Below are 66,695 nucleotides of genomic sequence, written 5' to 3'. Positions count from 1 at the left end.
CCGAGAGGAAAATGAAAAAGAGGAAGCTGAAGATCAGCCTGCCTCAGCGGATGGGGGAGGGAGTGGGCGTGTCTTGTCTCTTAAAGGGACCAAAACCATAACAGAAGATACGCTGAAAAAAATAAATCATCTTAACTCCACGGTTGTTTGGTCAGCCCCACCTCTTGGAGGGGCAAGGGTCAGCTGCTAGGATACAACTGAAAACCTGTTTGAAGTACGCCTCCAAGAAAAGGTCTGCGGCATTTAGACTAAGTTCTGGGTCCTGTATTTGAGCAGCTTCATCAGAATCTGTAAGTGATCATAAACAGACTACTCGAAAGACGGCATCCATGGGTGACGAATTCACCTTGGTACCTGAGAACAGTAGCCGATGCTGCACGCTATTGTGGCAAATTAATCCATTTTTATCCGACAGTGGTGTATCTAGCAGAACTTTTGTAAAAAATTGAACATTGAGATGTACTAGTATCACACACACACACACACACACACACACACACAGGAACTCACTGTAACAGCCACAAGTTCCTATCATTTCCTACAGTCCATCTAACGCATTATGGTTAGTAGCTTGCGTTTGCTCTAATTTGGTATGTATCCAAATGTAACCAGTTTCTTTGATAATTATCTAAAAGCCCCTAGAACATGTTTTCATACTTCTTGGGTGTCTTCTATGGCTAAAGTGCTGGGAAGTCAAGCTGGTTAGGAAACTCCCTTCTAAGGTTAGTGCTAACCAAGGCAAATCTCTCAAGCACCACCATGTGTTTACACACACCATACACATATCTATCAGTCCTCTGCAGACAACTCGACAAAATAGTTATTTCCACACATTTATTGTAAACAACTTTAAAAAACTGCTAACTCATTTGTAATTACACAAAAGTTCCTTTGTGAAGCTGCCTCGAGACCACACACTTGAGGATGAAACTAGCTGATTTTTATCCAGCATATGAAGTGCCTTAGATTCAATTCGTAACTAGTCCAGATTCACACAGACAATCAAAATGGAAGAAATGGTTCAGGCTTAAATCTTCACTCTTTGCTCTTCCCGGTGAAGTCCAGCAGTGTGCTCCTGTATTCCAAGTAAGCCAGCCTAGGCTACACAGTAAGAGTATATTCTTTTTATTGATTATATAGCCCCCCAGTTGGTTCAGAAGAGAAATTCACTAAATGTTTGTTTAATATTATGATGTGAAATGAAGGGACAGGTTGTTAGGAGGCTTTGAAAGTCATAGATCCTATGACTATGAACTTTCCTTGGAAGTTCACCAAGGGAAAGGTTGATCCTTCTCTTAGCAGCTATTGTTAGCCTGTAGCGCTTCATCTGGGGGTAAGGATTATCCAGTCCTAATCAGCCATCTCTAAAAACATTTGCATACAAACAACACTAAAGGTTATGCATATGTATACATACATACACACATATATGCATATATATATATATATATATATATGATCATGAACTTGAGAGGGAGTTGGGATAAGGGAGAAGTTGGGGCTACAAATGATGAAAATACAGTGCTCATATATGAAAATCTCAAAAATTTGTAATTAAAAAAGTAACGGATACCATAAACATTATTACATTCATGTATGCTCAAATAGAAATGTATCCAGTGTATTAAAACATTGTCTGGTGGTTACCAATTACACATTTTTTTTTGTTGGTAGTGGTGCTGCGAGAACAATGAATGGTCAGAACATGGGAACCGAAGGGTGATGAGCTATGTAGCCAGCTCCCATCCATCCACACTTCATCTATCAGATGCACACGGACCATCTCTACATTCCTCTACTGTGGGAGAGATATTAGGGGACATAGTTAAGAACAAATAGAAATGTTTTCTGCTTTCACAGAACGTACAGCTTAGGGGAGAACCCAGAAGCTAAACAAATTATCTCACAAATGATAGATTTGGTGAAGGAAAGTTCTAACAATTTCTGACGAGAAAACTGGGGCTTATAATAACAAATAATAAAGAAAACAGATCTTGTCATGAAATCAAAGAAGAAGAGGTTGGGAGGAAAAGTGAAAATTAAGCTGTAATTTGAAAAATGAATAGGAACTGGGGAGGTGGCTCAGAGGTTAAGAGCACTGGCTGCTCTTCCAGAGTCCTGAGTTCGGTTCCCAGCACCCGCGTGTTTGCTCACAACCATCTGTAATGTGTTCCAGTGCCCCTTTCTTTCAGTTCAGGAATGCATGCAGGCAGAATGCTGCGTACACAATAAATAAATAAATCTTAAAAAAGAAAAATGAATAGAAGTCCCCAAAACTTGCACAAGGAAATTATTGCCCCAATAAAAAAAATTCCTTTATCCATTTAGCTATCATTTTCTTGAGTGAATTTTTTAACAATTTATCTGTATTGTTATTATCTCTGAGTGTATATGCAGGTATTCATGTTGAAAGTATCCTCAGAGGCCAGAAGACAGTCAGAGCCTTTGGAGCTGGAGTTACAGTTGTTTGAAACCACCCAATATGGGTGCTGGGATCCTAACTCTGATCTTCATGATGGAACTGTATGCTGCCTAGTTCCATGTTAACCTGACACAAGCTAGGGTCATCTGAGAGAAAGAAACCTCAGTTGAGGAAATGGCCTCCATAAGACTGGGTTGGAGCTGGGCCTGTAGGGCATTTTTCTTATTATATGACTGATGGAGGACAGCTCAGCCTATTGTGGGTGGTGCCATCCCTGGGCTGTGGTCCTGGGTTCAGTAAGAAAGTAGGCTTAGCAAGCCATGATAAACAAGTCAGTAAGCTGCACTACCTTTTTGAGTTCCTGCCCTGACTTCCCTCAATTAGTTGTGACTCAAGGTATATAAACCAAATCTTTTCCTTCCCAAGTTGTGTTTGGTCATGTGGTGGTTTGAATAAGAATGACTCTCATAGGCTCATAGATGTGGATGCTTGCTCATTAGGGTGTGGTGCTATTTGACAGGGCATAGGAGGTGTGGCCTTGGAGTAGGTGTGCCCTTGCTGGAGGATGGATTGGATGTTTTAATGTTCAGCCAGGCCCAGTGTCTCCCTCTCTCTTCCTGCTGCCTGCAGATCCTGATATAGATTACCTCTCCATTACCATGTCTGCCTGTGTTTCCCATGCTTCCTGCCATCTTAATAGTGAAGTAAACCTCTGAATGGTAAGACAGCCCCAACTAGATGCTTTCTTTATAAGAATTACAGTGGTCATGGTGCTTCCACAGTGATAGTAAATCTAACAAGATAACCATGTTCTTTCATCACACATCATGAACCCTAACTTAGGCAAGCACTAAGTATTCTTAACCATTAAACAAGCCCTTGAGTGTGTCTTTGCAGCTTACAGTCTTGTTAAGGTAAGACAGACAATTAATAAAGTAGTATATTGTATTAAAATAGGAAAGAATGTCAGCAAAATTATAATAGAGTATACATTATACACAATATGTGTAAATATTTCCAGTCCATAGTATTAGAGTTTGAAAAAAGTCTATAGTAAAGAATTGGTGAGATTTCCTTCAAAGGCACCCAGAGTTCAGATCACACAGGGTTTATACATACACTAAAGGTCCCGCATTTTATCCAAATAGATAAAATCAATCAATAGTTAAAATTAAGAATCTAGTCAATGATTTGTAATTCAATATAAAACTGTTTCACCCAGTATAATATGAGGTACTTTTAAAATCGCATGTAGTATGCAAAGCAAAGCACATTTGAAATTAAAAATCATTCCCTTCCATAACTATATAAGTTCAGCGGGAGAAAGATAATGCTTGCCAGCAAGTAAACCATCCACACATACATTAGTGTTTAATCCAGCAGTGAAATGTAGAAAAGAAATTTGTAAATCAATGATTTAGAAGCTGAAAATAACACATTAATCTTCATTCAATATTCATCCTACAAATGTGGTTTCATACAGAGTTCTCAGAGTCTGGAGTATTTTTCATTTTCTAATCTCAATTGATCTCAGCTAATAAGAAGGCTGTTGTTCAAAAGAATGATCTTGTTCAAGATGATTTACCATGGTTAAGATGGCAAAGGAAATTGGAAATTTATAGATCTGCTAAAGAGACCTAGATGTCAGGATAATTGATACATTTTCGCTACCCTTTGAAACTGCATCAGTTTTGAGAATGTCAGATGAGCTCTCAGAGCAGCAGAGAAGAATCAGCCTTTAACCACACTGCAGAGCCGCATCGAATAGCAGCCCATTAGACAGCTCAACAAGCGTGTACACATTCTTTTCATCAGGAGTTGCTGTTTCTCAGAGCCAAACACACACAGTATGGAGCACTCACCCACAACAATGAGCTCAAATATAATGGTAATGAAAAGTAGCAATTTTGTAAAACTAAACGTTTGGTTGTCCTAATTCAAAAGGAAAGCATATAGTGCCTGTTACTAGTGACAAACAGCTCTTTATCCCTCCCTGCTTAGAAAGATGTTAAGGAATCCAAAGGTTCTTAGATTTGACTGTAAACCTGCTTGTCTCCACTAAAATACTGTGCCAGGGGCTATAGTCACCTCTTACCGAAAGTGTACCAGTAGACTTATAACAGAACACCCTCTGAACACATGATCTCCCATAGTCCTCCTATACAGAGACAGAGAAAACCTGAGTCAGAACCTACAATAATTTCCTACCTTACTATAACGCCAAGGTCCTCAACAAATACCTTTAATCCAGACAGACGGTGATACCAAGCCCTGTTATTCACAGCAATCTCTGTGCTACTCCAGTTCTTAGTGTCAGGTCCTGGTGTAATGGTCTGCTCTGTCCCTTTAAGAGACAAGCCACGCCCACTCCCCCCCTCCACTAAGGCAAGCTGATCTTCAGCTTTCAGCCTGAGTCCTTCTCTTTTCTTTCTCTCCCTCGAAGAGACAGCTTCTTCCTCGCTTCTCCCCACTTTTCCCCTTCCCCCTTCTCTGTGTGTGTGTCTCTCTCTGCTCTTCCCCCTTCTTCCCTTACCCCCTCTCCCCTTACTCCTCACCCCTTCTCTTCCATAACAGACTAAATAAATATCCAACCTCATGCCTAGCCATGTGTCTGTCTCATGCCTGCTGCATGGCTCCCCACCCGGGACCAGCCGCCTTTGGAGACCTACAGCACGGTCTCATGGCGTGCCCATCTTTTGGTCTCTCCTCATGGGACCTGCCTGGGACTGGCTGCTCTAGGGACCCACTGCCCACTGCTGCCATTTGGACATCCACAGCATTTTTACATAATCCATTACATCTGGGTCTTAGTCTTGCCCACCAATCCCCAATAAGACAGTTATGCATACAGTAATAGAAAATGTTCAAGAGAAGAGGGTGTATGCAATGTGCTCATACTCCCAAATTCGTCTTGGGTCCTGATGATAAGTAGAAATGGAGAAATGTGTATAGCAGAACAGTCATGGTCAAAGTGTGGTCTTACCATGATCTCTGCTTGTCTCCCCTGAAAGGTGATCTGACAACTTGGCAGAACTGTATGGAATCTCTTTCTGGAAGACAAGTTTCTCCTCTGGTTGGCACCAACCTTTGGCCTTTTTCTTATCCCGGCATGGAATTCTTGGGGAAATTCCAATTTTCCAAGGACGATTGTTTCAATTGTCTGATGAGCCATAGGGAGAGGCACAAACATCTCATTAGAATATCTTCGTTCCACCAGAATAATTACACCTGTCCATGCACTCCCCCATGCCCAGGCTGGTCCACTGCAACCCATGGCCTCCTGGCCATGGCTGAAATACAGAGTACACTCTTGCTGCTCCTCTGAAGAGGTCTGCCACTGTAAGTTCCCACATGTTATTCATTCCTCCTTACCACCCCTCGTGTTTAAGATAGTTACCCTGCCTTCTCAGAGTCTAGCACCACAGTCCCCCATGCCTCCTTAGCACTATTTGACACCACCTACTGTGTGCTAGTTTGGTTTGTAGCCTATTTCTTCTCCATCTCCTCTGCCTCTAGAAAGCTTCCCCTGAGAACAGAGGTTATTATTTATTTTGTTCACCAGTGTCTTCGAAGTTTGGAAAGCAGAGCCTAGCACACTGTAGACATCCTATCAATATTTGTTGAAGAAATGAATGCATAAGGAGAGCATAGCTGATAAGATATTTAAATCATTTACTAGATCCAATAGTCTGAATCATAATTCTTACAATGTAGGAGAAATACTCTTAACATGCGCAGAAGGTCCGACAAAATGCTGGCCCGTTTTCCTGGGAGAAGGGAAACCTTGGGATTCATAACTGCACATAGCACTAGCGAAGCAGGTAAACACTTGACCTCGTTCAAAATATTCCTGTTAGAAAATAAATTATAGTTTCAAAGATTTCATTCCTTTTTGATTGGTAGGAATTTCAAGGAGTGAGGTTAATAGTAGCTGTTATTGCATCATCAAAAATCTCCATAGTTAATTAGGCAAATTATACTTGAAGATTCAACCCTTGCCAAAATGTAATTTAAGGTGTCATTCCAAAATAATTTTATGTATGCCTGTCAGTACTACTACTAAAATTATCTCTCTTAAGAGTAATTACTTAAGAAAATGTTACAAACCTACTGGCTGGTGAGGAACTCTTGATTAAAAGATGTTTTTTAAAAACATAAACACACACACATGCACACACATGTGTACACACAAACATGGTCATGATATTGAGGGGGACAGGCCTTCCTCTGTAGTAGACCCATCTTCATCGCTCATTGCTCAAGCTCTAACAACACCCTGAATTTATACACCTTCCTCATTATACCCCAGTTTTCCTCTTTCACACTTAAAATGAGAACCAAATGAAATGTTGCAGTTATTTTTGGCCAGGCAAGCAGAGTGAAACGAATGACTGTTTGTGCTCCCTGCTCTGCAGTTAACATTTATTATTATTCTTCATTAATATAACACCAGAATACCAGACAGCTATGTGCTGTGCCAGTGTTGACTTGCTTGTTCACTAAATAGTAAACTGGGGTTTTTTTTCTCATTTTGAGCAGGGCCTCTTGCTCAGGTTGGTCCTCCTGCCTCAGTTTTCTAGGTGATGCGATCACATTATAAGCTACTTGTCTCTGACAGATATTTTTTGATGCTTCACTCATCCTAGCAAAAGCAAATATATTCCGAAGAGAGATGCTTGTAACCCTCCCTTGGCTATCATACTATAAGAACTGGAGTTTCTGTAGGATTTTATGCTGGGTCAAGGGAAAGGCTGAACCCTTTGTTCTATCCAGAGGAGGAACGTACTTCCCAGGAAGAAGTGTCACACAGTTCTGACATTGCAGGACATCCAAAAACCAGGACAATGTGGGTCAGTTATGGTGAGAGCACACCTTGAGCTGGACAGTTCACATGAGTGTAAATAATTCTTGCCCTCTTTTTACCCCCCCCCCCGCAAATGAACTTGTCAGACACTGAATTTTTTAACTGTTCCTCTTTCCATTGTAGCCAGATTGAATAAATCTCATTTCTCTGTTTCTTGTTATTACTTGTCTCCTTAATTGGTGAATCAAGAGTGGTGATCTGAGCATAGATTGCTAGGACTGCCAGAGCTGTCTTTAATAACTCTTGTCACATTAGGTACTTGTCACAAAATTGCAGTTCAAATTCTGTGCCACAACACCTGGCTTTTATAATTTGGAATTAAAAAATAAAACACTATTGAATTTTTCATGTGTATGCTAATAGTGTAGGCATCTTCACAGAATTTAATATTTAATTGTCATCGAGCTATTATCAGTTTTGGCACTAAGTTTATATTCTTTTGTAAAAATGTAATTACTTATATGTGTTCATATGTGGGTTATGTGCACATGTTTAGGGGTGTCTGAGGAGGCCAGAAGGGGGCATCAGATGTCCTGGAGCTGGAGTTCCAGGTCCTGGGTCCTGAACTGGGGTCCTCTGGAAGAGCAGCAAGTGCATTTCATGCCTGTGCCGTCACTTCTTCTTAACCACTCCTTTAGCTTTGTTAGAAAGTTCAAGCCAGAGTTCATTCTTATTTCAACCACTAAAACCTAAAACAGGATATCAATAATTAATACTCAAAACATGCTACAAAATGAGTTTTTAAAACTTTGCAGCATTAAGGGAAGCCATATGTAATGTCCTGTCCAAATGAGTCAAACATTCAAGTAGAACATATTTCTCTGTTCTCTAGCATACAATCTTTATATTTTTAATTCTTCTCTCATGTCTGGACCACAGTTCTCCCTCCCTCCACTCCTCCTATTCCCCCCTCCCACTTTCTCTCTCTCCCAAATCCAACCCAGAAGGAGAAAAAAGAATACCAAAGGCAACCAAAAGGAGTTAGCATTCCCTACTCTCATTGTCAGGGTTCCCACAAAACACCAAGCTAACAACCATACATATTTGCAGAGTGCTATGGGACAATGGTCTTGTACCCTATAAAGATTTGTCACTTGTATTGGTTTAATAAAATGCTGATTGGCTAGTAGCCAGGCAGGAAGTATAGGCCAGGCAACCAGACTAGGAGAATTCTGGGAAGAGAAAAGGTTCAGTCTGCAGTCACCACCTAGATGAAGAGGAAGCAAGATGAGAATGCCTCACTGATAAAATGTATCAAGCCACATGGCTAACACAGACAAGAATTATGGGTTAATGTAAGTTATAAGAGTTAATAAGAAGCATGAGCTAAAAGGCCAACCAGTTTATAATTAATGTATACCTCTGTGTGTTTCTTTAGGACTGAACAGGGACAAACAGCAGGAAAACCTCAGTTAACAGCAAAGGACCTACCACAGACCCGTTTCAGTCTCCATGAGCCCCTATGAGCCCTGCTTAGTTGATTCTGTGGGCCCTGTTCTCCTGCTGTCTTCAAGCCCTCTGACTCCTACAATACCTCCTTCTCTTTGGAGGGTAGGGACACAATGGAAATACCCAAACAGGTCTCCCTCTCCACCTAATGCTTGGCTGCGGGTCTCAGCATCTGTTTTCATCAGCTACTGGAAGCCTTTCTGATGAGGATTGGGCTAAGTACCAATCTATGAGTATAGCAGGATATCATTACGAACCATTTTACTTTACTGATTTTTTTTTTCTATTGTAGGTCTCTGGACTATCCAGTCTCCAGTTCTTGGTCATCCAGGCAGTCTTGGGCATGGGCTGCCTTTTCTGATGTGAGCCTCAAATAGACCAGTCCTTGGTTGGCCAGTCCCAAGTGTTCTGTCCCTCTATTGCCCCTGCACATCTTGCAGACTGGATAGATTGTAGACCAAAGGTTTTGTGGCTGAGTTGGTGTCCCAATCCCACCTCTGGAAGTTGCCAGGTTACAGAAGATGGGCTGTTTAGGCTCCATCTCCTCCATTCCTAGGAGTCCTTGATAGGGTTACCCTGTAGTAATATGGAGCGGCGGCGGGGCTGCGTCCACAAACACCCCAGCCGCCTGCCCTGCCCAGCTAGCTTATGCCCCGAAATAATTACACGGACACTGTATTCTTTTAAACACTGCTCTGGCCCATTTCTAATCATCTGTGTAGCGCCCCTAGGTGCGCTTACAGGGAAGATTCTAGCCTAAGTCCATCCTGGGTCGGAGCTTAATCACGTGCGTCTGCCTGGGAGCTGGGCATGGCGTCTCTCCTACGTCTGCTCCGGAGAGGAGAGCTGCGGAGTCTGACCTCACTTCCTCTTCCTCCCAGCGTTCTGTTCTGTTTACTCCACCCACCTAAGGGTGGGCCTATCCAATGGGCCTAGCAGTTTCTTTATTGCTTAGCCAATGAAATCAACAGATTGATATATGACACTCCCACATCATTACCCTCATCAAATTCTTGGAGTTTCTACGGCACTAGGTTTCCATAGTGACCCTCAAATGCCCTCCAATTCCCGTTATCTCTCCCAGTACTCTTTTCCTCCATTCTCTCCACCACCACCGGATATCCTCCCATTCCCATTCCCACCCGTCTCCTTTCACCCACAAAATATATTCTATTTCCCCTTCCCTGGGAGATCCATGCATCTCCCTTAGATCCCCTCTTGTTACATAGCCTTTCTGGGTCTGTGGATTGTAACATGATTATCATTTACATAACAGCTAGCATCCACTTGTGAGGACACACCATGATTGTTGTTCTGGGTGTGGGTTACCTCACTCAGGATGATGCTTTTCTAGTTCCATATATTTGCAGGAAAATTTCATGATGTCATTTTTATTTTTTTAAAAAACAGCTAAGTGACATTCCATTGTGTAAATACACCACATTTTCTTTCTTTTCTTTTTTTGAGACAGGGTTTCTCTATGTAGCCCTGGCTGTTCTAGAACTCACTTTGTAGACCAGTGACCTCAAATTCACAGAGATTTCCTGGAGTTAACGACATGTGCCACCACTGTCCAACTGTACCACATTTTCCTTATCCATTCTTCAGTTGAAAAATATCTAGGTTGTTTCCAATTTCTGGCTATTGTAAATAAAGATACTAAAAGCATAGTTGAACAAGTGTCTTTGTTGTAGGATGGAGAGTCCTTTGAGTATATGCCCAAGAATGGTATAGCTGGATCTTGAGGTAGATTTGAGTCCCAGTTTTCTGCAGAGTTGCCATATTCATTTCCATAGTATTTGTACAAGTTTGCAGTCCCACCAGCAATTGTTCCTCTTGCTCCATATTCTAGCCAGCATGAGCTATCTCTTGTGTTATTGATCTTAGCCATTCTGATAGGAGCAAGATTGAATCTCAAAGTAGTTTTGATTTTCATTTCCCTAATGGCTAAGGATATTGAATATTTCTTTAAGTGTTCTCAGCCATTTGATAGTCCTCTATTGAGAATTCTCTCCTTAGATCTGTACCCCATTTTTAATTGAATAATTTGGTTTATTGATGTCTAGTTTCTTGAGTTCTTTATATATTATGTATATTTGCCCTCTATCAAATGTGTAGTTGGTAAAAAAAAAAAAACTTTTCCTATTCTGTAGACTGCCATTTTGTAATATTGATGGTGTCCTTTGACTTACATGAAAATTTTCGGTTTCATGGGGTCCTATTTTTTAAAATTAATTATTGATCTTAGAGCATATACCCATTAAAGAAACATTTTAATTGCAAAACATAGCAAACCTAAAGAAAACTGTGTAAACACAATAGAGACAGGTTAATATGGAGTTATACAAATAACAACAAAGAAATCAGAATAGGTCATCCAAAAGTCCTTTACAACCTCACGTATGCTTTCAAACCCCCTTCCTCACCACGGCAGATATTCACTTTGTGGTGCCCAGTACTGTTTTCTTAGTCTTTCTTCAAAGTCGTAACACTAGATTCCAGTCCTTAAACAATGTAAGAGGAATGGCACAGTACACATTCTTTGGTTTTTATTTTTTCATTTATGGTTACATTTTTGTTTCATGAAAATTCTTGCATATTTCTGTTAATAACTGATTTTCATAGCATACAATGATGATTGTATGTTATTGGACTAAACCAATCTATATATTTTTTAAATGTCTTGACTTTAAAATGGAAAAGAGGTTTTGCTTTTATTTCCATGGAAAATAAAAGACTGTGGATTTGTTCAAAGTTAGAAATGATCAGGTTTGATTGGGGAAGACTCCTTAGTTATGATAAAAGATAAATTTTTGTATAAAACCTTAAAGGTCACAAAGATAAAATATATAATAGAATATTTTCTCTAATTTTGCTTAATACAAATGAACTAGATATTATAACTATAATTTTTACTTGATAACTGTTGTTTGTATAATTTTACTATGTTATAATTAAAACCCTTTTTAATTAGATAAAAAGGGTAAAATGCTGTGGAATAATCTTTCTGTACACTGTGAATATGTATTACTCTCATCACTAATAAGGAACTGATGGGCCAGTAGTCAAGCAGGAAGTAAAGGCAGGACAAGCAAACTAAAGATGCTGGAATGAAGAAGGGCAAAGTCTTGGAAGTTGCCAAGAGATGGAGGGAGAAGCAAGGTGGGCATGCCGTGCTGAGAGAATGCACCAAGCCATGTGGTAAAACATAGATAAGAAATATAGGTGAAATGAAGATGTTAGAGTTGGCTATCAACAAGCCTAAGCTATCAGAAGAGCATCTATAAATAATAGTAATTTCTGAGTGATTATTTGGGAGCTGCTAGGACACAGGAAATCTCTGTCTACCACTGTACCATGACTCATTCACATTTCTACTGCTGGTGAATCTTTTGTTGCTGCTGTTTGATTTTGGGGTTGTTTTTTTTTTTTGCTTGTTTGTGTTTCTAAATTTGAGCTGTTATTAACAGAGCTGCTTGGTAGTTTTTTGTGTCTCTCCTCTATTCACAGTCCTGCCAGTACAGAATAGCATTAGTTTTCAGATGGTTAGGTTGTGATCACTTTTCTCTTCTCATAGCTGAGAACAATGACTCTATCCTCATTGGGAATAATGAAAAAAATGAGATTTCACAGATAGAGGGAAAAGAATGTACAATGAATGCAACATCAATTTGTAATGGCATAGGCCAACCTAGTGTGTGAGGAAATACTTGTAAGAATAACAATAGTAAACTCTGTAAATAACCAAATTTTTAAAAAGATAATGCAATGAATGCATTGGAAAGAGAGACTTTATAGCAGGAGAATGAGGGTAAGCCTTGTAGGGATGATGTTATTTACACACAGGATTGTAGGCGGAGTTTTCCTGACCCAGCAGTGGCTCTCAACCACTCAGAGTCTTAATATTAATTATAAATTTTTAGTCAACATATCAGGCTTGTTACTAGCTAACTCTTTCACTTAAATTAACCATATTTCTTTTCTCAGTATGGCTTGCCTACCTTACTTCCCTCCGCATCTCCTCACTGTTCCTCTGGCTCCACCCTTCTTCATCCCAGCAACCTTAGTCTGCTTATCTTGCTTATACTTCCTGCCAATTCAAGGGACAAATCTTTACAGTGTATAAAGGAGCATTTCACAGCACATGGTTATGGGTAGAAAGATGATTTGTGAGGATGTGGTAAAGACATTCCAAATCAGGAGGAATAACACAGAATATAACAGGAAGGAAGGCAGGAGTAGGCACCGGAACTTGTGGTAAATTCATTTGGGCAAGTACATAGAAGACTCTAAAGAGGGCTCTTTCAGTGATCTATTCAATGAATGTTATTTAGCATCTAAAATGTAGGCTCAATACAATTTTAATATTATGGGTAGTAAAGTGAGCGATTACTGACTTCAGGGAAGTTATAAATTATTGGAGAACACTACCAACCAGTAATCACATTTTAAAAAATGCAAAATCTACCCTGGGAGAAATCTGTGGAAAAGATGTAAAATGCATATAAAGGCAACAAGACTGAGTCTCGTTTAGGAAAAAATAAGATTTTCTAAAGAAAAGATTAGTTGAAAAGTATAAGTGGACTAGCCACAGCAGAAGAACGAATATTCCAAGTAAAAGAAACAGATGTGCAAAGGGCCTGAGCTGACGGTGCAGTGTGGTGATGTCTTCAGAAGATAGCAAGGATGAGGTACATTGGGTCAGCTTTTGAAATAGTTTTAAGTGCCAAACAAAGACAGTCCATCTCCGACATCTCCAGTTCCATGTAGTTGTAGACTATGTTGTATTTAATTCTTTATCATGAAAGACCCTCAGAGAGGACCTTTCCTCTCTGATGAAGACCCCAGAACCAGGACACTCCGAGACCAGGCCACAGGATGCAATTAGCAAGAGGTTTATTGAGTAAACACAGGTACCTGCGGGCAGCAAGTCTTTCGGAGGACTTGCGCACCTGCCAACTGGAGGGCGGGCTTTTTATAGGGAAGAGCAAAAAGCAAGTTTACAGAAGCAAAAGCGTGGTTATCGATCGACCGGAATGAGGCGGGGGCATGAATGGTTTCCCCTCTCAGCATGGGTGTCAGCAAGAAGCAAGTTTTCAGAAGCAAAAGCGTGGTTATCGGAATGCGGCGGGGGGCATGAAAGGTTTCCTCTCTCAGCATGGATGCCTGGCAACAGTCATCCTGTTCCTATCTTATAGCTAACCTGCTTTGTTGACATCCTATCTTATTGACATCTTGCCTTGCAGTCTTCCTATCTCTATCTCCTGCTCTCTCAGGCACCTGGGATGTTCTTACGGGAGCAGGCTGGCTGCTGATCCGGAGATTTGTTTAAAACAAACAGGACATTCCCCCGGGAGCATGCTAGCTGCGGGTTTTGAGGAGGGGGTCTGTGGGGTCTTTCAATCAGATATGGAATAGTACCTCAAATGTAGGAGATGTTCAAATTGCTTGCTGAATTGAACCAAAGATAGATTTTCTTTTGTAGCCCATAGAATTCAAGGCAGAGATGGGGAAAAGGAATAGAGAGTGGAGTGAATCAAATTATAATAGAACCTGGGTAGTGGCACCAAGAAACACACGTGGTGTGAGGAGAGATGTCGATGTCCTGGAGGACTGAATTGTGCCTATACCTGCCAAAAGCCTTTCAAGGTGACGAGTGACTGATTATATGCTGAGGGTGGAGTAGAGAACAAAGGGCTTTGTAAATTCCTCAATAAGGAAGCGTGTGTCGCCAATTATACTGCTTCCTACAGCCATCTCCCACCCCATAATCAGACCGAGGAGGAGGGGAGCAGCTGGATTTGTGGACAAACATGTACATGATTTTAGTTTAAGAGAAATTTGGGGACCCCTGTCATAGAGAACATTCCAGGGGAGAGACAATGGCATGTGCAATGGATAGGCACACTAAAGAGCCCAAAGGTCTCCTGGCCAGGAGGGAGACAGTGGAAGGTGACTGCACACTGTGAGAAACAGTTGGGGACACACCTGGAAAGCTTTACTGAACAAACAAAAGAATTCTGTACCTAATGAGGAACTGAGGAAACATCTATCAGGCAAGAAAGGAACTTTCTACAAGGAAAAATAATCCGGAGAAATTGATATAGAAAGAATGAAACAATGTTTCTAAGGAAGACTCCATTGTGTTTGGTGGCTATTCCAGAACGCACATAAGAAAGGGCAGCCTGGTCTACAAGAGCTAGTTCCAGGACAGGAACCAAAAGCTACGGAAAAACCCTGTCTCGAAAAATCAAAAAAAAAAAAAAAGAAAGAAAGGGCAGGTGGAAAGTGACTTCTTGGTGTGGTAGACCACTATAGTTAGGGAGGGAATGGCGGTGAAAAACAAACAAACAAAAACACCTTCATTTTGCACTTAAGTTTTATTATGAAAGAACACAAAGCAGGTACTTAGGCTGCTAGAAATGGAGAGAGCATATTTCAAAGAATGTTGTCACAATTAAGTATACAGGCAGAGGAGTTTCTGATATAGAAACCATTGGAATTTCATCACTGTGAGGATGTAGTTAATGAATGGACCAAGCACAAATTGGAGAAAATATATGGAGAAAATAGATTTCTGTAAATAATGTGTAAAGAATAATCAGAAAAGGAGACTCAGAGATAAGAGCAGTAGAATTTCAGTCTTGGCTATTCTAATCGTCTAATGCTCTGTGAGATCCTCAAGAACTGAGAACAATATTTTCTTTTATGACTGGATTGATGAGTTATATATTTGTCACCCATTTAAAAATTTAGGTACAGTAATATTCTAGAAGGTTTGCTGTTGCTTGACTTCACCAGTAAAATAAAACACTAATAAAAACTCAGGTGCCTTAGATTGAAGAAATCTTGAGGGCAGGGGAGGCGGTTTGGTGAGAAAACTGCTTGGTGTGCAAGCTTAAGTACCGACGCTCTCGTACCCAGAACACACTGAAAAAGCGTGGTGTGTGGCAATCATATCCTCCCCACTCTCCAGGAGAATATTGTTTGGGGAATCTCTGAAGTCACATGGGAGACAGTAAATACTTTTCAGATTCCTGTCATGAGAGCAGCTGATGGACACTCATCCACTCAGTGGTGTCTGGTATCTTGTCAGTGGAATGACAGCCCTGCCTATCCCCACCTACAAGGAAGCGTCTCTTCTTCATAGTTGTGAAGTAGCTCATCGGGCACCAAAGAGCTCCCTTCCTCCTGGGTCATAGCAGCTTGCCTGGGTAGTGAGTGAGTGTGTGTTCTCTACACTGAGGAGCCCTAAGAACTTCACTATATGTATCTTTTTCCTATCAGAATTGAAAATAAAAAACAAGACAAGAAAAAAAAACTTTAAAGTAAAAAACAAAAGTCTAATGCTTCCACTGTGGGAGCATTTACTTCAAACTGAGTCATCAAGACAATGGTAACCAGTGTCCAGGGATGTCCCCTGATTCTTACATTTTGTGCCGGGTGTGTGCTGACTTCTGGGACTACTTCACTAAGAAAAGCAAGAAATCATCCTGAGGCTGTTGTCGAGTTGAAGGCTCAGTGAGGAGAATAGAGGGTACAGTTTCCAAAAGCGGAGCTGGGTTTTTCTAAAACGTGAGAGCGAGAACCAGGGCTCCAGGAACTGAGGGCTACCAGGTTTCGCCCCAACCTTAAGAAGGCTACACCTCCTCAAAGCATGAGACACTTCCGGTCCTCACCCAGGCCCCGCCCCTCCCGTGGGCTCAGCCCCCTCAGCCCCGCCCCCGGGTCCTGCACGCCTGGGGTGGTGAACGCAGCGTTTCCCCGTCCCTCCCGTGAGCCCCGCCCCCGGGTTTTGCAAGCTTGTAGCACTGCCCCGCCCCTCCCGTGGGCCCCGCCCTGAAGCCCCGCCTCGCTCCCGGGTCCTGCTCGCCACGGGTGCGAACGCAGAGCTGCTCCGCCCCTCCCGTGGACCCCGCCCCAAGGCCCCGCCACGCCGCCACACCCCCGAGTCCCGCACACACGTTCGCGAATGCAGCGCTGCCCCGCCCCTCCGTGGGAACCTCCCGCCCACAGCCCCTGGGTCCTGCACGCGGCGCTGCCCCGAGCCTCCCATAGGCCCCGCCCCAAAGCTCCGCCGATCCGCCCCGCCCCCTGGTCCTGCGCGCTACGGTTTTGGAAACGCAGCGCTGCCCCGCCCCCCCGTGGGCCCCGCCTCTCAGCCCCGCCCCCGGGCCCTGCACGTTACTGGGTGGTGAACGCAGCGCTGCCCGCTCCTCCCTTGAGCCCCGCCCCGCAGCCCCGTCCCTACCGTGGGCCCCGCCCCTCAGCCCCAGCCCCGTCCCCGGGTCCTGCACGCCTCGGGTTGGTGAACCCCGCTCTGCCCTGCCCCCCATGGGCTCCGCCCCGAAGCCCCGCCCCGTCCCCGGGTCCTGCACGCCTCGGGTTGGTGAACGCCGCGCTGCCCCGCCCCCTCCCCCTTCCCCGCCTTTGCGGCGGTGGAAAGATGGCGGAGTTGGACATCGGGCAGCACTGCCAGGTGCAGCACTGCCGGCAGCGAGGTGACACTGGAAACCCCATCCCCGCCCGCGGGAGAGCGGGGCCGGGTTCTGACGGCCGGGGCGGTGGCGGCGGGTGAGGGAGGACGCGGGGCGCGAGCAGCTCTCCGGGGTGGTGGTGGTGGTGCTTTGTTGCTGCCCCTCAGTTTAGGGGTGAAACCTGCGGCCCCCTCGGTTTCCACCCAGATCCAAAAGCTGACCTTGCAGACTTCTCAGGGCTTCCAAGTCGCTTTGCCCGAGGAGCGCTGGGCCGCCGACGGCGTGGATCAGGGCTCCAGTCCCCCTCGGTCCTTGGCGCATCCACTCTCAGACTTTTTTTTAAGTATTTTTTTTTCTCAGACGAATGAGTTGAACAGATCAGTTTTTAACTGTTCGCAGGTTTTTAAAAATCTCTGGGTTTCTGACCCCCCCTCCAGACTATTCCAGGAGGTCCTTAGGTGCTCCCCCATTCAACCATTGTTTAATGTCACTGTTTGAACAAACAGAGCGTTGATTTTGGTGCCAGATTCACTTACGTGGTTAGTGGCAGATTAGTACGCTGCATTTTAGAAAGGTTTAATAAATAATATGGAGATGGTCTCTCCATTAAACAGAGACCCCTGGTCATAAACATAAGACCCGTGGTGATCGGCGTTACAGTCCTGTGGCCAGCAAGTTCTTCAAGCCTTAGACTCACAGACTGTGCGGCCTTTGCCTACTGAATTGCAGTCCAAATGTGTATATAGTTCTTCATCCTGCTGCAGCTTCCATTAGTAGCAAGTTCCTGAATGTTAGATTTGGCCTGGATCAGTGTGACCTGTGGTAAGCGAAGACAACAGTATTTATAGTCATCGTTACTTATGTGTTTACCATTGACTGTAGCTATGAACCACTCAGCAGATCAAAACTTGTTTCCGTGTGGTCCTTTCCTATGGAAACCTAGCCATTTGGCTTTGACTATTATGTTCATTTGGTCAGGCTGACTTGTCTCTAAAATGTCTATCGTTTGTGATATCCTTCGCGGTTTCACATATCTTTAGTGTCTATTAATTAAGATGAGATTTGTCTCTTGAAATAGCAGAAAAGGGTTAAAATTAAGTGTGGATGGTAGGAAATTTTTTGATCATAACTTTTCCTCTTAGGCTTCCTTGAATGGCATATAATATTTACTTGATCACTCTGTCTCAAAATAGCAAACATGCCTAGTTCTTCACACTGAGGAGTGACATAATGGGCTAGCAAGGTGGCTCCGTGAATAAAAGTTCCCTGGGAGACAGAGCTCGGCAGTGGAACAGGAGGCTCATAAGCCGAGGGCACTGGCAGGAGAATGAGAAATCCTGCCTCAAAAACATGACGGAATACAAAGCTGGTTCCCAAAAAGTTGTTATCCTCCGACCTCCACATGTGTGTCGAAGCACAAGAACACATACATGAAATAAATCCAAAGAAAGATACTGAAATTCTGCAGATTCTTCCGTTTCAGTTTCCCATATTGACACATGTATCTCTAACTGCTGGGTTTGGACTTGAAGCTGAAGGTATCATGCTTTGTTTAGTAACAATAGTGATAGTTCATCAGACCTTCTCAGTTCTGACTGCCGAGAACTCCCTCTGCAGACCAGGCTGGCCTCGAACTCACAGAGATCCACCTCTTGAGTGCTGGGATTAAGGCCGTGTGCCACCACTGCCCAGCGAAAGAAAATTTTGTTATAGAATTGGCCAGGAGATTCTTTTTGCTTAAGAAAACTAAATCAGATACTCACCAGTACCTACCATATTTTCCTCCAATTTTAGATTTTCTTCCATTTGTATGTGATGGTTGTTCAGGAATATTTTGGTAAGTTAAGTTTTTATGTAGGATTTGAAATGAATTTTTGTGTTTGTCAACATGGGGTTAATTTCTGAGCATTAGAATGATATGAAAATAGTTGTAACGTTAGCCATGGACAGTTGATATTCAGAATTGTAATCACTTGTGGGAAAGGCAAACTGACTAGTCATAGGTTCTAATTAGTTATGCATATATATCATTAATCTTTCAAGTTTCAAGAAATGCAGTCATAAATGTGGATTGGAAGATTAGGTATCATAATTTACAGTGAGAAAATAATGTTCACATATAAAGAACTTAAGCTTTTAAAAATCCAGCCGTGATTGATTATTCTCTGTATTTTAATAAATGGATGAAAAGAGCCCGACCTATAACGATCTTAAAATGGATAGTGATTGACCGCACCGCTTGCGATGTGCGCTGTGCACCACTCAAGGGTTTGAGATACATGCCTTGGCATCGCAGTACTTCGTTCAGCTGATTGCTTTCAGCAGAGACTGAAGTTTATGTGCACTTCAAAGCACTCGAAGTAAAGAGAACTCGATTGCAGGTGAACATTTCCGTTTGAGACGGTAGATAGTCCTTCTGTCTGTGGATTTCAGGTTCTTGCATGAAAGTCACTAGTGTAGTGACTTAAGGGACCTTAAGGAAGTGAGATACTAGAATAGCCCAAATTGTTTCAGTTATCATTAAGTGAATTAATTGATTGCTCTTAAATAAACTTTTTTGAAATTATTTAAGCCTTGAACACAGAAGCAAGGATGCTCATGGTTGTCCTGAGGTATGTTTATTTTCTCTGATATAATTTATATATCTGTACTTGTGTACGATTAGAATTTGTTTAGATTTAAAGCTAGCTGGTACGCCAGACATTTAGGTTTAGCATTCTAAATTAGTTCTGTAAAGAGCCTCTTGCTGCATTTCTGACATTGGTCTCTCCGTGAAGAAAATTTACTCCGTTTGGTATTGTCACATTTTTATCCTCAGAATATTTATTCCTACATTTCTGCTTGGGAAGCCCACTCATAGCATTAAGCTGTGTGTTTGTGATCCACGTTGGCCTCAGTGCCCACGTCACACTGTCCTTCCAGGTCACTCTGTTCTTCACCGTAGTGTTCATTTTCACTGGTGTCTGCTGGTAGGATTCTGTGGCAGTCACGTGTTTGGGCCTTAGTCACCAAGAGCAAACCCCTTATCCGGATTCCAAACAGATGAATAGATTGAGAAGGGAAGCTGAAGATAGAGACCAGACCAACAGCCTTATCACTACTAATGAACGAAACTCAGTGCGGAGCCAGACATCTGATGGAACAGCTGTCCAAAGCCTCATGCCCAGATACTACTTGGCATTGCTTCTCCCCAAGGCAGACAGACAGGGAGTTAACTGAGAATTCCCCACATTAAATGGAAGCAGCAGCTTATATCTTGAGGTAACTTTCAGTTGGTTTATCCTGCCACCATTCGCCAAGCCCTATTGGAGAATTTTCACTTCTGTTCTCTCAATTATAAAAAAACTAAGGTTGCCTGGTTGTTAGCCCAAATCTTTTGTCTGGTCTATTTGAGGAAAAACAAAAATTACATATCTTGTTAATATTATATAAGACTAAATGGAAGGGATGTATTGTATTTAACATCATAGTAAAATTATTTATATTTCTTTTAAAACATAAGTCTGGCCCTCTATGATTTTTTTCTTATACTATCATTTGATTTTTATGAATAGCTCTTACATTTTCAGATACATATTCAAGTAAAAAATATTTCTACCTTTAGGTCATTGCAGCAAATTTTGGAAGAAAATTTAGGTTTTTTAATTATAATAGATGTTCCTACTGTTAATATAATGAATTTTCCTACGGTTACCAATTTCAAGTAATCCTTTTCTAAGGTTTACTCAACTCTAGGAATGGAATTACTCTATGCTCAATAACGTGGCTAATCTGTTTTTTTTGTTTCCTTGCAAAAAAAAATGTGTTCTGATGTAATGTTTTCCAATAATAAAATCTTTCACATAGCATGGGAACTAGCTTATGATTTTGAGAACTGCCTCATGTCACAGGTGTAATTTTTAAGGGTACTGTGTCCTGAATTGTCCAGTTTCTAAAACTTTCATAGGAAGTCATTGTGACTCCCCATTTGAGGGTTGATGAGTTGACCAGCTGGGCATCTTTGTGTAGCAGTGTTACAGAGCGGAGAGGAAAATTGTAGGCAGTAGACTAGGCACAGTGGTACACCCTAGGATCCCAGCACTCAGGAGGCCAAAATAGAAATCCTGCAGCCTCAGAGCCAGCTGGGCTATTGCATAGTAAGACTGAGCCTCAATAAAAAGGCAGGGAAAATGAATAGTCATTTTAATTTTACTTTAAATATAATTACAACACATTAGAAAAAGTTATGCCAAAGTGGAACAATAAGCCTAGTAATCCTTTCTCATAATGGCATAATAATATATGAGAATATATAACTTAATCTAATAAATTTAAATCAATGATATGGACGATGTCCTCTAATACTGGCTCTTATGTTATCGGAAATGGGAACTATAGTGCCGTTTCCCCCTCTTACTGCTTTAGGTGAATATCATCAAGGAGAGACCAAATACAGATGAACACAAACCTTACCCATGCTCATTCAAGGACTGTACTGAAGTAGAGCTCGTGGCAGTTGTGTGTCCCTACTGTGAGAAGAACTTCTGCCTAAGGTAATCACCTAAGGCTTTCAAGCTTTGTGTACCTGCTTAGCTGTACGTTAGTGAGTGCCAATTCCTCTGTTTCTTGTAGACACCGTCATCAGTCGGACCATGGGTGTGAAAAACTGGAGACCCCACAGCCTCGAATGGCTGCCACACAGAAACTTGTCAAGGACATTATTGGTGAGTCCTAGCATCCTAGGAAGCGTGTGGCTGCTGGGCTCCTGGTGTCCATCCCATACTCCACTGTTCCTGCCTCTTGCTTCAGATCGCCGCTTATGGAGGCTTGTTAGCAGCTCCACTGTAGGACTTGCCTTCTTTTCTACCATTTTATTTATTTTTAAATTATTTCTATGGGTATTTTGCCTCCTTGTATATCTGTTTACTGCTTGCATGCCTGATCTCCTTAGAGACCAGAGAGGGTGTCAGATCCCCTGGAACTGGAGTTATATATAGCCATGAGCCATGTGGGTGCTGGGAATTGAACCCAGGTGTTCTGGAAAAGTAGTCAGTACTCTTAACAGCTAACCCATCTCTACAATTTCAAGAACTTGCTTTTTAATGACCTAAGAGTATTTTGTACAAAGCCTTCTTAACCAGTGAAAATTAGAGCATTGTAAGGTTCCCATTGGATGGTCTCACTTGTCGGGCAGCTCAAATCTGGTGCTGACCCTGGCTCCGTGTGTTGATGAGCTGGCATGACGGATGGCTTTGTCTACAGAACACATTCTAAGGTTATTTGGCTGTGCTGTGAATGCCACTGATAACGAGGCACCAGGAAAGAGCATGGCCGTGACTTAGCCTAGTTTCTCTGGCAATATATTAGATCAGTAGAACTTTTATCCCACAGGCAGAGTGCGGCCTTTGTTAAGACCGGAAGTGTTCTATGAAAGCTCTCACCAGTGGCCACTGTAGATTAAATCGCTTATGTCAGAAAGAAGCATGAGCCTGTGAAGTTTTCTGAGGTAGAAATTGCTTAGATTGACCATTAGTCATGTAAATATACTTACTAGAGCTGCCCTCTGCAGTTTATGTAGGCTGATGGCCAGCACGGTAAAGCTGGGCATGCGGTGTACTTCTGTAATCCTATCAGAGCAGGTGGAGCTCAGTGAGTTTCAGGCCAGCTAAGGTTACATGGGGAGACCTTGTCTCAAAACAAGAGAAAAGAAAAAGAAGAAAAAAGAAAAGAAAATCTGGAAATTCCAATAAGAAAGTACTTGCAGGGAGCTGGAGAGATGGTTAAGAGCATTGCCTGCTCTTCCAAAGGTCATGAGTTCAATTCCCAGCAACCACATGGTGGCTCATCTGTAATGAGGTCTGCTGCCCTCTTCTGGTCTGCAGACATACACAGACAGAATATCATATTCTGTGTACATAATAAATAAATAAATATTAAAAAAAAAAAGAAAGTACTTGCATGCGTTTACTTCTTCCTTAGACTCCAAGTCAGGAGGGGCAGTAAATAAAGGCCGGAAAGGCGCGAAGACCAGCGGCACAGCCGCGAAGGTGGCCCTGATGAAGCTGAAGATGCATGCTGACGGGGACAAGTCACTGCCGCAGGTGAAACAAGCAAGCCAAGCATGTCACATGTGCCGAGGTCTCCTCTCTCTTCCTCCCTCCCATCGAATACAAACGTAAACTTGACATGGGTCACTTCTGAAGACCACTGCTGCCTGTTTCCCCTGGAGGTGGCAGTGAACATGACCTTCCTTCCTGGCCCACTTTTCCTCTGTTTTTAGTATTTCTCCGTGCCCCAGTTATGGCCTAGTTCATTCAGTAACTACACTTTATTCTGTTGTATGCCTTTAACTGAGGATGGTAGAAATTTACCTGCTTCGAGTTGCTTATTTTAGAAGCCATTTTTTTAGCTTTTGTATTTCTTCTTGGGTATCTACACCTTGTTTTATTTCCAGTTGTTTTCATTTTATAACATGATCCTTTTTATGGGAAATGTTACATAATGTCTCTCACTGCATCCCAAATAAGTTTTCTTTAATGTCTTTTTAGATCTTTTAGGTTCCTTACTTCATTTTAAGATTTAAATTTATTGATTTCACAAGTTCATTTTGACTTTGAAGGGCTTCATTTTTCTCTCCCCTTACTTCCCAGTCCCTCCCTGGTAGTTTTCTGCTTTTCCTCTAACCCACCCACCCAGAGCATCGGTTTCAAGATCTCAGTTTGAGCTAAATGATGCTTCTGCTGTAGAGAGATTCTGGGGTTGTTGCAGTTGCAGCCCCTGAGCTGGGAGAGCTCAGCTGTATTGTGAAGGAGGCACAGCTGTGCTTTGTGCCTGTCTCTGTGCTGACGTGTGAGCAGTTTCCAGGCCAGTGCTCGGCAGGCATTCCCTCAGACTGCCCAGAGCTGTATTTGTATCTGTTCTTTACTTCCCACTTAGCCACCGTAAGCTCTGCATTACCAGTTCTGAAGCCCTGACAGCCTGTTGTTTGCTTTTGTAGTTTTCTTTCTTATGTGTTCTGTTGTTACTTACTTATATAGACACTGGGTCTCCCAGACTCTTCTTAAATTCACAGACTTGCAAACCTCCTGCTTCAGCTTCCTGTTGGCTTGTGTTTGATCTCAGACATATTGTTAGAGGCTCTAAGTTTTCCTTTTCCCGTCTCCTATTTGCATCTTGCTGCTTTCCTAAGGGGGCAGCGCTGGTGGTGATGAAGTGGGCCAGAGCTGAGGCTTCCAGCAGATCTCTTTGAAGGTTTTCATCTGTAATACACTCGCTGACCTTCAGCACGTCTGAGTTCCTTTCTGCTGAGCTAGGCATCGATCTCACCGTTAGTGCCTAAGGTTGTTCTAGCTGTTCCCAGCATTTCCTGCTAGGCATGCTTCCCTGAGAGCAACACTGTTATTGTCCAGGAGGTGACCTGTGAGGACAATCTCCCTAAAGCAAATTTTAGCAATCAGGGAAGATTCTATTCCCCCTATTACTTTTTTTTAAAAAAAATAAATAAAGTTAATTAAGTAACAAAATACAATCAAAGAACACAGTAAGGCACAGACTATAGTAGAGATCCCATCTCTGAAACACTGTTTTATCAATAAATATTTTTCTTTGTTCTCAAAAGTCTTGCTGCATCCAATAAGCAGTAAAGTCATTCACGTAAAAACGGTGTTTTATATCAGAAGTCATTCACGTAAAAACGGTGTTTTATATCAGAAGTCATTCACGTAAAAACGGTGTTTTATATCAGAAGTTATTCACATAAAAACAGTGTTTTATATCAGAAGTCATTCACGTAAAAACGGTGTTTTATATCAGAAGTCATTCACGTAAAAACGGTGTTTTATATCAGAAGCCTTGTTTCTCGGATGACAAGAACAGGGTTCCAAGGAGTACAGTAGAAACCAGTTTGTTTCTGAACAGAACAGATCAGCGGCCCATGTTTAAGGTTCTATGATCTTGAATGACCCATCAGCTTCCCCAATTTCTCTCTGTCTGTGTGGAACTCATTCTTAACTCAGGAGTGGCTGGGGGCTCTGAGGGGAAGCCTCAGTCCAGGTCTGAACCACTGGAACTCAACACAGAAGAGACAGAGCTCCTTCTGCCCCAGGCCCTGAACATAAAACAGGTCACACAACTGTCATAACACAGGATCACCTAGCTAGAGTTTGGGATTGGGTCCTTGGGACATACAGTTAGTTAGATGGGCTACACTGTTGGTTTGCTCCCTGAAACTTGTATCATTATGGCGTTTTCCTACTTTGACAAAAAGAAGAAAGGGACCACTAGCTGAAAGAAATGTCTTATCTCGTGTGTCTAATCTATATGTTAACTTTTGCTTACACAGACAGAGAGAATTTACTTTCAGGTTTACTTACCGAAGGGGAGCAAAGAGAAGAGCAAAGCCATGTTCTTCTGCCTCCACTGGAGCATTGGGAAGGTGGTGGACTTCGCAGCCTCTCTAGCCGGTCTCAGAAACGAGAACAACAAGCTGATGGCAAAGGTAACGTGCAGCCACCACCCTTCCTTCCAGCTCTGGCCACAAGTGCGTGTCCCTACCACTGTGTGGTTTGTTTCTCTCTCGACAGAAGCTGCGGCTGTGTCACGTCCCTTCAGGAGAAGCCTTGCCCTTGGATCATACTTTGGAAACCTGGATCACCAAGGAGGATTGCCCTTTACATAATGGAGGAAATGTTATTTTGGAGTATCTTAACGATGAAGAGCAGTATTTAAAAAATGTTGACTCTTACTTGTAATAGTCACTCAAGGATTAGAGCCAGAATTTACAAGCAGAATTCATTCTTTTACGACAGATCCTTTTGTAAAAACTCTGAAAGTTGCTTTTTTATAATTTATTTCCATTAGATCATAATTTACATCAGTTGTTTTCTACTAAGTTCCAGGTTTTGTGTTTTAAATTTGTGTTTTAAAATGTATTAGTAGTTATGGCAAAGTATTATTTTTATTGCTGTTTTTCCATTCTTATGGCAGAGGAGGATGCAGGTGGCAGATTCTTCGGTACTTGTCGTCTTTGTTTTAACCAGGCCCTATGATTAAGCCTAATTGACTAAGGGGCCAGAATACACAACCTTCTGTATACCTAAATGATGATGTGTGATTGGAATATGCACATGAATTGTGGGATCTCAGCCTTCCTCTCACTCAGTCTTCCAAGGGTGTGGATAAGAAACCTCATATCTGAGAAGGGAAAGTTATTTTCTTGGTATCATGTAATTGTACTGAATATATTTCAGGTAATGAATTTTCTCCAATAGGACTCATGTTTTTGTTGGTATGATGTATGAGAATAGAGAAACGAGAAGAGCAATGAATAGACTGCTTTGTTACAATCTCTTTCATTGCACCAAAGCAAAATATACACCAGCAATTATTGCATTTTATCTAAAAATTGAAATAAGTCCTTTTGGGGAATGCTTTTTGTCTATACTTGAGAATGAATGTTTCTGTCTGTAGTGTATGAAGGACTGCACCAAAGGAGGAAATAAAGTATTTTTAATTGCCGCCCCTTTTGTGCCAATTTTCATGACTTTAGGTTTAATTAAAAGAATAAACTCACATGCTCCTTTGGTCTTCTTCAGGTCTATCTTTTTCATGTCCATGTGATAAACAGTGATAACTTATGGCTTTTATCAGGTTCTGAATCCATTCCTTTACAGAGTTACTTGCATACCTACTTGATACATTAATTGCCATTTTAGGTACAGTGAAGATATGTAGACATACACTTAGAACTGTCACACAAAATTGTAAGGCAAGTTGCAAATAAGTGCACAAACAGTATAGCCACGTCCCAATAGCTGTTTAATGGGAAACTATCACACCAGTGAGAGAAATAATGTTTAAAAATCCATATACCAGAAGTTGGTTTGGGATCGTTTTGTTTTGTTTTGTTTTTTTGAGATGCCAAAAAGTTTTCCAACCAGTGCCTATATTAATTGTAATTACTTGCACACAATAGGTGGTCAGCCCATATAACTGAATGAAAACTAAATGCCAAAAAAATAATACCTTTTGAGAAGAGGGCAAATGAGGCTGGCAGGAATTGAAACCTAGGAAGGATGAAAAAATGTCTTCTCTCCTTAATCAGACAAAAGGAACAAGGCAATATCCAGAGGGCCCGACAAAGTTAGTACACTGCCTGTAAGCAAGGCCAGGTCCTAGGTGGTGGAGCCTGCAGCTCTGAAGGATGCCAGGAATAAACATCCTGGGTACTAAAAACTGGCAGCTAAAGCATGCATAGTCTAAAGAGGACAAGGTGTGGATGAGAGTCTCAGTCCCCCTAACTCCCTGTGTCCAAATCACTCTGAAAGCAGAAAACCCAAGGCTTCGAGTAAGTTTGCCTAATGAAACGGTAAGGTTACACTGTCCCCATCCTCCCTGGTGTTTCCGTTGCCGGCAGACAATTAAAATTGTCCTGGGAGACACAGAAAACATAGCAGAGGAGTGCAGATGAACGGTTGAACTAAATCCCTGATACCAATGGGCATCAGCCTAAAGGACGGGCAATACATGAGAGAGCTGGGCCATGGGATTCTTCCAGCTGCAGTGTTCAGGTGTCAGTCCCAAACTTTTCAGTATGAAGAAAGGTTGGGGGAACCTGAAAAAAACAAAATAACAACTCTAGATAAAGTACATGAGAAGAAATACTTCATATTGCTTGGATCTGGTCATCAAAGTTGTGACTTAAGGTACTAGGTCATATATTGTAAGGGTACGTGTCATTTTCTAAGTCACATGCCACAGCATGACTTGGGGAACTGGTTCTTTCCTACTATGTGGGTTTTGGGGATCAATCTCAGGTGTTCACCTGGGCAGTAAGTGCTCTATTCACCAGGCTCTTTACTCATTTTGACAAGTTTTTACTGTGTAGCCCAGGTTGGCCTTAAGCTTGTGACAGTCTTCAGTCTTCTCAGTGGCAGGTGTTTCTGTCACTTTAAAGTTCTTTGAGAAACCGGGTGGCAGCCCATGCCTTAAATCCCAGTACTCAGAAGGCAGAAGAAGATGGATCTGTGAGTTTAGGACCAGCCTGATCTACATAGTGAATTCCAGGACAGCCAGCGAGAGATTCATAGTGATACTCTATTCTTAAAGTTCCTTTGGAAAATTACTGCTGTCATTGAGCAGAGCTTAGTCCTAGTCCCTGTTCTTGCCACTGGTAAATATGTCTTTGGTTTTTCTTAATGTCTTACATGCAAATAAATTAATAATGCCGAGTGACACCTACATACTTTTCTAAAACAATCTGTCAAACTGAAAATGCCACAATGACACTCATTACTTTCTATTCTAACACAAAAGTAAAATATGCATTTGTAGTAATGAGTTTATTTGAATTCTCACTGCTTGGCATCCTCTCATTTGAGAAGTGCACAGTTGAGTTTGTGAATTGCTTTTCCTTATCCATAGAAGTGGAGGCATGTCTGGGTTAGTTGATAGCTGCCCATGGCCCTAGCTGCGCACAGTAAAAGACTAGAGCATTAGAATTAAGGTTAGTGCCTTTCCACTCTGAAATTCCAAATGCCCAGTAGCAACAGTTCCGTAGCCAGGCTACCTTCTTATGCCCTCAAGTTACCTGGTGACCACACCAGATGTTTTTGAGCAACATATAGCAAGGGTAGTCTAAGGATTTATTTTGCTGGATAGAATTGCTCTAGAATTGCAGAAAACTATTAGCATCAAGGAAGCTCTTGAGGTTAGCCCTTGTAGTCACTGATGGCAGCCACGTGACTAACGTCAAGAGAGCAAAGTTGTACTTCCCTTGGTCACTATGGCTTTTAGTGTAGGGCCCGAGTGTTATAGGCATGAGTCAGGGTGCATAGTGCAGCTGTTTCAACTTCCAGTTATTTGTGTCCCTGAACAAGGAATTGGACTAGAGATGGACACATGGATGGTGGTCAGAAAAGACACAGTTTATTTAAAAAGCATTTCCACGGGTGGAAGTGGGCCAGGGATAGGGAAGGGCTAGGAGTTCAGCCGCTCCTGTTCAGAGCAGACTGGCATATTTGTACCTCACGTTGTTTGTTTTCCTTCTGTGCAACTCCGTTGGACGACAGCCTTGGCAGGAAGGGACTTCTAGTCTTTCATAACTGGCTTCATATGTCAACCTTCACTAATTCCCTCTTTGTCTGCCCCCTTCTCCCCTACAGCCTTCCCTCTTCCTCTCCCTCAACCCACCTCCCTCCTTCTCTCTCCCCAGTACTCACTCTCTGGTCACACCAGCATGTAGGTAGTTAGACTTGATGGGATACTGATAATGATCTCCAAGCGTTAGTATCTATCGTAGATAGCTCTGGCTGCTTTTATTTTTATTGTTTTCCTTAGGACAAGAGAAAATGAAAAAAGAAATGGCTCTAAGACTTTATCCCCAAGTAATAAGGAACTCAGGAAAAGAGATCCAGTGGGTGCTTGTGGTGGTGACTCCTGCTAAATGCAAGGATTGGCTTCTCAGTTTCCTTAACTACAGAGAAACTGGCTGTGTCACTCACTAGGGAGTTTTATATTCGTTACAAGCACAACGGTCCCTCCTCTTGGACCTTGACCCACCAAACCCCAGCTGTTGCCTAACCACATTTATGCATTCTGCCACTGGAGACCTGCAAGAATGCCCGTCTATTTCTGAAAAAAAAAATCTTGAGTTTCCACGTACAGTTTATCAAACTTTTCACAATGTTTGGAAAATCTTTTGTAATCCTACTTTTGTTGGTAACCCCAGGAGAAGCAAGGACGTCATTTCTCAGTTTCCTGAATGTACAAAATTCAGAAATACTGTCATTTACAAAGACAAAGGAAGCTGTCATCGTAAGGTCCAGTTACAAGGACAAACGGCCGGACTCCAGCTACCTTTTTGTGAAGGTAGAAGATCCAAAGGTGCTGCAGGTGGTCAACGTGACCAAGACCTCGCGGGACATCACAGACTTTACCCTCAGCCTAAAGACTTTCCCGGGAGAGACGAACATGACCATTCAGCTCTGGACTTCTGAAGGTAGGCACAGAAGACTCATTGAAGAGATAACAGATGTTAAAGTCAGAGTGCTCAGACAGACGGAAGACAGCCTCTTCCAGGCACCAGTGCATGTCAATCAGTATATCTTGCTGCTTGTTTTATCGATGATCCTTTTAAATAAATGTGCGTTTGGCTGCAAGATCGAGTTCCAGGTACTTCAAACCGTATGGAAACGACCTCTGCCAGTAGTTCTCGGGGCAGTGACACAGTTTTTTCTGATGCCATTCTGTGGTTTCTTTTTGTCTCAGATTTTGGGACTGCACGAAGCACAAGCTTTTGGATTTGTAATGACCTGCACATGCCCAGGAGGAGGTGGGGGCTATCTTTTTGCCCTCCTTCTGGAAGGAGATGTCACTTTGGCCATTTTGATGACTTGCACATCGACATCCCTGGCCCTGATAATGATGCCTGTCAATTCTTACATATACAGTAAGCTATTAGGGTTAGCAGGTGTCTTTCATGTTCCTGTTTTAAAGATTGTGTCTACACTCCTGTTCATTCTTACACCAGTATCAATTGGTGTGGTCATCAAGCACAGATCACCCGAAAAAGCAGTCTGTTTAGAGAGAATAGTTCGGCCTCTGAGTCTGACTTTAATGTTTGTAGGGATCTATTTGGCTTTCAGGATGGGACTGGTGTTTCTGAGAATGACTAACCTAAACGTGCTTCTTTTGGGGCTTTTGGTTCCTGCACTGGGCTTTATGTTTGGATATTTCTTTGCTAAAGTCTGTATGCTGCCTCTTCCTGTTTGCAAAACGATTGCTATTGAAAGTGGGATGTTGAATAGTTTCTTAGCCCTTGCCATTATTCAGCTCTCTCTCCCACAGCTCAAGGCATATGAAGCCTCTGTGGCTCCTTTTACAGTAGCCATGTGTTCTGGATGTGAAATGTTCCTGCTTTTTCTGACCTACAAGGGTAGGAAACTAGGAACCCTTAGCACAGAAGCTGAGAAAGCTCCCCTAGTCTAGAACTCGTAGCACTCCTAATCCTTGCCCCTGTTCAAACCGTGCATCAACAATGCCTGCTCTAAAGTCTCCTTTCATCTGCTCGAAGGCTTGACGTGGAGGTGAGAGTATTTCTTCTAATACTTGTATGTTTTACATATTTGTGTGTGTAATATGTTACACATCTATATTATATAAATATGTTATATAGAACACACACATATGCTACCCATAGTAAACACCCACTGACTGCTACAGTACATATAGAGAAGGGGCATTAAGATACCCTTGCAGTTGTTAGTTTGGTAATGATTTTACAATCTCTTAATGAGGAACAGCAATGGAAATAACCAGTGAATCTTGTATATCCTGAGTTTTAAGGAAAGGCTGCCCTTACAATGGGTAGCAAATGCTTACTTGGGGAATGAGCATGCAGATTTCTGTCTGGCCTCCCCACTAGCTCATTGGGAAGCAGCCTGTCTTGAATAAACACAGCAAGGCTGTTCTCACAGCCGCGTGTGCTTCTGACTTCTATTCTACACACCAAAGGCACGGGCACTTATCTGGAAAGCTTGTCTCTCCCTCGCTGTCTTTTTAAACAGTCCACCTCGTTACTGTGAAATGTTTCATCGGTGCCTGCAGCAGCCTCCTCCCGTTCCCAGTGCTGCTTCCCAAACCTTCCAAACGGACTTTGACTTCTCTCTGCCATATTAATCTTAATGTTTAATTTGGATTACATTACATTTCCCTGCAAAGAAACCCTATTGTATTTGCTACATACACTATGTCTTTCATATGCTTATTCAAACAAATTGTTAAAGCACAAGCTAGGACTCAAATGAAGACTATGCTTCAAAAAGTAATCGACTGGTCTTTGGTCAGGGGTGTGCAGTTTAGTAAGAGTGCTTACCTGGCATATTTGAGGCTTTGGATTATAATTTATAACACTGCAAACACGCGCGCGCGCACACACACCTCTATATTAACTTCATGGGATACATTTTTGCATCATAAAAAATTTATGACTGAAATTTTCGATGCATTTTTTAGTACTTATGACCAGTCTGTATTCTTGTCCACAGACAATGTGGCCATTAACCCTAAAAAGAAATACCAGTTTTAAGGATATGCCTTTCCCTATTTGCCTGTTTTCTTGTTGTTGAAGACAAAATAATTATCCCACAGTCCAGATCTCTTATTTTAAGAAGGTGGAAATAATGATGCCAACTCCATTGTTGTCGTGGGAATTATATTTAACCACACATTTACTGTGCTTCCTTAGTTATTATTACTGTTTTGTTTGATTTTAAACTGTGACACTGACAGATACATACAGGTAGTTTGAAATATCAATAAGATAGCTATGTTTGGAGCCTAAGCCTTTAATATTTTCCTGTCAATGTTCTTGCCTATAGTCTTGTATAGTAGGGAACTTCTGTTTTCTGCTGATACAAGACAGACAAATCTGTTCTTTCTTATGCCACTAAGTCCCGTGTATAAAAAACAGGATTCATAAAAGACCTGGTGGTGTGATGATGGATGGCTATCCTGATCTTAAAAATAATGACTGCCTCCCTGGAGTATTTGACTCCTTTAAACAGTAATGTCCATTCAGAGGCTCACAGTATAAACGTTATCTATAAAATACAAACTTAAATAGGCATCTCTTAGTGAATATAATCTGCCAATTGCAAGCCAGGAAACCTGTCTTTCTAGTTGTGGTTTATGATCAACCTTATGACACCTAGAATGTGTCAGTTTTCAGATCTGTAAAACCCAAGATCAACAGAGACTTCACGTTCTCTCTGTCTCTGTCTGTCTGTCTCTTTCTCTCTGTTTAAAGTTTATCATCTCAGAGTTTTTCTCTCATCATGTATGGAGGTCTCTACAATCATCAGAACCAACCTTCATATACTCAATAGCAGGGTTTTGTGCTTTGTGATGCCAGCTTGCAGCACTGCCGTATCCGAATCAGAACATCAGACACTGCTGTGCACTTCCCATTCAGAAATCACTTGGCAACAGAACGGACCACTTGTGCTGAAATCCCTGAGTTACCTGACAGTGGTTCTGAAGAAGCAGCTGAGGCTGCTATAGACAGACAAACAGAACAAAACTGGAGTTCCTGCTCATCTGCTGGAGGAAGCTAGCAACAGCTTTGATGTAGACGAATCCTGTATGTAGTCCCTCATTTATCTTCCTTCAAGATTGATTTTATCAGCTTTACCAAGTCATGAGAGATTTAAAGATGCCACTTCTTCTTCACGTGCCTAGAGAATCCATTTGCTCACATATCTATGCCTGTCAGCAGACATTTGATAAGATTTTATTCTATTTTAAAATGGTTGAAGACCTTAAAAAAAAAACCAAGAGTATTTGATAGAGGTATCCAAATTAGTTTCTTTCTTTCATGGTTTTTTTTTTTTTTTTTTGATTTTTTGAGGCAGGGGAAGGAGGGGCAGAGGAGAGTGTTGTTGTTTTTGTTTTTTGAGACATTGTTTCTCTGTGTTGATGGAGGAAGGTCATTGGTTAAAAAAATAAAGAAACTGCTTGGCTGGCCCTCATAGGTTAAAACATAGGTGGGAGGAGTAAACAGAACAGAATGTTGGGAGGAAGAGGAAGTGAGCTCAGACTCGACAGCTCTCCTCTCGGGAGCAGACGCCTCAGAGAGAGACGCCACGCCCCGCTCCCGGGCAGACACACGCGATGAAGCTCTGATCCTGGATGGATGTAGGCTAGAATCTTCCCAGTAAGACCAGTGCTCACAGATTATTAGAGATGGGTTGATCGGGATATCAGAATTAGCCAGTAAGGGCTAGAGCTAAAGGGCCAAGCAGTGTTTAAATGAATACAGTTTGTGTGTTGTTATTTCAGGGCATAAGCTAGCCAGGCGGCTGTGGTGCTGGGCACGCAGCCCCACCGCTCTTATTACTACATTGTGTAATATTCCTGGATGTCCTGGAACTCGCTTTGTAGACCAGGCTGGCCTCAAATTCACTGAGATCTGCCTGCCTCTGCTTCCCAAATGCTGGGATTAAAGGCGTGAGCCTCCACCGCCCAGCTTCCAAATCAGTCTCTTAAGGTTTCATTCCTCAAAAGAGCAAGGACAAGTTTTGGCTCTTTGTGATAATTGTTTACAAGTTGGGTTCACCATTCCTGCCACTCATCGCTGAGACATGTTGCACATCATTAATAGTTTCTTGTCTTTTGATTAAATCAAGAGAGGCAATGAATTCACAAGGAGTTATGCAGGGACATTGTAGTCCTCGTGTGGAAGGTCATATGTGTAGAGTTTTCCAGTTAAGAGTAACATACCTGTCATCATGACCTACCATTTGCTGTGAAGAAACATTTGAGGAGCCATACGTGAGCCTCTGTTGCCCATATGGAGCAAATTGGTCTTTGTATGTGGATTTTGGAGTCAGGGTGCTGTGTTCATACTGTGTAAGTTTGGGACACATCCCTTAATTTCTCCAAGCCTCAGTTTCATTATCTGTATAATAAAGAGACTCTTCATGAAATTGTTGGAACACTTATGTTTAAGCATGTAAGAACACAGCTGCTGCCTGATGTGGTGGCACACGCTTGTAACCTGAGAACTCTGGAAGTAAAGGCGTGAGATGAGGATCAAGGACTTCAGGAGCCAACCTATGCTACCTAATGGGACACTGTTGAAAATTCATGTCTGGGAAGGTAGCTCAGTGACAGGGTGCTTGTATACTATTTACAAAGCCCTAGGCTTTATCCTTGAACTGAGCATTGGGGTGGGTGGGAAGTACAACTGCCTGTAGCATGTCAAGTCCTCAACAAACAACAATAGGTATCTACGTGGATTGCTGAGAAGAAGAGTGTTAGTGCTGACAACCAATTATCAAAAATTAAAATCTCCTTTAGGTTTGGTTTATCAAATAATAAGAGCTGCACAATGACAATCACAATACCAATGTATTGTGACCAAAGAGCAGGATGGACCAGACGGGAGAAAGGGAAATGGGAAAACTTGAAAAGACAAAAGTGGAGATTTGCATAATAAAAAGGGGTTCTTAAAGAAAGGGAATGCAGGAGAATGCGAGAATACACCAACTTCAACCTGACCAAGCTTTGCAGTGCCAAGGACATTCAAGCTGGCAACTCCGGGGGGAGTCCAGACGTGAAGGCGGGGTTTCTAGAGGTTCCGGCTCTGCCCGAAGGCTCTCAGGGGCGGGACTTCCTGTGTGAGCGAGACCCGTTACCTCCGGAAGAGCAGAGCCCTCGACCCCGGCAGTTGCGCATCGCCGTGCGCTCACGCGAGGTAAGTTCCTTTTGTCCCTGCATCCCGCACCCCGTTATTCGACAGCCGGGGCGCGGGCTGTGGCGAGCTGCAGGCGAGCTGCCCCCATGCTGGGCCGAGGCGGCGGGCGGGCGCTCCTACCTGGTATGCTTTCCGTAGTACTCCGGAAACAGCCGAGCGGGTTCGCCAGGCCACCTTCCTTGATCGCTGAGGTTCTGGGTCGCAGAACAAGCCCGACACTGCGGACCTATCTGGCAAGTTCCCTGGGTCAGGGGTGGACAGGCCCAGATCCGGTGATTTCTTGCGTCTGGAGCGGTGACAGGGGAGTGGAGCGGCTTTACAGGACAGAAACAGTTTTAAGTCTGTATGGCTTTGTTCCCAAAGTGAAGACTATGACCCCCGAAAAACAGGTCCTGAGGCAAAGAGGTTTTTGAAATAAAAGGGCTTCTTAAATATACTAGCTAGGAAAAGGGCCAAGACTTGGGGCACATTTTGTAAACTACCAGCAACAAGGCTAAAAAGTGCGTCTGTGATTTTTGGATTTCAGCTCACAGGCTTCTTAGTTCTCCATTATTGCCCCAGTCCCGTCCCCGAGAAAAGAACAAACCCCAACAACTGTTACCTAATTGACTTCCTTTATTTCTTCCCTCTTCTGGACCTCCGTCCATTTCAGGGCATCTCAGAAAAATTCATTTATCAGTCCCCTTTTCCTCAAGAAATCTCTTCAGACTGGTTGAAAAGATAGCGCATGCCTAGAACTGACTAAATGCCGAGGAGCAACAGCGGTTTTTGTACAGATATCTCTTGGCTGACATCTGTTCCCTGGATGGTCCTTTGAAGATAGGATGGATGTCTTTTGAAACAGTGTTCTGTTAGTGTTGACACAAGATGGCCTGTAAGAGGCTTGAGCTGACCAGCCCAAGTGTCAGGCTGCGAGGAGACAAGAAGCGATAAGAACAAGAATGATAAAGTTTGCAAAGCATTTTTGAAGAGCTCCAAGCAGCTTATAACTCACAAAGGGTCTGTTACACAGTTACACGAATGCTTGTATCACGGGGAAAAGGCATTTAGTCATGATGGCATATGCGTGCCATCAGTCTGGAAACTTGAAGCCCACCTTGTCTCAAGTAGAAAGGAAAACAAAGCAACACCCAGTAGATACTCCGTGTCCCCGCGTTTCTCTGCCTGTGCAATGAGGCAGAGATTTCACACGCTTCTAAAGAGGAACACGGTGTCCTTTGCTCTCAGTTGTGAAGCAGAGTTAGTGTGGCTTTATAAAAAAGACCACCTTTTCTGAGTGTGACCGTTTCCATGAATCTCTGTGCTAGGAATAGTTAGCGTGTGGTCAAGCTGTGATGTCACACGGTTATGCTTCCCCCTCCCTGAAGCCCAGGAAGTAAATGGTGCCTTTACTTCTATAATTATATTTTTAGACCTAGGAATCCCCCCACACACACCAAGAGTGCTGTAACAGAAAGCAAGGAACTTCCAATCAGAATTGAGTATGTATTCTGTAAAGTCTGCCCATATAACATTGGCAAAGTGTTTCTGATCTGTGCACCTTAAGTTCTTCACTTTTACAACCTTATTTTTTGAAAAAAAAAATTCCATGTGCAAAGCACTTCCTGAATGTAGTTAACACAGACATCTTTTGCTCCTTTGTCTTCAAAACTACTTTTATTTCAGCCTTCCTGGGGTTCTTTATCGTGTTCCCCACCTAGTCATACACCTAACCTTTAGACTATTTCTTGACCGAATCTATTACCTAAGCTTCAATTGGATCCCCACCACCCCAACAATGTGACATGGTATGGCCACTCCCCAAAATTTGATATTGTATGGACACTTTGGAAGACAGCTTCCTAGAACTTTTTTTTCCCTCTTTGGTAATTCTTATATTAATTGGGTATAGTGGCATATGCCTGTAATCCTAGAACTTGGGAAGTAGAGGCAGGGGGATCAGGAGTTTGAGACTAGCCTAGACTATGAGACACTGTCTCAAAACAATAACAGTAAAAAAGGTTTCTACTATGCAGGTGAAATATGTGATAATTCAAAATGATTTTTACTAGGCCTATATCTTGGGGAAAGCATTGAACTGTAAACAGGGAAGGTGAATCAGAGGTGAGTTTCTAGTTGAGATGCTTGCAGAGTTTGTAACTGTCTGTGCTTGCCTGTGTTGAACTTGTTCAGAAGATGGCGGACCCCTGGCAGGAATGCATGGACTATGCGGTCACCCTCGCAAGACGAGCTGGAGAGGTATGGACTAGTTCCGTGCCAAGAATGGGATGTGTGTAGATTGCAGTACAGCCTTGTTTGCCAAAGCATATTCAGATTCATATTAGCTGTTTTACACTTTAAATACAGTGTGTATGTGTGTGTGTGCATATGTGTGCGTGCTCGTGTGTGAATGCATGTGTGTGCGTGTGTGGCACTAGGGATGGAACTTAGGACTGTGCATGCTAGGCAAGCACTGGCACTGCAGCTGGGATTTTCACTTTGTATTGTTAAGCTTTAGATTCAGACATTCCTGAATCTAAAATAGGATATGAAATTATGTAATATTTTACCTAGAAGGTCATAACTCTAAAATTACCTTATTTCATAGACATTTCTGAAAGAAAAACTTAAGAACATCATGTAAGACTGATTGAATGCTTGAAATTATTTTTGTAATTTACCTTTTGTTTGGTCTAAAATTACTTACATCTTTTTTACTTGCTTACCAAAACATCTTTTTAGATGATTCGTGAAGCTCTACAAAACGAGATGAATGTCATGATTAAAAGTTCTCCAGCTGACTTGGTAACAGTTACCGACCAGAACGTTGAAAAAATGCTTCTCTCGTCAATAAAGGCAAAGTACCCATCTCACAGGTATTTCTGGCACCAATTTAAAGTGATAAAATTAAGCCTAGGTTGTAATCTGTGCGCAAGGCTAGTGCTATGCCAAACTGTGGGTTGACTTAGGCTTGAATAGGAGCTTAATTGAGGGTGCTGGGCAGGGAGAAGACACCTGGGGTGATGACTGGGCCATTGTTTTGGATAGTGTGTGTGGTCTCAGGGAACTCCAGCCTGGAAACAGTCAGCGGTAGAGCACTCTGTGTGTGTGCCAGTCCGCGAGTCTGATCCCCAGAACTTTAAGAATTTGAAATTTAATGCTGTAGTTCTGTTACCTTCTTGTGGCATCAGCCATTGCCAGTCTTTTAGCCACTGAGAAGGAGAAATGTTTTAGAGTTGTGACTGAACATACTTCCTCAAATAAAACAGCTTAGAAGTAGAGGAAAGGGAAGGAGGACAAATATTTATTAGGAGAGTTCAAACAATAAACAAGTCAAAAAATAAAACAGGAGAGAAGAAAGCCAGTGAAGTCAGACACCATTTATAAACTCAACTTATGGTTGCATGGACAGTCATTTTTGTCAGTAAATTTATATTCTCATTAACTTAGTGGCTCTTCTCTGTCACCTGTCACTCTTATTAAAATAATTCTAAGTGATAGACATACTGCTTCACAATTTTGCCAGAGTTGGGAAGATGGGAGTGGCTGGGCTGCATGACCTTGACTGAGGTCACTGCTCCTTTTAGTCAGTGGTCCAGAGGTGCTGCCACCACAACGCCAGTAGGTCGGGAGAATCCCTTGGCATCTGTGGTTGCTGGCAGCTCCGGCGCCCCGTGGGCTGTCTGCTGTGTCTGCTGGCAGCTCCGGCGCCCCGTGGGCTGTCTGCTGTGTCTGCTGGCAGCTCCGGCGCCCCGTGGGCTGTCTGCTGTGTCTGCTGGCGCCCCGTGGGCTGTCTGCTGTGTCTTCTGGCAGCTCCGGCGCCCCGTGGGCTGTCTGCTGTGTCTGCTGGCAGCTCCGGTGCCCCGTGGGCTGTCTGCTGTGTCTGCTGGCGCCCCGTGGGCTGTCTGCTATGTCTGCTGGCGCCCCGTGGGCTGTCTGCTGTGTCTGCTGGTGCCCCGTGGGCTGTCTGCTGTGTCTGCTGGCAGCTCCGGCGCCCTGTGGGCTGTCTGCTGTGTCTGCTGGCGCCCCGTGGGCTGTCTGCTGTGTCTGCTGGCGCCCCGTGGGCTGTCTGCTGTGTCTGCTGGCAGCTCCGGCGCCCTGTGGGCTGTCTGCTGTGTCTGCTGGCAGCTCCGGCGCCCCATGGGCTGTCTGCTGTGTCTGCTGGCGCCCCGTGGGCTGTCTGCTGTGTCTGCTGAGACAGGGAAGGAGAGACAGTATGAACAAGATGACAGCTGCCAGGCCAGTGCTGAGGCCATGCAGCTGTCACTCCTGCTGTCGTCTAAGTTAGGAGGCAGCCTCACACTCAAAGTGCTCTATGGACTCTCCGTCTTGATAGGAACTAGAGAAGTTGTGCTCTTCTTATTTGTTTCAGTTTGATTTTAAGACAAAGTCTCACTCTTGCCCGGCTGGTCAGGAGTTGATTATTCTCTCTCCTGTACCTAGAGTGCTGGGATCCAGGCATCTGCAGCCCTGTGCTCTTACTTTTGAAATCACTGTATTTCCTTAATTTCTCATTTTATGGATGACATTTGCAGATGTGCTTGTGTTTCCCTGCGTTTATGCCAGTATTGTGTTTAGGATTTTGTACTGTTTCACGTGCCTTTGTTCTGGGAAAGTAGAGCTTTGTTATGTTTGTGTGTGTGTTTTATATTTTTAGAAAGAAACTAGGCCAGGTGGTAGTGGTGCACATGTTTAATCTCAGCCTTTAGGAGGCAGAGGCAGGTGGATTTCTGTAAGTTCGAGGCCAGCCTGGTCAACAAAGCGAATTCCATGACAGCCTCCAAAGCTATGGAGAAACCCTGTCTCACCCCCCCCCCCCAAAAAAAAAGCTACGTTAGAATAATAGTCTAGGCTTGGCTTGTGCTCAGTGGTAGACCTTGGAGCTTAGGATATGAAGGTTAAAGTCCTGAATCCAATGTAGAGGTTAGAAGTTTGTGTTTCTTGCTTTCAGTTTCATTGGGGAAGAATCTGTGGCAGCTGGGGAAAAGACAGTCTTCACTGACAAGCCCACGTGGATCATTGACCCTATTGACGGCACGACCAACTTTGTGCATAGGTACACCTTTAATTTAATGTCATTACTGCTGTGTTTTGGGGAGGGAGAGTAGGGGACGATTGTCAAGGCAACATGCACTTTAGGAAATTGTATAAATTGTTTTAGAAACCGTCCAGAAACTGTAGTGAAGGAGCTAAGTGCACTGTGCAGTGTTTTCTGAGATGTGGATGAGTGAAGCAGTGGTGCCGGCTGGCCTTGTGTGGGGTACCTGGCCTCCACTCCTTGTTACTGTGATGATCTAAACGTGTGAGGAGTGCCACGGGCGCTTGAGAGCAAAGGAGCTGGTAACTGCACTGATCACAGTGTACAGAGTTTACTCAGAGAGAAAAGAGGGTGCAACAAGGTGTGTGGGCGTTAGGATCTGCAGGCTGAGATTTGAATCCTCCAGCTTATTCACTGGCTTGTGACTTCGCACAAGTTAGTCTTTCTCAGCCTCAGTTTTAAAACTACTTAAACCCAGGGAGGAGAGATGGCTCAGTGGTTAAGAGCACTGACTGTTTTTCCAGAGGACCAAGGTTTATCTCAGTTATGTTTGAACCTATTTTGCCTAATTTTTTTTTAGAATTCCAGTTCACTTGTGTGTGAGAATATAATATCTGTGTACAAACTAGAAGCCGTAAAAATCACTGTGGCTAATGGTTTATTTTTCTAACATTCAGCTCCAAATTTCATGTGAGAATAGGAACAAACAATTTATTTCTCCCTGTGTTTATTGCTGGTGGGGAAAATGGGAGGAATGTTTTCTTTTTACCTGTGACCAGCATTAAATTTGCAATTTGAAAATAAAGCCTGTACATAGCTACTTTATTTACAGTATTTGACATTCAAGAGCTGTAGCGTGGTGTGCAGGACAGTTTCTGCCTCACTTCTGTCTCCCTGCTACTGAGGGAAGTGACATTGTTGCCAGGTCCTTATGACCCTTTCAGTCATGTGAATATGTGAACGTCTGTAGAAGCATCGTGTGTGTGTGTGTGTGTGTAGATCGTGCATCTTTCTCCAATTTATATGCATAACTTGTGACATATTCAATCTTCAGGGTTATGAGAATTAATTTGAAAACAATCTTATAAGTACTTGTTGAAATTAAATTCTGTCTTGGTTAGTTTGTGAATTTTTTTTTTTTAAGGTTTCCTTTTGTAGCTGTTTCAATTGGCTTCGTTGTAAATAAACAGGTATGTCTTAAATGTATGTTCCATCAAATATCTTGCTTTCCTTTTTTGAGAAAAAAAAATAAATCTTTCTTGTGCTCTGTTTGTGCCACCGCATCACTATAAATGTAAACCACAAGACTGGGCATCTTCACATGCATCCCCAGGGGATGAGGTTGTTTCCTGCATCACTGTAATATAAACCACAAGACTGGGCATCTTCACATGCATGTCCTCCAGAGGATGAGGTTGTTTCCCGCATCACTATAAATGTAAACCACAAGACTGGGCATCTTCACATGCATCTCCAGGGGACGAGGTTGTTTCCTGAGAAGACGTAGTTGGAAAGAGAACTTGAACACAAGTGAAGGAAACACAAGCCACCACCATACTTCTGACACATGCAGCTATGACAGGGGTTAGTGTGACTTTAAAATGTCTCAGAGATGAGTGGGACATTTCTAAGCATGTCTTCATGATGTTAATGCAGGGAGACATTGAAAGATGATGATATGTCCGCGGCCAGAGAATGGCTGGACATGGCAGGGTATGTTAGGAACTTAGACATAATTGAATACTTTCATACCAAACCCAGTAGAGTAAAATCTGTTAGCTACTGTGGTCTCTTTGTTCCCTGCTGTTTGACTGCTATCTTCAAGGAACTTGTGCACTGCATTTGATCATCATGAACAAAAGTGTATTTCAGTAATTTCTGAAATAAAAGCCCCAGGCTAAGTGCTAGGGCCTAGTGTATATAAACCTCTCAATTGAATCCTTAGCAACATGCACGCACGACACACACAACACACGCACACGCACACACACACTTAGTACAAATGAGCCCTTGCTTATAGACCGCATTGTTCCTGTAGCATGCCCAGTGGTCCTAAATCAGCCTTTACAATAGACTCAGCCTGAGCAGAATGTGGTCTCTGCTTTTGAATCCGTCCTTTGTTGCAGTCAGGTGTGTCCTCAGCTGAAGGTAGCGTGTAGAGGAATGCAGAAGAGAATATCCAGCGCTGTCTGTTGTGCAGTGGGCGGCTTCCTAGCAGAAGTTGTCTTACAAGTTGGCTATGTTAGTTGCCACTTAGAAAATTTAAAGTTTTCCAGAAAGAAAGAAAAGTCTTACCACAAAGAACAGTTTTTTGGACTCTTTAAAAGAGGTTTCTGCAAGACAGTTACAACACATAGACTCCTGTAATGGGATTTGTTGGAGCCAACATTATTGTTAGTAGTTGAGTCTGTGGACTTGGAAGTACCTGAGAATTGAAGTGCTGGAAGGGAAATGGAAGCGGTGCAAGATGGGTAGAAAGCCTGAGGGGTCAACTTCTAAGGGACACCTCAGGGAACGTGGAGCTTTCGAGTTAAATCTTAAAGAGCTTTGAGGATGACCGCCTGTCTCTAGTTCTTTAGAGCAAAGCCTTTGGGGTAAGCAAAGGTTGTTACACATGCCGTAGACTGGCTGGTCAGTGCAGACTGCAGGGCGTGGAGATGCGGAGCGCAAAACTGAAGAGAGAGAGGGGCTGCTTTGACAGAACTCAGCACACAGTGGGGCCGGGGTGTAGGGAAGTGTCTGGTGAAGCTATTCTCCTGAGGCTGTGACTCTCGTGCTGCTGGGGAGGAAGAAGGCTGACTCCTTGCCTGGCAGAAGGCAGTTGCCTCTTCAAGGCCAAACCTCCCGGTACCATTGTGTTAGCAATTACATTCAGTATGGAGGTATTGGGGCAAGAATTCAAATGAGCAATATGGACGGGAAATGGTTAGTGAGAAGGTACCAGAAGAGAAGGAGGATCTGCGGATAGTTTGTCAGAGAATGGACGACACAGTGTTCATTGTAGGAAATACAGAAAGCTGCCTGCGTCTGAGGCTAGGAGAGAGGGAGGAGTGGGGCTGAGGTCTGATGACCTACTGTGTTTGGGCTGTGTGAATAGGGTTTGTTAGTATTCTAGATTTTCTTGTCACTTTATTCAGAAGCAGATACCAATTAATTGAAAAATACTGAGGTTTGCTAAAAGGCTTGTTTCCCTCTGCAGATGGAGTTTGGAGTTGTGTATAGCTGTGTGGAAGATAAGCTATATACTGGCAGGAAGGGAAAAGGAGCCTTTTGTAACGGTCAGAAGCTTCGGGTCTCACAACAGGAAGGTGGGTGTGTTCTCCGGTGCCTGGTGCCCTGAGCCAAGTGTGCTTACAGTTTACATGTTTGTATGGTAACCTCTGCACTTAGCTAGTTTAGCTGACTCCTGTTCGTATGGTAACTTCTGCACTTAGCTAGTTTAGCTGACTCCTGTTCGTATGGTAACTTCTGCACTTAGCTAGGTTAGCTGACTCCTGTTCGTATGGTAACCTCTGCACTTAGCTAGTTTAGCTGACTTCTGTTCGTATGGTAACCTCTACACTTAGCTAGTTTAGCTGACTCCTGTTCGTATGGTAACCTCTGCACTTAGCTAGTTTAGCTGACTCCTGTTCGTATGGTAACCTCTGCACTTAGCTAGTTTAGCTGACTCCTGTTCGTATGGTAACCTCTGCACTTAGCTAGTTTAGCTGACTTCTGTTCGTATGGTAACCTCTGCACTTAGCTAGTTTAGCTGACTCCTGTTCGTATGGTAACCTCTGCACTTAGCTGCATTAGCTGACTCAGGACTGTACTATTTTTCCTTTCCCCTTCTGACCTCATTTTTAGTGTCATAGTTGGAGCAGGAGAAGCAGATGGCATGGAGCAAGTGCACTCGGTGTTAGGTGACGTTGACAGAAATGTGTTATCTACGTCAGGGTTTCTCTTCTAAGGGTTCAGGACATAGCGCTTCAGCCACAGTGTCTTATCCTTCCTAGAATTCTGGATTTTACTGGATGCCACTCAGTCCATTATTGGTCAATAAATCATAAATAATGCATGTTAAAGCTGAGATCAGTTGGGCATGGGGGAATATTCCTGGAATCCCAACACTCAGGAGGTAGAGGCAGAAGGATCCGGAGTTTGAGGCCAGCCTGGGCAAAGTAAGTTCTAGAGCAACCTATGCTTTGTAGCAAAACTTTATCAGAGAAAAAAATTATGTACCTTTTCCCAGCAACAACAACAACAACAAAAATCACCTGAGAATCTTTAAGAATGATACACAGTAGTTTCTCAGTCTATGTGAGGGTCAAGTTCCTCATATAAAATAATGTATTTACATATACCCTGTCCATACACACTTGTTTTCTCTGTCTCTAGGTTAGTTATGGCTAGTACACTATTGACGCCATATAAATGGTTGTTATAGTCTGTGGCCTCTGGAGGGAATGTGGGAGAAGTTTCCATATTCAGTAGTACAGGGTTTCTTTTTGGGAGTGGGATCGGGGGTTGCCATCTGAGAGGGATTACGTGTGTGAGTGTGGACCCTGATGTGTGTGTGTGTGTGTGTGTGTGTGTGTGTGTGTGTGTGTGTGTGTGTGTGTGTGTGTATGTGTGTGTGTACATACACACTCACTGAGTAGAACTGTTTCTGTGTGACAGGTGGCTGGTATTGTATGTCACCTTTCTACCATCACATCAGTCCTGCATCTCCAGCCTGCACCTTCAGCAGCCTTGCACTTTAGCAAGTGCTTTAAGCTTGTGAACAGTCTGGAGGTTGGAATCTTTGTGGACTCTCCTAAACTAGCCAACCAACCTTTCTTCCTTTCTATTCTTCCTGCTTACCTCCCTCCCTTCCTCCCTCCCTCTCTCCCTTCCGGTTTTGTTTTATTTTGAAGCAAGGTCTCACTGTAGCTCCTGCCTGGAACTGGGAACTGGCTGTGTAGGCTAGTTTGACCTTGCTGAGAGAGCCACCAGTCTCTGTCTCCTGAGCACTTGGGTTAAAAGATGCATGCCATTCTGCCCAGCCATAACCTTCTCTTAAATACTTAGGTTGAGGGCATGATTTCTGTTCATTTCCTTTTTTGTTGTTTATTTTTATTTTTTAATTACAGGGTTATATTGAGCACCATACCTAATTTTATGTGTTTTAACACTTTAAAGCTTGGGAAAATGTTTGATAAAACTAGGAAAAAGGATTTAAATATCCCATTTTATTCTGAATTGTGTTAGATTTATTCTAGAGTTTTGGTTATTGACATCCAATTGTTTATTTGAAATAACTTCTGTTTTCAGATATTACCAAAGCACTCTTGGTGACTGAGTTGGGCTCGTCCAGAAAGCCAGAGACTTTGCGGATTGTTCTTTCCAACATGGAAAAGCTTTGCTCCCTTCCCATCCATGGGTAAGCCTTCTCATCCCCGTCACACTGCCAGATAGCTGCACTTTTTTTAAGGATTCACTTTGATTATTTCTCTCTCTCTCTCTCCCTCTCTTTCTCTGCATGTGAGTGCGTGCGCACTCATGCCTGCTGGCGTGTGCGCATGCACAAGTGCCCTTCCTGTATGTCTGAGTCCATTGTGTTTGTGTGTAGGCTAGAATTGACCTTGAATATCTTCCTCGTGGTTTTAGGTGAATTTTGTTTGTTTTGTTTCTGATGTTTCCCACGTAGTTTTGTTGTGTATCTCGGGCAGGCCTTGAGTTCACGGTCCTGCTGCCTTGGCCTTCCCAATGCCTCAGTCTTCCTGATGCTTGGCTTAGAGGTGTGTGCCACAATGCCAAGCCTTGTCTCTATTTTTGTCTCTCCATTTTAAACCTATCCCTTGTACAAAACATAGAATGGAGTTGAATTTATAAGTTAATGTATAAATGTTTTTAATAGGAAAAGCTATTAATGAGTTGATACTGCTCTTCTACTTTCATCCTGCTTTGTCTTGTGATAGCTGCTGTTTTTTCTGACCTTTATTATAGATGTCTCAGTAAAAATTATCATTTAAAAAGCCACTGTTACAAGACATGGTCGAGCATACCTGTAACCTTGGCCTCTAGGAAGCTGAGACAGGAGGACTGTAGAGAATCGTTCAAAGGCAGCTGAACTACATAAGAAGAGACTGCCAAATGAACGAAGCCTTTGAGAAGCCAGGCTCTGGGCAAGCGGAGGCGAGCAGACTGGGTTACATAGTGAGAACTCATTCAAACAATAAAGACAGGCATTTGAATAACAAGAGAATTTTAGGATTCTCTCTTATTGCCAACTCTTGCTACTTTTTCTCCTGAAACATCCTCAGGGATGTCTCTAAGAATTCACCAAGGATCGTCTAGTAACTGAGCCTTGTGAATAGCTGAGTTCACAGGCTCAGACACATGCAGATCACACAGCGAGGTAGAGATATGACCATAGCCATGACTTCCAGATCATTCTCTTCTTCGGTATTTACCATGTCTTTTAGGAGTAAGATGTTCCAGGTATGTGTTGACCATGCTGCCGACTGTGATGTGGTCTGTGTAGTAGGGGTAAGGTAACTGAGAGGCTGTTGTCCTTGAACCATGCTGCCGACTGTGATGTGGTCTGTGTAGTAGGGGTAAGGTAACTGAGAGGCTGTTGTCCTGAAGCAATGACAGGCGCTGCTGGAAGCTGCTTCTGCCGCTGCCTGTTTTAGAGTGGCTCTTTAACTGTGGACGGTAAACAGCACAGGCGCTTTGTGAGCAGTCCTGGTCGTTCCTCCTGCAGCGTCAGCTCCCACTGCCCCGTCCTTGTCTCACGTAAAACCAGTAAAATCTCTGCCAAAAGGAGTCATTTCCCTTACCCGGGCTTTGTTTCAGATTGTTTCCTCTAGGTAGTATCAGCCTCCCAGTGCTTCTGCCTGGGCCTCCTCAGTTCCTAGATTCCGGCCATCACCTTGTGCTCAGCTCACCTTGTCATTTGGAATTGGATTGACCCATCTTGCTAAATTATAAAACACACTCCAAGTCAAAGGTATTCTATTCAAGGAGGAGGTGACAAAGAAGCTGCGTACATGACTGCCCATTGTATGGTTAAGGTTTGATTGTGCATTTGAGAGAAGGAAGAGCCAGGGGCACCTGGAGGTGTCCACAGCAGAGAGTAGACTGAACATGGCTGGGAGCAGGAGCCAATACTGGAGATCATGAGAGAACAGAAGGGCACCCAGGGATACAGAGTGCAGTGAGAATCGTGTTGAGGAGGGCACGGAGTAAGGGACGGAAGGGTCAAGGGATTGGCGTGGGGTTTTGAAATGTGTACTTGTGAGTAGGGACTGAGGGAGCCTGGAACCTGGCATGGCCTTTGGCACATAGCCACAGGTGGATACACACCAGTGAAGCCTGTGTCCCTTCTGCCAGATAAGGGAAATGACTCCTTTTGGCAGTTGGAGACTGGTTTTACAAGTTCCTGAGGGTTGTTGGCTTATGTCTAACTGCCAGACATCCTATAGTCCAGGTAGAGCTGGGCCTAGGCTCCATGTTGGATGAGTCAGTGGGTTTGTTCTTTCTTGGGGTGTGGGGAAGCAGGGAGTGGAGCACACTTTGGACCTGACAGGTGTCATGTCATTCCTGTCCTTTTTTAAATTTGGCTTTGTGAAAGATACTAGGTTTTGGTTTTTTGTTGTTGTTTGTTTTTAGATACAGAAAAAAAAATACCCACACAATTCATCCATTCTCCAGTACTTTTGAAAAAGTATAAACTTTGAGAGAATGAATCTCTGCCTATTTCCAGAGGTTGAAATATTAGTTACAATAGGAATTTGAAGCAGATACGGTGATCCCCACCTGTAACCTCAGCATTCAGGAGGCTGAAGCATTAGTGGAGTCCTGTCTCAAAACAACAGCAACAACAACAACAGCTCCCGCCCCCCAAAAAATCAAAACAAAAAAGGAAAAAGAAAATTTGAGTAAGAAGTAACTTACGGACATTATGTTTCCTTCTCCCTGGCTCCTTTCTGTTGTGATTGTTGCTGTGTTTGTTTTTGAGACAGTGTCCTCTTCTGCCTAGACTGGCCTCGGTCTCCTCCTCCCCACTCGAGAGCAGCGGCCTCCTCCTCCCCACTCGAGAGCAGCGGCCTCCTCCTCCCCACTCGAGAGCAGCGGCCTCCTCCTCCCCACTCGAGAGCAGCGGCCTCCTCCTCCCCACTCGAGAGCAGCGGCCTCCTCCTCCCCACTCGAGAGCAGTGGCCTCCTCCTCCCCACTCGAGAGCAGCGGCCTCCTCCTCCCCACTCGAGAGCAGCGGCTCTGAACTTGCAGTGCTGCCACCGTCACTGCAGGTCCTCACGCTGGGCCTTCTTTGTTCCATATGCACTCTGTACGTCTATAACAGGCTTTATTTCATGGCTACCTTATAACCAAAATTTTGCTACTGTTAAGAATTGTAGTGTGAATATTTTTGGAGGTAGAGATTTGCCACAGGAGTTGTGGCCCACAGGTTGAGAACTGCTGCTCTACCATGTTTATTTCTTAGTAAAAGATTCAGTAACATAACCACATCAAACCCGAGTGCTTCTGTTTCTGCCTGTGCTTCAGTTCAACCATGAAGATCACAGGACGGCGTTTAGGAGTCAGTTCCCCCTCCACTGTGGGCTGTAGGAATTGGACTCAGGTCCTCAGACTTGGTGACAACACCTTGACTCACTGAGTCATCCTGAGAGCCCTCTGTTTTTGAGGGTCGTTCTTACACACTACAGCCCCAGCTGGCTTTGAACTTAATGTGCAAAGACTTGACCACCAATTTTAGCATGAGTCCATGATTTCCTTTGTCCTCCCGAGTGCTGAGATTAAGTGTGTGTCAGTATACACAGCCTAATTCTCGTTGCCCATCCATTTTTTGGAAGTTGTTTCACAGTCTTCCATTTTGTTATGACCTTGACATTATTGAGCATTTTAAAGCTCCTATTAATTGTAGAAAGCAAATGTTCATGCAGAGCCCCGCTGGCCTGTTGTGGGTACAGGCACAACCATGAGGCCTTTCTAGTTGGCAGTGAACAGTAGCATAGTGTCTCACACGGCCTGGAGATGGTTGCACTGTGTCTATGTAGAATAAATGGTGCTGGGGTCTCACACGGCCTGGAGATGGTTGCACTGTGTCTATTTAGAATAAATGGTGCTGGGGTCTCACACGGCCTGGAGATGGTTGCACTGTGTCTATGTAGAATAAATGGTGCTGGGGTCTCACACGGCCTGGAGATGGTTGCACTGTGTCTATGTAGAATAAATGGTGCTGGGGTCTCACACGGCCTGGAGATGGTTGCACTGTGTCTATGTAGAATAAATGGTGCTGGGGTCTCACACGGCCTGGAGATGGTTGCACTGTGTCTATGTAGAATAAATGGTGCTGGGGTCTCACACGGCCTGGAGATGGTTGTGCTGTATTGTCTATGTAGAATAAATGGTGCTGGGGTCTCACACGGCCTGGAGATGGTTGTGCTGTGTTGTCTATGTAGAATAAATGGTGCTGGGGTCTCACACGGCCTGGAGATGGTTGTGCTGTGTTGTCTATGTAGAATAAATGGTGCTGGGGTCTCACACGGCCTGGAGATGGTTGTGCTGTGTTGTCTATGTAGAATAAATGGTGCTGGGGTCTCACACGGCCTGGAGATGGTTGTGCTGTGTTGTCTATGTAGAATAAATGGTGCTGGGGTCTCACACGGCCTGGAGATGGTTGTGCTGTGTTGTCTATGTAGAATAAATGGTGCTGGGGTCCAGACAGGAATGCGGAATGCACACAAGGGTCACTGTTCTTCAGTGTTTGTCTGGTTTTGTTTTTTTGAGACAAAATCATACAATGTACTTCAGGCTGGCCTTGAACTCCTGGTCCTTCCACTCCAGCCTCTCTCAGGTAGTGTGATTACAGGTATGTACTGTCATGCCTGGCTCTCTCTGGTATTTTGTTTTGTCTCCCCTTAAAGACTTTGTTATCATGTTTGTTTGTCTTATTAGATGGTAGCTTTGTGATAAATTCCTAATTTACACAGTACGTTGTGATTAGATTATTTTAAGAAATTTTGTTTATGTGTATGAATGTTTGCTTGCATATATGTGTGTGCACCACATACGTGCAGTGACTGCAGAAGCTAGAAGAAGAGGACATTAGATCCCTCTGGAACTGAGCCACCATGTGAGTGCTGGGAACTGAACTCAGGTCCATGCAAGAACAGCAAGGATATTTAAATTTTATATACTTCATTTTTAAGTATATAGAGAACATTTTTATAGAGAGAAAGTTTCAAGTATATGGAGAATACTTCTATCCACAGTTATTCTCTAGATTGAAGGGAGCAATCACAGTTGGCGTGGAAAGTGACCTTAAACAGGAATACGTTTTCTAAGGGGTTTTTCCCACCTATCTTTACTTCTCGCGCTAGAATCCGGAGTGTTGGAACAGCTGCTGTTAATATGTGCCTTGTGGCAACTGGAGGAGCGGATGCTTACTATGAGATGGGGATCCATTGCTGGGACATGGCAGGAGCTGGCGTCATCGTCACCGAGGCAGGCGGAGTGCTGATGGATGTGACAGGTGAAGTCATGGCACCCCGAAGCGTGTTCTTCACATCTGTAGGCTTCCTTTCTGTGTGGGCTCTAAAAAGATGGCTGATACATGTCCTGATAGAAAAATGGGCTGTACAATTTTCTATAAAACCAGACAGTAGGAAATAGAAGCAAAGACAGTAGCTAGTTATAATACACACTGAGAAATGATTGTGACTCTTCAAGGATGAATACCCGGAGCTCCTGAGAGGGTTTGGGAGGTCTACTCTTTTCTGAAGCTTGTTCCATGAACTTTGAAGAGGCCGTAGTGAGAGTGGACAGCGGGCTTTGTCCACCGCTTCTCTTGCTCTGGTCTAGGTCAGTTAAATATTAACTTTGAGCAGTAGGAGAAAGTGGAGAGAATAAGCCTGGGTTCCAAGAGTTTACTAAGGAGATGTCGCAAGGTGAAGCAGGCAATGGGAAGAGAGCGATGTGCAAGAGAATCGGAGTCAGTGTGTGTATGTGCAGACGCTCAGACGGTGCAGAAGTCTAAGAGTGCCCACAAGAAACCAAAAGGGAGGATGGCGTTCCAACTTGAAATCCCTCATGTTGGTACTTACTAGAAAAGATGCCTAGAAACTTCCATCATCTCAAGACTGCAATGCTGTCATCGAGTGATAGATTCTTTTTTCTGTTTGAAAACTAAGCCTATTAAAATGGCCATAAGATACAGCTGTGCTTTTCTCCTAATTGGTTTTCCATGTTTGATTTGATTTCAGGTGGACCATTTGATTTGATGTCTCGGAGAATAATTGCTGCAAATAATAAAGCATTAGCCGAAAGAATAGCCAAAGAAATTGAGATAATACCTTTACAAAGAGATGACGAAAGCTAGTTGGCACAGGACAGTGTCCAGCTCCATCACACTGGCTGACCCTGGGATGTTTGTGATGTATGATGTCATTGATTTAAATTTGTCTTTGAGGTCCTGATTTTAAAATGGGAACATTTCAGATGGCATACGCAAAATTAGATGGAATATTTGATTGTTGAAAGAAAATCTGCATGTGAGAATCTCTTGGGGAAAGGATCCAGGAAATCTAATTAATGAACTTGCCGTGGAATAATCACCAGTCCACACGATCCCCTTAAATTTTAATATGCTATTTATATGCACAATTCTCAAGTGTAAAGTTTTTGTTTTGTAAAAGTCTTTCTTCCAAAAGCCATATTTAGTTATGTGTGTGACTACAGCAGGCTCTGTCCTCGCAGAGACCTTTTGTTGTGTTATTCTCTGTAATTCGGCACTGGCGCAGTACCTGTCAGACAGCGGGCCGTCTAAGTCAGCAGCTTACGTGAGTGCCTGGAGCTGCAGTTCCTGTACTGATGGCACGTGTTCTGAAGCTGGCTTACCTCTCTGTCCTTTTTATATTCCATATTGCCATTCACAGGATTTATATTCCATATTGCCATTCACAGGACTTCCAGAGACGGTTGCTTATTGTGGACGTTTCTGCAGTTAATACAGTACTGTGCGCTGCAGGCTCTGTCTAAGCCCCCGTGCTGGAGAGATTTTCAGGTATCTGCTGTACTTAGTTACAGTGTAACGTTTTACTAAATGGAGTATTCACAGTCAGATACTTCAACTGATTTTGGCTGTGCTGACGATGTATTGTGGCATTAATGGTGAACTATTTGATTTCTTTCCAAACTCCTTGCTTAATTTCAACACTGCTGTCTGTATACTCTATAAGGATCTTGGGCCTCTCAAACCCAAGAAGAAAATTTAATGGTTCCTATTCCTTTTGAAAGGATTAATTTATTGTTTAGTTTATTGTTTTAGCCTTGGCCCTTGGCATATGAACAGATCTTTCTTTTTGTTTTGTTTTGTTTTGTTTGTTTGTTTTTCAAGACAGGGTTTCTTTGTGCAACAGTCCTAACTGTCCTGGAACTTGCTCTTGTAGACCAGGTTGGCCTCGAACTCACAGAGATCTGCCAACCTCTGCCTCCCGAGTGCTAGGTTTAAGGGTGTGTGCTACCACTGCCCGGCTAGGAACAGATACTTTGTTCTTGTATGTTTGAGCCTGGCCTTTGATAAAATAAAGTGTTCTTATAAGTTTGAAGGCAGAAATTATTTTATTATTGGGCGATTTAATTTATTAGATCTCTGTGACACTCTGATTTGGACTCTGTAATTGATATATTTCTGCTGTTAGCCATATGACTTAAACATCACATACCATTAAATCCTATTATAAGACAGGTTATTTTGGAGATTAGATTTATTTTAAGACTATTACGAATAACATTTTATTTTTCTGTATGTATTTATGTATCCCAGGCTGGCCTCAGAATTGTTATGTAGCTGATGATGAACTTGAACTCCTGATGTCTCTGCCCTTACTCTCTCTAAGTTCTGAGATACAGAGAGAACAGCAGGGCAGCATCATGTAACTAGTGCTGAACCCAGGGCCTCATGCGTGCTACATCAACATCCCAGCCCATGATTAACGTTTAAGTTAAAAGTGTATACATAGTGAATAAATAAATCTTTAAAAAAAATTAAAAGTGTAATTAATGATATATTATCAAAGTCTATGGTCTCAACTCTTTTTAGGGGTTTTGAGTTAAGTTACAAATATTTGAAACTACTGTATATGATTGGTTATGTATTTTTACCTTTTGCATATAGTTTTCCCAATATAGGTAAACACTTGATATTTCCCCCCATGACTGTTTGTATCTTTTTATTCTATGTGCAATTAAGTATTATCTGCCTGAACATTACTTAGATGTTTAAAAAAGGATGATTAGAAAGTAAATTACCCCAAAATAATTGGGAAATCTTGTTTTATGTGACAGAATGTCCTCTGTTTAACCTGTTGCTGTGTCCCAGTATTTACTTCTCTAGTTCTCATTCTCAGGCAGTTCTTTCCCTGATCTCTCTGCTTTTGAGAACCATTAACTCTCTGATAAGTGATCCTTTGGGAGTGTATTAAAGCTGGTTTGCTGCAGCTTGAGGCTGTATATAAATGCAAGGCAAAGAAACAGTGATTGGTCGGACTGAGTTTTACTTCGTTGTTCATGTGATTAGAAAATACAGAAGAGTCTGCAAAGGGATTATTAAAATTAATGATGTCACTGGAGATGAGGCTGTTGCCACTGCTGTCTAAGCACGAGTGTGTGCAAAAGCACTGAATGAATACTCAGCATAAGGAGTGGTCAGGTGCTCCCAGACTGCTCTAACGGGAACTGTAAGAACTATGCACACAGCAACTCTAAAGCATTACTGGGGAAAACGCTGAAGATCTTTTAAAATATTATATGGGGGGTGGGGTTGTATGCACAAGCTTCAGTGTGCTTGTGGCTGTCAGACGGCACCTGCAGGAGCTCTTTTCATTGTGTTCTGGGGATCCAACTTGGGTCGTCAGGCTTGGACAATCCCCCTTTCAACCAGCCCGTATTGCCAGCCTGAAGTTTTGATAAACGTAATGTGTACTTTGGAGCCCTTAGTATTGCTCTGATGTGAATTCTCCCAGGTGGATGTAGAGTTTCAGTGCCTTCTCATTCACAATCCAGGTGGTTTGCTGTGGCTCACCTCGGGGTTTTAGTCCGTGATTAGTTAGCTTGTGCCTTTATTGCTGTGGCAAGACAGCAAGCGCATCATGTCTGGCTTGTGTTTTACAGTGACCGTGCTCACTCGTGGCCTGGAAGAAACGGAGGGAAAGACTGGCATTCCACAGTTGCCCGTGAGGGCTTGGCCCAAGTGGTATTAGGGTCTTGCCTAGGTCCCACCTTTTCACTGTCTCTGCAGGCTGTCACTCTGGGAAACAAGCCTTTGATTATTTAGGGTTTTCCCCCCAAATAATTTATTGTTATTTTGTGTTCATTGGTATTTTGCCTGCTTGTATGTCTGTGTGACAGTTTCAGAAGATCTGGAACTGGGGTTATGGACAGTTTTGTGTAATCAAACAGCTTTTTTGTTTCCTGGACACTCAGACCCAAATAATCACAAAAAACTGTATTAATATAATGAAAACTATATTACAGTAATGTTTGGTCAACGGCTCAGGCATATTCCCAGCTAGCTCTCCTATCTTAAATTAACCCATTTTTATTAATCTGTGTATCGCCACAAGGCTATGGTTTACTGGTAAGGGTCTGGCATCTTCTCCCTCGGTAGCTAGATGGTATCTGCCTGACTCCACTTTCTTTCTTCCTGCATTCGGTTTAGTTTTCCCACCTACCTGTATCCTGTCCTGTTATAGGCCAAAACAGCTTCTTTATTAACCAATGGTAATAAAACATATTCACAGTATACAGAGGGTAATCCCAAATCATCTCCTCTTTTCCGTCTAAATAAAAAATAAAAAGGTTTTTAACTATAACAGTAAAATTACATATAACAAAACAGTTATTAAGAATTACAGTTATAATATTTAGTCTTTGTATTAATCAAAATTAAAGAAAATACTCTATCTTATCTTTATGAGTATAATGTTTTATATCTAATTTATCTTTTATTTTAACTAAGGAAAACTATATCTTCAATTCCATCAGAGACGCCAGAAGGATATATAATATTACCTAAGTAAACAGGAAGTGAATTGTAAGTGACTTGTAAAACTCTGGAATTGACAGAGATGTCTTGCTGCCTGAACAGTCACCCAGAGTTCTGTTATGTTGGGGCACCCATCTTCAGCCTACAGGCCCATAGTATCTGGAAGACTTTTCCATAAAGCAGGGAATTTGAAAGACTGTTTAGCTTATATTGGCAGCTTGTCAGTCACTTTCTTCCGTGTCCTGCAGAATGTCTGACATACTCATGAAGCAGGAACCCTGAAGGACCGTCTCACCTTTTGGCAAGTTCAGCAGTCATTTTTCTGTGGGTTCTGCATGTAAAGTTTATATAGTATACTGTCAAGCAGTTCAGGCAAGCTCTATAAGGAGCCTCTTTGATGCCCATCATCCTCTTGAAGTAGATTTGTGCTGCCAGAAGCAGACATGTCTCACTGTTGAAAAAAGTCTAAGTTCTTAAAATATTTTAAATGCCATATTCTGTAGTCTTTGAAGTATTGAAAATTATCTAACTGAAATATATCTCTGTATATATAGAAAACCTAACTAACACAATTACAAGTCTGACTATTATAAATGACTATTTAATTTGTAATTTTAAATTATGCATTACATTTTTAAATGAGCTATATAAACATAATACTTTAAATAAGAGTAGAAATATACGTATAACAAAACTGACCTTAAATTTGTATCCATAACCAAAGTCCATACCATTGTAAAGTATTCATTTCTATACCATATTGTTATGCTGGAGTTGTAAGACCCCCCAATGAGACCACCACAGAGCCGACTTTCTGATACCATTATACAAGGTTTCTTTATTGTTTTACAGGCTTGCAAGCAGGGGCTGCTTTGTCCCACACACTGATGCAGTGGGTGAGGGAGAATGGCCCTGAGCTCACAGTGCAGAGGGTCTTTAAAGGGAAAAACCCCAAGCAGGGAGTTGTATGCCTTCCTGTTACTGGATTGGGTAGGATTGGGTAGGGGATAGTCAGCTCTGAATCAAGAAAGGATTTTTGTAGCTTTCCACAAAACCTCCCAAAAACTGTTTAAAAAAAAAGTTTGTCTATCTTTCCATTGGCTGTCCTCCAGTCTCTGGGCAGCCAGGCAGTTTTTGGGTCGGTTGTGACTTTTCTCTGAATTTACAGGTACTTGGAATGGGGTGCCTGCTAAATCCCACAAAGATGGGCCTTGGGTTTAAAATGGCTTTAGTCTTGTCTCTTCAATTACCCCCCCCCTTTTTTTTAGAGATTTACTGTGACCATTAACTACTTAAAGTCAACCCCCTTTAAGTGAAAACAAGCATTTATAAACAATCATTTCGGGGATTTGGCTATTGTTTTTTACAAACTGCTTCTTGCTGTTAGTTGGGCAAAGTATTTGTAAAGTTCATGGAGACCTTTTGTGGGGTCTTGTTCCATCAAACCATATTAACCTGGAAGGAATCCATAGAGAACCTCTTTGCAAAGTGACATCTTTAGACTCAAGTTTTGAAGTCAAGATACCTTTAAAATATATATGCTGGCTTATTTTAGCAACTGCCATAATCAAGTGTGTTTTAGCAGTTGGCTCATTCAGTCCAAAGAAAACACAATAATACACATAATCCAGATTCTCTGTATATTTTCCATTTTTACGTGGCTTATTTGTTTTATATTATTTTTACTGTCTCTTAAAGACTTTGTTTTATTTTTTAAAACTTTCTTTTTATAACTGTCTATAATCGTTTTCCTCTTTCTCCCAAGCCTATGTACATTTTTAAAACTGTGTTTCGTTTGGAGGTGTTCTATGTCTGAATCTGTCCTACTGTGCATCTGAAATCCTTTTCTGACAAGGAGCTTTTTTTTATTTTCAATGGTAAATGGTGTGGTCACTGCAGCCCTGGGTGCTGGTTCCAGCTCTCTCAGCCTTTCAGTATGGCAGAGGTATGTTTACTGCTGGCTCTCAACCACTGAGCCTCCTCTCCCTGCATTTAGGGTTGTTTTGAGGCAGGTATTGCCATGTAGTCCAGGCTGGCCTAGAATTCACAGTCTTCCTATATCTGCCTCCCTTATGCTACCATTACAGGTGTGAACTGCCACACTTGCTGGGACCAGCCATTTACTACACGTGCCGTTGGAGTGTAGCCAATTTCCAAGTGCTAAGAAGAGGTAAAGCGAGAAAGTCAACAACTATTACAGAAATGCAGAGAGCCCTAAATGGCGAAACCACTGTGAAGCAGAAGGCAAAGTTAGAGCCTGATCACGAGCAGAGTGCCGAAATTAATGCAGTGGTGTTTGCCCAAGGTCACACAAGCAGGCCTGTGAGGTCAGAGTCCCAGTTAGACGTGGTTTAGTTTATGAAAGATACCATTGCAGTTCGGTAAGGGAAAGGTCCGTCTGTAGTAATTAGGGGGCGGCAGGGCTGCGTCCCCAACACCCCAGCCGCCTGCCCGGCTAGCTTTTGCCCCGAAATAATTACACAGACACTGTATTCTTTTAAACACTGCTTTGGCCCATTCCTATCTAGCCTCTTCTAGGCTAATTCTCACATCCCGATCAACCCATCTCTAATAATCTGTGAGCACCGGTCTTACCGGGAAGATTCTAGCCTAAGTCCATCCTGGGTCGGAGCTGGGGCATGGCGTCTCTCTGAAGCGTCTGCTCCGGAGAGGAGAGCTGCGGAGTCTGACCTCACTTCCTCTTCCTCTCAGCGTTTTGTTCTGTTTACTCCTCCCACCTATCTTCTAACCAATGAAATGGGCCAAGGCAGTTCCTTTATTAGCCAATGACCTTCCTCCATCATCCGTCTTTCCTTCAGGTGGCACGCAGTTGATGTCCCCGGAGAGAGGAGAAATACTGACTCCTTCCCATCAGCACAGGATCAATTTTTAGAACTAAAATAATACAGAAAAGTAAACTAAGGCTGCCGAGATGAGTCAGTGTAGGTAAAGGTGCTTACCTATGTTTGATCCTGGCACTCACGTGGTGGAAGGGGAGAGCTGAGTCCTGGAAGCTGTCCTCTGATCTAAGCTCCTGCCATGGCTTGTGCAAACTCCACCCCTAGAGTAAGTTTTTAAATAATGAAACAGGTGCTGAGAGAGCATGTTTTCTCTCACGTGGTCAACTGCGCACATCCAATCCACTCAACTTAGAGAAAGATGAATCAATGGAAGTTAGTAACCATCACTGAAACACCATCAAGGTGTCCTGCAATGCTGGCGCTCAGAAGGTGCAGGCAGGAGGATCAGCAGTCTCAAAAGAACTACAGCTCAGGAAGTTTGCTCTACGAATACCTATATGGTAGAAATGGTCTATATAAAAACTTCACAAATGAAGGACAATGCCTTTGCAAATGTAAGCAAATGTGCACTTCACAAAACAAGCAAACATAAAACTACTCAATATAGTTATTCACCCAAGAAATGAACTCACTAACACCCAAACACCAGAATGGTTAAAACAAAAAAGCCTGGCAAAACCAAATACCAGATACTTACCTAGGAAGATGGCATGGATTGGTAACCATGTGTAACACCTCAACTACCGTGTACCACTGCAGTGCATTTTGATGTAAGCATTTCATGAGACTCAGTCAGTATCCAATCAGGAGAGTGGTGTTTGTCTCAGAACTCAGTCTCTGCTCCTTGGTATATACCTCACAGATGCATACCTCAAATACCCACCCTGCATGGCCAGAGCTGCCCTACACCTAAAACTGACTCTATCAACAATAGACTGGCTTTAAAGAGTGAGGAGGAGTCCTCTAAAATACTAGACAACACAGAAAAAAGGTGGAGGGAGGTGATAATTACTCAGAAAAATATGACAACTTCTAGTCTGTCTCAGCCACTGCTTCTCAAAGACATATACTCTGAAACCACCATCAGTGACCTAATTTAAAGAACCCAAATTGTGCGGTACCCAAATCATGCCTTTAAGTTGGTCTGCATTTATGCCCCCTTGTTCTGTTTTTAGAATCACCTTGAAAGTTTACTCTGTCCACTTCTCTGTTTCCTGTCCCCTTTTTTGCTCTGGTATGTCACCATCCCTAGGCTACACCCTTGGTCCTCTTGTTCACAACCAAGGGAGTCACACATGTCCATGGATTTCACCATCTCATCTGCACTATGGACTCTCTGGTCTTGACCTTCAGCTACGTTTCCCTCCTGAAAGTTCACCTGAATGTATTTCTGGCTCCCTCCCGAGTTGCCCCTCCAGAAGGTCCTTTGTTGTAGCTGCCCTGGGCTTTTCTCAGGGTGTGATGATATATTCTGTGCTCTCCCCTTTTGTACTGAAACTCGTTTACTTGCTCTCTCCTTTCCCCAAGTCTCCTACATTCCAGTCTGGCATAGCCAGGTGCTTTAGCTGTACTTTTGGACATTTTCATTGAACACTGCAGCCACACTGGGAACTATTGTGCGCTGGACTCACTGCCAGCTGCCACTGCACCTGTCCAAATCTGTAACTAGATCTTCCATTTTACGCTCATAAAGATGCCTGTATGTCACAGTGGTTCTTTTTTCCTGGGCTCTACCCTTAGCACATAGGCTGTGCCCATATTTTGCACTTGTAGATAGTGTTTGTATCTTTGCCTGCAGAAAGCCATGAGGCCACCAGACCTACTCACATAGGGTAAATATAATTTGTAAGGAAATTGGAGGGTTAGGAATAGTGGATACAACTAAGTCACAAAGTGTTTAATGTCAGCACTTGGTAAGAAGTAACACTTAGGTGTGATCCTAGCACTTGGGACAACCCGGCAAGGGATTTCAAGTTCTGGGCCAGTAGGGTCAACACAGAAAGACAGCTCACACTATCAACAAAAGCGAAGAAACTGCTTCTTGAGAGCGACAGCCCTCATCTTGAGTTGGGTCTGAGCTTTCAATCTCACATGTCAATCTGTTTAGGAGGAACAGAAATGTACTGTGTAACTGTGGCTTTAACATGCTCTACCCCTAGAGTTACGTATACTATGTTCATGTGTGTTACGTACTTTATCCTTTCAAATCTACCATGCGCAACACCATCCTCTGGGCTGTTGAAGGAGTAAGTCAGACAATGTATTGGCTACAGTAATGTCTGAAAGTGACTGGCCATGAAACACATTCATTAGAAGGGCACGCTCCATGAAGGCAGCTAATTTGGCCGTTTTCATGCGTGTCAGAGTGGTTCAGAACACTCGATGTAACCTCTGTCGCTGGTTCTCCTTGGGCGTGGCGCATTCTTCCTCCTCTTTCAGCACAGGACAGAGTTGACTTTTGGATGCTGTGGTCACACAAAGCATAGCATCTCTCAGCAGCATGCCAGGCCTTGATGACAAGGAGGAATCTCTTCTCTATTCTGGATCTTCTTTTTACATTTTCTTTAGTGTCTGCAGGTTTAACATTGAGTGTGACCTTCTCTGAGGGTCGTTCTGAATGAAATCTGTATCTTGGCTGTGGTGTCACTGCAGGTGGTCGATTCGGAAGGAAAAACAATCTGAGGGCCACAGGGTTTCCAGGCCAGAGATCTTTAAAATTAACTCAAAGTATTTTCTTTGATAATAATGTTATTAATACCTTTTATTAAAGCAAGAGGTTCTTATGTTCAAGGCCAATCTGGGCTTGTATTCTAGGCTAGAGTTCTGTTTTAGCTAGGGTTCATAGAGAGACCTTGTCCCGAAACTAAAGGTTTGCATTTACTGAGCACAGCATACCATACATTATGCAAAATACTGGATAGGTAATGTATTTATTACTCATAAAATGCCAGGGGTGGTGGTGCACACTTGTAATCCCAGCATTTGAGAGACTGAGGTAGGAGAATTGCCATGAACTTGAGGCCAGCCCAGGCTACATAGTGAACACCCAGCCAGACAAGGCTACCAGAACAAGATCCATCTCGATAAATGACAACAAACAGTAATCCTAGGGGAAGATATAATTTCTGTAAAAACAAAGATGCTATTCAATCAGCCAACTTTCTTCCTGCACAGATAACTCAGCTAAGCCAGGAGCTCCTGTAGAGCCCCCTGGCTGCACATCAAAATCATCTGGGAGCTTTGGAGACACGCCGCTGATGAGGTGCTAGCCAGGGACCCTAATTTTCCAGGCCGGAGTGCTTGGACCATCCATATTTCCATTTCGCAGGTGATGTCATCAAGCAGCCAGGATGGAGAAGCGTTCTGGTTCCCAGAAAGAACTGATGCTTACACGTAGCCAGGTTACTCGTACACTACACTCTCCCACCCCACAAACGCAGACTTTCATGGTTCAGTACCTTCATGTAGAAATGTTGAATCAACTCTTTGCTTAAAAAAAAAAAAAAATCTAATTAGCTTTTCTGAGTTCCAAAAATGAACGCTAGATGGCAAACAAACACATAAGAGATCACTGTGTTGTTCCAAGTGTTTATTTCTGAAACATTTTCTTTCTCATTCAAATAACGACCTCAGCAGATTTTGACATCAGTAATGTAGTATTCAAGCCAGTGGTGCTGATCCTTCATCCCTGCAAAACAAACAAGCAGATAAATAGCCAAATAAACAAACAACACGGGATTCTTTCTGAGTTGTGCTGTGGGCTGGCTCACATTCCTTCACCCTGAGCTGGGGGACCCACGTATGTGATGCCCTGGATTTTAGCTGCCTTGCGCATTCATTTTTTAAGGTAGCTAATTTATCATAAACATACGAAGTACAACACCTGTCGTTTGTTGTCGTAGTTGAGAATTCTTTTCCTATTCGTGTATTTTCATAGCCTTCTTAAGTAATTGACCCACTTAGGCGAAACATTTACCCATCTGATTTCCTTTCTCTGGTCGCTTGTGGCAGCCTTAGCAGTATACAGCAGAGGGCGCACACACACCACACTCCGCCACTTCAACGGCTCTAGAAACTTCCTGTGGAAGATTCAGACTCAGGCGAAATCTGTGAGAAAAACCAAGAACTGCACGGACTGCGTTGCATTAAAGAATAGCAACATCATCACTGCCGTACTCTCAACTCCCCGATACCCTCAGCTTCCACTCCTCCAGATGGCTGCAGCTGCCCAGCGCCCTAGCTGTGCTCGGGGCAGGTGGGACGGGCTGTGCCCGGGAGCCGCGGGCTTCTCCAGGAAGGCAGTGTTCCGTTCCATGTTTCTTTACTGTCTTCTCTTTTCAAGTGTGGAGCTCACCCATCACACATCAACTTTCTCATAAGGACCGGGAAAGTCTGGGCTTGCAGAGGCTCAAGCACCAATGTACAAATGGCCACATTCTACCAAAATACTGTCTAAATTGGTTAACCTGGACTGCAGAGCCCTTCAAGATGGTAGCAACACCAGACAGAGGGTCCAGCTGGATGCTTTTAAGCTTCAGCAATATACCTATCTTTTCTCACACAAATATTCGCAGCAAGCTGTGTTTGGACTTGCTCTTATTTTTGCTAATTCTACCCCCACCTTTCTTTGTGAGCCACCTGAACTCTTGTTTGTCTAACTTCTGTTTACATTGATGCACATTCTTGATCTTATGTTACCTGTGACTTCCTCCGGGAACCCTAACTTCTGAGGGTCTGCCTTTCTTCATTCATAATGAGTACTTGGCCAGCCGTGAGATCAGTGTTAGAGTGGAACTTAGCATTCACAAGGCCCAGAGCTCAATCCCTGGGAGAGGAAGAACAGTCAAACATGGCGGTCCATGTGTAATCCCAGCTGTGAGGAGGAAGAAGCTGAAGGATCAAGAATTCAAAGCCATCATCCTTTACCATATCCATACGTATGTCCACCCTGAAATAAAGCAGAGAACCCTGAACACAGTGCTTGCTGCACTGCAATACTAATTGTTCCTATTAGTATTGGAACTAATGCCTCCTTTGTGCCATTATCAATAACTCGTCCTTTGCCTTATCGAAGCACAGGACTTGGAAAACACCAAATTGATCAGCATTTAATGACATCTCTTATGCCACTCACACTGAGATCTGAGAGCAGGAACGGTGAGCATGCCTGCAAACCATAATTGGTCTAAAATCCCAAACTGCCTCTCTCCCAGAGACACTAAAGACCATGCATTTAGTACTTGATATGTGAGAAACCAAAGACAGCGAAATTCTATGGAACACACCAGAACCTTGCATATCACTTCAGAATCAAAAGTGACAGACAGGAGAGACAGGAGATATAAAAAATATGATAAACTTTCTCTTCTGCTACAAAATTGAACAAAGCTGTGTGATCATGTAACTCACTGGTAGTGAGAACTTTGGGTGGTCAGCATCAGACTTAAAAAGCCAGTCAGTCAGTCTTTGGTTCTCCAGGGGAGCAATTTGCATGATTACGATAAGCCCCACCCCACTGTCTCTCCCTTCTCCCCTCCACCACTCAAGGCTGGAGAAAGAACACACTGTGAAGATAAGATTAAACGGAGTACATCCCTCCAAAACCTCCTGCGAGTTCCCAGCTAATCCTCCGTACTGACTGGACTCTGAAGCCTGGCTGCTTCGCTGACCTATTTACCAAGAGCTGCTTTTATCTGTTTTGATAGAAAGACACAGCTAGGTCCTTCTTAGTCCCTGCCCTAGCTCAGACCAAACTAGCAAACATCAAGGCACCAGAGACAATCATTACGGTTCTTGCTTCCGTTTCACCAGTCTGGACAAAGCACAGAACTGTGGGTAAGTCTAGCCTGAAGGTCACATGACCAACCTCCTGCGGATCCCTATGTCTGTGCTGTGAGTGTCCAGTGTGTTCCCAAGCTTCTCTTTGTCACTGCCTAGAACACTGTCCCCTCTGGGTTTAATGTAGACACTGTTATCCTGAATTTTCAATCTCTCGCTTTTTCTCTCTCTTCTGAAAGATCAATGGGAATTTATCGCATGACAAGCTTCAGTGTCTCACCTTATATCTATAAAATTTTGAAAGTGTGTAGCTGACCCTGAGTGATTCTAGCTTTGTGGTTTCTTCGAATAACTCAAATACATAAGTGCAGGCACCTTTACCAGCGGAACCAGTGTCAGCACCAGGTTTCCTCGCCAGACTTCATAACTGGGGTGTTAAAAACGTCAGTGACTCGTGACTAGCTAGGTAGACGAGAAAGCTTTTTTGTTCTTGGTCTTCCTGTATCACCCGTGCTTTTATCTTTGGTTTGCCTTTATTCTTTCTTTACCTCACTTTTAATTTATATTGCATATCCAAATAAGTCACCTTAAGCCTGTTTTACAACATGGCAGGGAACAGATAACTAGACAAACACGTTAGTAATTATTATATCCAACTTCTGTAGAGAAAATTATTTCTTGGCAATAAATGCCCAGTGAGAACCTTTGAATGTGCTGGAGAAGGCGTTGTGTGTGTGTGTCTGTGTCTGTGAGTTTGTGTGAGAGTGTGTGTGTGTGTGTGTGAGAGAGAGAGAGAGAGAGAGAGAGAGAGAGAGAGAGAGAGAGAGAGAAAGAGAGAGAGAGAGATTGCAACTCTTCTGCTTAACAGGAAGGAGAAAATTGTACACGTGAATTAAAAGACTACCTATTTATTAGTCATTTTTACATTTTTCATAAAAGAATAACTGCACCGGCTGGGCTTGGGGTCCTACACCTGTAACTCTGGCTTTCAGGGGTCCAGGGTAGGGCTGTCTTGAGTTCACAGGCAGCCTGGGATGCATAGGGAATTCTAGACCAGTCTGAGTTATAGGGCAAAACTCTGACTCAAAAAACTACCCTCCCCACAAAAAACAGGGGGACTTTGAACTTTCCTATTTCTCCTCACTGTGCTAATTGTATATGAACAACCTGAAATGCTCTCATTAGAAACAATGATCTGAATGCCTGGGAAGGACACACCCCTCTTTGGTGCTCCTTTGACCCTCAACCCTTCCACCATAATCCCCGTGTTAGTGTTCATGCCTAGGTCACTAATCCCACGAAAGGCATTGATTATGGGTTCTTTGGTGTGTGGTCCTCGGGTTTGATAAAGTTCCACGCAGGGAATTCACTCTGCCTTCCACTGGTGTGGAAGCTTTCATGAGTCCCAGTAAACGGGGCCAATTAAGCCCAGGATTTCCAAACACGGTCTGTGTGCTTTATCTGGTGTGTGTGTGTGGGGGGGGGTCAGATGCAGACATCAATAAACTGAACCACTAGGAATAAGAAAACAGGGAAAACAAGCTAGGAGGGCAATGAGCATGTGCCGTAAAGATCTGGAGGAGCCTGGTGTTCACTCCAGAGGCTGAGGCTGAGGCACCTGGGCTACACAGTGAAACCCTGCCTTGGGCACACACATGGATAATAAATTATACACTTTCTATATCATAGTTTTACACACATATACACGGTGAATTGAGAAACATCTGACATAAAAACCCATTGTTGAACCGAGGCATTTTCTCAGGCCCTGGACTAGTGAGCCTGCCACACCCTTTCAGTCATCTAGGGACAAAGCTGCAACCTGGGCAAACATTTGTTCCAGCCAGAAGCACTCAAATGGTCAGATCACTCCTTCAGTATCGACTCTTCCGCCTCTGGCAAAGGGGCCAGAGTACTTCAAGCGGGGAGAGAAAGGTTAGCAGATGTGAATGACACTTGTCACCCTCTCGGGTCACCTGGCAGGCAGAAAGCTAATGGTATAGGAATATCAGGAGAAGGGAGAAGCTAGCATACACCCAAGAGAAGCAGTCCTGTGGAATCTACTGGAATAGGTTCCTGGGAGCCAAGGGTGGGGCAGCTGAGCTCTACCGTCCCCTCTGTTACCCCACAGCACCAACGCCCATTGACGGAAACCCATGGAATTCAAGAGCAATAGCCAATGAGTATCTGTTGAAAGATTTTGAATTTCCTAGGTAATCAAATTGTTTCTTTTACACTCACTATTCTTCATTGTTGAAAATAGCAGAGTCCTGCATCTCCACAACGGTATCTTTGGCCAGGCGACTATCTGCTTCCTTCTCCCCCCACCCCCCCGTTGGTGTCCAGTGACCAAGGACTTTGGAGTCAAACACACCTGCATTTGGCTCTGTGTTCATTTAATTTACTTTATTATCTAAGGTTGTGTGTGTGTGTGTGTGTGTGTGTGTGTGTGTGTGTGTGTTGGAGCTGGGAGGGGTGAGCTTCAGGAAAGACCAAAGTGGGGACTTTGGCTGTTGGGGTTGTGGAAATGTCAAACCAGCTGGCCCTCCTCATTCGAATTGGTGGAGACAGTTGTGGAAAAGGTCAGGTGATGCTCAGAACTGGATCCAAAGCTCAGAGTCCC

The 66,695-nt window shown here is 43.1% G+C and overlaps 3 protein-coding genes across 13 annotated transcripts; all 3 read left to right on the top strand.

Annotated features, from left to right (window-relative positions):
• Positions 1 to 17,157: 17,157 nt before the first annotated feature.
• On the top strand, positions 17,158 to 26,707 carry Zfand1 (zinc finger AN1-type containing 1). Of its 9 annotated transcripts, XM_075971505.1 has the most exons (9): positions 17,168 to 17,236; positions 17,827 to 18,034; positions 19,007 to 19,049; positions 19,785 to 19,824; positions 21,617 to 21,744; positions 21,824 to 21,915; positions 23,171 to 23,292; positions 25,533 to 25,688; positions 25,774 to 26,707. In XM_075971505.1, the coding sequence occupies exons 2-9, from the start codon at positions 18,001 to 18,003 to the stop codon at positions 25,939 to 25,941; spliced, it is 783 nt and encodes a 260-aa protein (XP_075827620.1). In that variant the 5' UTR covers positions 17,168 to 17,236; positions 17,827 to 18,000; the 3' UTR covers positions 25,942 to 26,707. The 9 variants fall into 9 exon arrangements, with proteins under 9 accessions (XP_075827628.1, XP_075827621.1, XP_075827619.1 ...); XM_075971506.1 differs by lacking the exon at positions 17,827 to 18,034 and having other exon boundaries at positions 17,159 to 17,236; positions 25,554 to 25,688; XM_075971504.1 differs by lacking the exon at positions 17,827 to 18,034 and having other exon boundaries at positions 17,159 to 17,236.
• A 3,165-nt stretch (positions 26,708 to 29,872) lies between these two features.
• On the top strand, positions 29,873 to 31,240 carry Slc10a5 (solute carrier family 10 member 5). The gene has a single exon (XM_075971500.1). It carries the CDS (start codon positions 29,873 to 29,875, stop codon positions 31,175 to 31,177), a length of 1,305 nt encoding a protein of 434 aa, XP_075827615.1. The 3' UTR covers positions 31,178 to 31,240.
• Positions 31,241 to 35,174: 3,934 nt separating this feature from the next.
• Impa1 (inositol monophosphatase 1) lies at positions 35,175 to 53,055 on the top strand. 3 transcript variants are annotated; one of them, XM_075971502.1, is made up of 9 exons: positions 35,175 to 35,444; positions 37,620 to 37,682; positions 38,166 to 38,299; positions 40,375 to 40,479; positions 41,606 to 41,651; positions 43,661 to 43,769; positions 45,754 to 45,862; positions 50,830 to 50,981; positions 51,712 to 53,055. In XM_075971502.1, exons 1-9 carry the CDS (start codon positions 35,220 to 35,222, stop codon positions 51,825 to 51,827), a joined length of 1,059 nt encoding a protein of 352 aa, XP_075827617.1. In that variant the 5' UTR covers positions 35,175 to 35,219; the 3' UTR covers positions 51,828 to 53,055. The 3 variants fall into 3 exon arrangements, with proteins under 3 accessions (XP_075827617.1, XP_075827616.1, XP_075827618.1); XM_075971501.1 differs by having other exon boundaries at positions 35,177 to 35,444; positions 37,617 to 37,682; XM_075971503.1 differs by having other exon boundaries at positions 35,413 to 35,677; positions 37,617 to 37,682.
• Positions 53,056 to 66,695: the final 13,640 nt, after the last annotated feature.

The sequence above is a fragment of the Microtus pennsylvanicus genome, chromosome 5, assembly GCF_037038515.1.
Source record: "Microtus pennsylvanicus isolate mMicPen1 chromosome 5, mMicPen1.hap1, whole genome shotgun sequence".
NCBI lineage: Eukaryota > Metazoa > Chordata > Mammalia > Rodentia > Cricetidae > Microtus > Microtus pennsylvanicus.
The sequence above is the reverse complement of the archived record's forward strand: the minus strand, read 5'-3'. Positions and strand labels throughout refer to the sequence as shown.

What these genes read in the sequence shown, in the direction of transcription:
- Slc10a5 (XM_075971500.1), top strand. Translation starts at nt 29,873, where the DNA reads ATGTTTGGAAAATCTTTTGTAATCCTACTTTTGTTGGTAACCCCAGGA.
- Impa1 (XM_075971501.1), top strand. Translation starts at nt 35,220, where the DNA reads ATGCGAGAATACACCAACTTCAACCTGACCAAGCTTTGCAGTGCCAAG. An exon ending in GCAAAGTACCCATCTCACAG is followed by an intron (nt 38,300 to 40,374) that starts GTATTTCTGGCA and finishes TCTTGCTTTCAG; the next exon opens with TTTCATTGGGGAAGAATCTG. An exon ending in TCGGGTCTCACAACAGGAAG is followed by an intron (nt 43,770 to 45,753) that starts GTGGGTGTGTTC and finishes TTCTGTTTTCAG; the next exon opens with ATATTACCAAAGCACTCTTG.
- Zfand1 (XM_075971513.1), top strand. Translation starts at nt 17,182, where the DNA reads ATGGCGGAGTTGGACATCGGGCAGCACTGCCAGGTGCAGCACTGCCGG. An exon ending in ACTTGTCAAGGACATTATTG is followed by an intron (nt 21,916 to 23,170) that starts GTGAGTCCTAGC and finishes CTTCTTCCTTAG; the next exon opens with ACTCCAAGTCAGGAGGGGCA. An exon ending in GGGACAAGTCACTGCCGCAG is followed by an intron (nt 23,293 to 25,532) that starts GTGAAACAAGCA and finishes TTGCTTACACAG; the next exon opens with ACAGAGAGAATTTACTTTCA.